This window comes from Hippoglossus stenolepis, chromosome 7, assembly GCF_022539355.2.
Source record: "Hippoglossus stenolepis isolate QCI-W04-F060 chromosome 7, HSTE1.2, whole genome shotgun sequence".
Classification (NCBI taxonomy): Eukaryota; Metazoa; Chordata; class Actinopteri; order Pleuronectiformes; family Pleuronectidae; genus Hippoglossus; species Hippoglossus stenolepis.
Genome location: NC_061489.1, coordinates 1,634,547 through 1,706,635, shown reverse-complemented (window position 1 = coordinate 1,706,635; position 72,089 = coordinate 1,634,547). Strand labels below are relative to the sequence as shown.

The following is a 72,089-nucleotide window of genomic DNA, read 5'->3' as shown; positions in this document are numbered from 1 at the left end:
CATGAAACTTTACAGTTGAGATCAAAATGAAGGTCGAATTCAAAGATTGGTGTGATTCTGACCCATAAGTACTGAGCACTAATGTAAAAATGATTTCTCAGTATTTGTGGGTCTGAACATCAGCATGTTGACAGGAGTCATGGCTGGTGTGAGAGGATCTCACATTAAATTATGTTTTTGGGCATGTACCCAGAGTTATAATAATAAACTCTAATTTGTGACCCATAAAGAGTTGTTGGTCGACGACTCTGTATTTTCCAAAAAGTCCTATAAATTGAATTCACTGTAAACGCCCTAACAAGCTGTGGGGTCCTTGATCTGTCTTCAACTAGAGCAGGCAGCTGGCACAGGCAGCATAAGCACACAGTAGAAAGGCCAGTGTGTTGTAGAAGCACATAATGGGTAAGGAGAGAGACAGAGTGATACAAAAAGTAAGAACCATGCACTAATATGTTCCATGTTGTCAACAAATCATGTTCACTTGCTTTTCAGTTTTCTCAGACCACCTTGCAAAATACATTTTCCATGGAGCGTTGTTTGATGTGCACACTCAAACATCTACAAACACTCAAAGGAAAAAAGTTATGCTACCTTTTGTTCAAAAGGCCTATGGCACATTTTTATGTACTGAAGATATAGAGGTACAATCAAATTCAAATGCATGCCCGTGTACCTGTAGTCTTCGGCAATTCATCCATTCATCCAGCCTTGAATCTGTATAGTGTCTAATTAAGATCATTTTTACGCTATTTCAATTTTCATTCATTTGTATATCAGCCCACGTGTTATGTCATTGGCCAATTGCTTTTCTTATAGTATTTACAGTTGTACATTAAAATATACTTCACTAAATCAATGCAATATTTTAATTGAAACAATGAAACAATGAAAAGTACATATACAGTCAAGTCAGTGTTATTTATATAGCACTAGAGGAGTTGAACCAACATGCAATGATAGAATCAAATCTGTTCGAGAGAAACATAGTAAAACACAGAAGATAAGATACAAATTTGAAATTTGAAATAAATAAAGTAATGATAGACATAGAATATAAGACAAAATAGAAGATAAAATAAGTAAAAAATATATATATTTTCAATTATACTTAAAATTGTAGTGAGACAGGGTCTGGGGGATCCTGAGGCGTTCCCAGGCCAGGTGGGATATATATTATCCCTCCAGCAAGTTCTGGGACCACCCTGGTGTTTCCTCCCAGTCGGGCGTGTTCGGAAAACCAACTATTGAAGGCAACTCTGAGGCATCCGGATCAGATGCCCGAATCACCTCAACTGTCTCCCTCCAACGTGAGGAGGCAGTGGCTCCACTCCAAGCTCCCTCTGGATGTCTGAACTCCTCACCCAATCTCGAAGACTAAGCCTAGACCCAATACAGAAAAAAAAGAATTTTAGCCTTTTGTATCTGCAGCTGTGATGTTGTGAAAAGTTTCTTTCAAGATGTATGGTTTGGGGTTATTCCATCAACATGTTAATACATGTAAATGCTTCTGGTTCGTGGCAAACTTATTCTTCTTCCTCCTCTAACCTGATTCCTTTGATTCTTGGGGACCCTGAACTAAATCCTTTTGCCTTGTAGTTGTAAAGGAAACATCTCTGCCTGGAATTAGGTTGTCAACTCTTACCTGTGGGTATAGGAAAAAGAAATATGATGGCTAACAGCAAACCACTCTGAAATGCAAGGTACATTACTTACTATTAGTGTTTCTTTAAAGTGCTTCCCCTCTCCCCCACACTACCTCACACATTTTCATTAAGTATGACTGATAAATAAATCAGTGCACACACTGACACAACCTCATGGTCATACACATACATAAAAACATGCAAGCCACACTGCTAACATCCTGATTCTGATGCCCTCTGCACTGATTTCACTCTCATGCATAATGCAGTAGCTAAATACTTAAGTGGAATTATTATGATGGTTGTCCTTTCTCTCCCTGTTGAGGTTGGCTGGTCTAGGTGGACGATGTGACTAAGCGCTCAGCCCTGTGGAACATGATTTGGATTAATTAGTAATGGTGAGTGTGAGGTGCTGGAGATGTAACATTAATGCAGACAGGCTCAAGGCTATGGTGTTCACAGCTGCTTCCTCTCATCTGGTGGAGTGGACTTGATGTCTGGGTTCAGAGTGTAATCCTCAGGTTAGCGGATCAACGCAATGCACCTCAGCCCCATGTCCCCTCAGAGACACCATAAACATTGGACACTAATGTTTTTTTATATAAATGGACATTAAATGGAGCCTTCATTAGGTGTAGACTGATGTATGGATCACACATAAGTGTTTAATCAATGATTCTTTATCTAATCTATGGATTCAGCCAAAGTGAAGGCTGTAGTATATAATTACTTCACATGTTTTCCAGCCTGACAAGAAATATAATTTTTTTTTTAGACTGAGTACTTACAGCTATTTGTTGCCATGTTAGTGGCATGTCTGCAGTGTTTGAAACCAGCAGATGACCAACCAACCCGACTCAAATGTGTTGACAACTATTTGCCCTGAAATTTGTGTTATCCTGAGGAGATGGATCCAAATGATTTCATCGATCCCTTGACTTTCTATCTACTGCTTCCAGAAAGTCACAGTTTCAGCTCTTTTCCACCTACCTCTCCTCTTCCCCATGTTTCTCCACTCACCCCAACCGGTCAAGGCAGATGGCCGCCAACATTATTTTTTCTCTCCACAGTCACTAACTTATTGTCTGTTGTAAAGCACATTGTTGTTTGTATTGAAAAGTGTTACACAAATAACGTTATTATTAAATCACTATTACTTATTATTGGTTAAGGGTGCTTGGAGTGCTTATCAGTTACATTTTCAATATATAAAATAAATAATAGAAATGTTGAAAACTTGATTAGATCAAATTAAAACCCTTTTAGATTAAAAGTGTATTGTCACAAAGCTGGAAATATCTTCTTTTTTAATTTTTTTATTTATGATATTCTCTATGACTTGCTTGCATGGCGTCATGTTAAAATACAAGCTTTTCTCTCATGTTTAGTGGAGGAATCCTTGATAATGTACACTTGACGTGACACACAGTTCCTGACAGTTGACACATCAGTATCAGTTTGGATTGTTATGATAGATAAAGCTTTTAGACTGTAATGCAAAGAGCGTATCCCACTTTCCAGCAATCACAGAGACCATCATCTATCTGCACAACCCAAGTACTACATAATAGTGTTTTGTAGTATTTTGAACATAATTCATTTGCTCTAGCCCTGAGTGGTAAGTATGTTCGGCTGCATTCATTTCCCATTGCGCAGCATGGTGCAATGAGCAATTGAGCATGGAGTCTGATCACACAATCTGTTGCACCTACAACCTGAGGATCCCCCACCCCCTTTTACGCGTGTGTGTGTGTGTGTGTGTGTGTGCATCAGTTGTAGGTCCAACAGATGGTCAGTTCAGCGTTGCATATGTTCTGCCCCCACCCACCCCCACCACCTCAAGTGGGGACAATTAAAACACATTAATCTGTTAACAGCTTTATTTACGCCACAGTTACACTGCTTACCTGGGGCCAACCTATGTCCTCTTTACCCCCGTTTTCAAAATAACAACAATAATAATGTTTTCCAGAGGGGATTGTTGCAAGGCATTGCATATTAAAGCCATATTATACCATGAGATTGAGGGAATTATAGCATTTTTTAGCTGCGACATTCTGGTCTGTGTGACTGTGAACTGCAGCTTTACATGTGGTTCCCAGAAAGAAACACTGACACAGACCTAACAAGGAACCATAAAAACAAGTTGATCATAACCAGCAATACAAAGGAAACGGTACTGTCAACAGTACGATGATGAAATCCGAATGACTTCAGTAGTAAACTGATTCCTGATCTGTTGTATTGTTTAGCACCTGAAGCAGAAGAACGTAAATAAGATGACATGAATTCAGTTACATTTAAACACAGCAAGGACTTGGCTTCCCATTCACAAACAATGGAGGAGGATTAGAAACTAAATGTCATAACAGAATTTATATGGACTGTTAGACGGACCTTGTGAGTGGTCAGGACCAACAGGGATGACGCAGAGACAAGAGATCCAGCCAACCCCAGATGTGGGCATTTATTTAAATGATTTACAAATGTAAATCACACATCACACAATACAATTAAATTCATCAATTGCTTGTCCTCATTATTAATCATGCAATTATTTCACTGCGCAAATGAATGCTTTATTGTGCAGTTATTGTATGCTGTGCACATATACTCGAAATAACGTAACAGAGACTGACTAGACATTTTCACTATTTCACTATTTCAACTTGAAATTACTGTTCAGTAGCGAATCCATATGCAGAAAAACACCTTGTACTGCTTTTTATTTAATTTTTTTAACCACATTTGACATCTAACATTTTACCTACTCCAGTCAGCAGCAGTGATAATGCCGAACAAGTCCATACACAAAGTTATCTCCACGGGTAGACAAAACCAACCTGTGTATCCTGAAATATCAACTGACAGCAAGGGTTCAACATAAAAGCACAATGTCAACCGAAAGAATAATGTGTTCATGCTGTTTGTCGGCAGCACAAGTTATTTCATTCATAACATTGGAATGTATGAAAAGAGCAGACCCTGGTGCCAGCTCAGATTAGAAATGGCTGTAAACAGGCAAAGCTCCTGAGAAACTGTTAATACAGGATATGATCAGTAATATTCTTCAGACACAGGCGATCACTAAGGGAGACTGCACACCTGTTGATTTTGTTTCTATGGAATTTGAAAGGATGACAACGTGACACATTTGTGATCCAAAGTCATCAGTGTGCTCCTCTATCTGTCACTGACTTGCAAACATGTCAAACACAAGGTGTAAGCAATGTTCATGTCACAGATGGGGTCACGTGCACTGTTCATTTCATCAATGAAAACTAAGACAAAACATGTGGGTCTATGACCTTTTTTCCCAGGACGGATAAGAAATGATGAGACGAAATATAATGAAACAATATGTGTCTACATCTACTGCACCGGCTTTTTTTCATGTGTCTGCATTTTGGTTCCTGGAATCCTCAACCCCCCCCCGGCAGTAACCTTACATGTTAGCATCTCCAAGCAGTGGCACATTGCTACATTCCTTTTGTTACACCACTCAGACTGCAGCACAGTGGTACACTCACCTCACAGAGCCAAGGCTCCATCTAACAACTTCTTCTACTTGGCTGAATGTCATCTACCACAGACAGTTTCAGCCTGCCCCCTGCTGGTGAGTGCAATTATGCATACTTCACCAGAGAACTGAATTTGTGAGTATTACTGAATGAAACTCTGAATAAATGTAACTGGGAACTGTAACTTGTTTGTTTCGGTGTAGTAAACATGCTATCTATGGTGATGTTCACATTTCAGGAATAGGTCTGTGACACCTAATTATGGCATCTTCTTTTCATTAAAACACACATTATAACATTGCGATTATTTTAAGCTTGAATAAAGTTGAATTGCAGTTACAATAGCTTTTTGCTGTGTGTAAATAAGTTCCAAATAATTTTCTTTACAAAATGTAAAAGGTATTATACTACTATATATTTTAATTTATAACATGATCACTAAGGCCTTCAAAATAATGGAATTAAAAAATGCTTTTGCCACAGTCCTAAACATTATCAGTTTTATCGCAGGGCTGTTGTACAAAGTTATTTTTGATTGTTTGCTTTTTTCTGGTTACTTTATTAGTGACTTATTTGGAAAGAGTTAGATTGTATTGGATTAGCTATTGTTTATGTTTCCAGTTTTAATTGTTCAAATCTGTCAGATTGAATTTAATTTTACACATTTTGCTTAAGTTTGACTGTCTGCTCTAAAACTAGACTTTTCATTCCTTAACACATTTCAGGAGTTAGACTGTGACCACTCCACGAACACTAACATGGACTTTTTAATCTCGGTGGTCTATTATGATAGACTGCATAAATCTAAAAATAGCTGACAAATTCAACACTAGTCACTGAAATCTTATCCATAGACCATCAGGTAAGTAGCAAATAAGCTACTTTAAGTTACTTTAACCAAGCTACATCATGAATTTGGCTTTAAAGGGACATAGCATGCCCATTTTACCACAAGTTGATATGGTTCCTTGGGGTCTTAATGAAATGTCTGTAACATACTTTGGTCAAAATACCACAAGGATCATATAAAACAGCACCTTTTTACCCTGTATAAAACAGCCCTCCACAGAGTGACCTGTTTTGAGTGCCTGTTCCTTTAAATGCTAATGAGCCAGCTCCCCCTCCCCCTCTCCCCACGATTTTAAACGATATAAATTACATATTTTATATGATATAAATTATCAAATATGCATCCCATACTTTGTATTCCCTTGTTGTCCTGGAGTTTTAATTTTCCCAATCACATAATTAAATGTCCCCCTCTGCCCATCCACTACAAGCACACAAGCAGACAGACAGAGAGAGAAAGAGAGGTGGGGGGCTATGAAGACCATCATTTACCTCCGAACCCCGACATTCAACCGGTACAACAACAAGCAGAGAAAGCAGAATCGCGGGCTGACCTTATATATACAGTCTATGGGGCTGACCAGCGGAGAAATGCTCGTCCCCGTGAACAGCCAGGCGGCTGCGTGCTGGAGAACGCGCTGCGCTGCTCGCAGCGGCGCTTCCGTCCGCCGCGTAACTACTGTACCCGGCGTAACTACTGTAACCCAGCGTAACTACTGTACCCGGCGTAACTACTGTAACCCGGCAACTACTGTAACCCGGCGTACAGTAGAGCTGAACACTGCGGAAGTCTTCCACACAGCTGGCAGTGTGGAAGACCGCTGAGACAGCGCAGCGCTGCTTTCTGCTGCAGCCGCCTGGCTGTTCACACGGGACCAGCATTTCTCCGCGCTGGTCAGCCCCATAGACTGTATATATAAGGTCAGCCCGCGATTCTGCTTTCTCCGCTTGTTGTTGTACCCGTTGAATGTCGGGGTTCGGGGTTACAGTAGCGCTGAACACTGCGGAAGTCTTCCACACTGCTGCTGTGTGGCGCTGACACAAATTCCAGCTCACGCACGGGAGAGCGAGCGGTCGCGCCGAGCAGCTGCTGCAGCCTCCCAGTCCCAAGGATCCAGACAAATGCCACATGTGAGTGAATCGCGGGCTGACCAGCGGAGAAATGCTCGCCCTTGCGTGAACAGCCCGGCTGCGTGCTTGGGAACGGCGCTGCGCTGCCTCGCAGCCTCGTTGTAAACCCGAAGTAACGAGTGTGGGGGACGGGGACCGGGGGCCAAGACCATGTAGGAGACTTCCAGTTCCTTGTTACGACACAATACCCAGGAAGCGCAATCGAAGTCGCTCAAGCATGACGTTTCTGACTTAGAGGAACTATAACAAAACGCGAGTGTTTTTTCCCCAGAGTTTTTGGGTTGGTAGACATGCCAGATACCCACATTAACCTGTAGAAGCACTAACAAAGTGGAATTTGCATGCTATGTCCCCTTTAATGTAGCATCCCATGTGAAGTGCCTAGAGAGGGCAGGAAGAAGGGTAGGACAGAGCCCTAATACGAGTAATGACAAAAGCAGTGATCTCAGACGAAATCACAAGTTAATAGTGTGGTTTCAGAGGAGAGCTGCATCTCAACTGTGGAAATAATGAATCTATAATGTAAAATACGTCCCTGCCTGTAAAAATCTGATAATTCGATGCTAAGTAGTGTATATTTAAAATGTATAAGACATTTAAAAATGTGCAGCTGTTACAGTCTGAAGCAACCACTCATGAGAGAAATGCAACAGCACAATGTGAGTGTCCAGACAGCACAATCATATACAATAAAGCAGGCAACCACAGAAAAAGTGGTTGACTGCTTTTAAGCAGTTTTTAATCAAATAAAGGGGTGAAGTCTTTGCATGTAGTCTGTACATTTTAATGGATTATGGTTTGTATTTCTCTGAAACTGGTGTTTCATAGCTAACATCAGATTCTGAAGCACCACAGCAGGAAACCAAGCAGAATCCATGATAGACCACAGGACTTCAGTTTCAGTCATGGCACCAATGGTCCTATACAGTCTCATAGCAGATTAATATGACATAACATCACACATGCACATAAGCTACAATCATTCACATGCATGTGCAAGTTGTGTGTTTACAAGCTGTTAGCCCCCTACTGACATCATACACTAACACGTCATGCTACAGAACACATCCACTGCATCAACATTAGAGGTGTGCATTCTCCCACTAGGTTGTGACATTTACTGTACATGGAAGGATTGTCACAGTCTGCAGTATTTATCCTCTAGGAAGCAAGATGGATAGATTTTGACATATTCCTGACCATGTAGAGCACAGAGGAACAAGTACAAGTGTGTGTGTGTGTGTGTGTGTGTGTGTGTGTGTGTGTGTGTGTGTGTGTGTGTGTGTGTGTGTGTGTGTGTGTGTGTGTGTTGATACAGTAATTATTGCTCTTTCAAAGTTGAAAACAAACTGATCAATCAATTAAAGGTTCGTTTGTTTTCTAAGGAAAAGAGTAGGACCACTGTTCCTTTTAAATGTGACTTAAAAGGTCACACTAGGTGACCAGACCTTTTTAGTTTCACATTTCCCTTTGACTTTGTTTAAATTTCCATTATATTTGGGGTAAAAATTTTTATGAGGATGTCAGTCAAAGGTTTTGGTGACCCCATTACCTTTCCTCTAATACCACCAGTAAGACAAGGTGGAACTGTTTAACCAAACTACCATTAACAGTGTGAGAAAAGCAAAATAATGTAAATCAGCCCATCCAACAGATTATAGACACAACGATCAAGGTCTTACTTTTCATTTTATTGTTCCCTTTCTGTGAACTCCTGAGGAAGAGAAGAACTGAATCAATGTTCCTTTTTTGAAGTTGTGCCAGATGAGTACACTGTGATACAGATAGTTGAAAGCAGTGGGTGACAGATGAAACAGAAACATCACTGCATATTCAGCGTGCTTCTGATCCCTATTTGTGTGGTTTTGATTAATTTGTGCATGTTCCCTCGCTCTCTCTCTCTCTCTCTCGTGTGCATGTCCCCTTTGAATTTTCCAATGTATGAATCATTTATCACAATATAACATTTGTAATAAGCTTGCCTAGTTTTTGTCACCAGAGAAGAAAATGTTGAGCTACTAAAGTTTTAACTTCAAAATTGCTTCAGTATACATTTTTTTCAGAGAGACAATTCTTGTTCTGTTTCAAGCTGAAGAATACTGCCGAATATGGATATGATACATTTCTTTGTGGACCTGTCATCTGCCTCAGGGCAAGTTTTACATTTTAGCCGCACAACTGAAGAAAAGAATGAAAGCAGCAAATGAATCACACTGAAAGACACTTGTTTTTTTTTGGTCTAATGTCTGTTATATGATTTCCATTGCATGGAGCGTGGTTAATCATTTTGGTTTGAATTACGCTGTGGCCTTTATTTGTTTGTTTATTCTTCTCCTTTTGTTATACGCTAAATGGCCTTATTGTATCGTAATTCGTTATTGAGTCCATTTCATTCAAGTGTATAAAACACATCCATCCACACTACACTATATAAATGTGTATTATATTGTGTTAATGTTGTAAAACACATAATACGGTCACGATTCAATATGATTATAGGAATCCAGGAATAAAGCTGCTAAAAGGATGTTAAGATGCTTTCAAATGTCCCATTCAGTGGCTGTGGACATTCTCTTGAGTTTCTCTGGATATGTGAGCTCACATGAGAATACAGGGAATAGCAAGTGATGACGTTTCACCCAATGGACACAAAACTGAAAAGAAGACAAAGGATACAAACATCCTAGGATTTAAAAGAGGAGCCACACGAAGACATCTTCTTTAAAGGAAACCAGATTCAAGAGCTTTTAGTGAAGAGGACTGCCACCCATGACCCTGCTCTGTAAACAAAAACACTCTTCTGCTGTGAATGGGTCTGTAGAGGTGGCTCAGCAGAGCACCTCTATCTGTACCAGGGGGGTGATTAGCACAAATGAGTCCAGTTGGCGAATCCCCCCCCTGGTTAAAGATGGCAGAGAGCTGCCACACAGGGAGAGTCTCACACAGAGAGACTGTGACACAGAGGAGTGAGCTGTGCTGCCACCGAAGAGAGAAGGTTATGAGCTGGGCAAAGGATGGTTCATGTATTGTTTCCTGTTTTTATTCAAAATGATGAAACCTGTGACCTCTCATCTGGTAGTGTTGGAAAGACCGATGGTGGCAAGGGACTGGCTGCAGAACTCCTGCTGCGTTCACATGTGAGAGGCAGGCTCCGGAGACAGTCTGGACCCAATCGACACTCTCTGGAGTTCATATCTGAAAACGGCTTGGTGAGTTTTCTGTCAAGTTTGAAAGGGGCATTTGTTTACGGCATTTTAAGTCGAACATGGTTTCTTCTGTGGAGGTTGCTTTCACCTGAATGCTCTATTGATCACTTTCTTCTATAATAGACGGGGGGCAACAACTTTTTCACAGGGAAGGACTCACATGCACTAACATTAACACACCCAGACCAGCGACCCAAACAAAGAACAGAGAAGCCTGGATCAATACAGAGGCAGTGTGAGTTTACCCTCTAATCAGGACGCCATTATCTGTGCATAGAAAGTGGTTTAAGAGAGGGTCGTCCACAAACCAAAAGGTCGGTGGGTTCAATCCCGGTCTCCCCCATCCCCTGTGCCAAAGTGTCCCTGGGGAAGACACTGAACCCGATTACAGCTGAGCCAGTGGCATATGAGTGATGTGTGACAGAGACAGTGCTGCACAAAGATGCACTGTATGAATGTGCAGCATTGACATACAGTGTGATAGGTTTTGATAAAATGTGTTATGTACCGTAGTTACCAACGACAGAAGTAAAAATAATTCCTGCAGAATAAATGTCTGCAGAACTCCCTCACTTTGTGAGGTTGTCAGGGCTCGTTCATTGTTGATAAATGGTGATAAGTTAAGATTGTTTGACAGCAACTTGTAATTTTAAGCCAAAGACTATAAGTTGTTGTTTTTACAGTGCTGCATTCAGTCATCCCTCCCTCCTTCTGTGTTATTCTCTAACAGGTTTGCTGTTGGTTTGTTGTGCCCCTCTGGTTGGAACAGAAGCCTCAGGGTGATGGATAGGCGGCTGCCTTGGTGGGTGGGTTGGTGTTTTAAGCACTTAGAGACAATGCCTGCTCTGTCCTAGTTTCTTTATCACTCTGAAAAACATGTTGATTCTCTAACATTTATTTTTTTTCCCAATATGTTTCTTTGTCTCTCCTTGGTCTTCCTCCCTTACCCTTCCTCAACCCCACACTATCCCCTTTCCACACCTTCCTTGATAAACAGTGTCTCTTTCAAATTGGTAAAACTGGGATGCCATACCAGTTTGAAAGATTCCAGTTAACATTTGCAGCGGTGAGTTCAGGATTTTTTTCGAAGAGATAAAGGCATGTTTTGCCTCCAGGAGGAAGAGACGGAGATAGAGAAAGGAGAGGAAACGGATGAAGAAAGCATGGGAGGGAGAAAAGTACAGGGGGAAGGAATGATATAGGAAATGTAATTTGAGTGGTTACGTTTGTGCAGACGCTTCCTCAGATCTTCTGCCTTTATTGTTTGGAAGGACAAAGACACACAGTTGGACTTTAAAGGAGAAGACGTGAAGTATCTCTTTCTATTATTATTGTTATTGAGTATGTGTGAGATCCACCAGTTCATGTGCAGAGGCTCTCGTCCTTTCCTTTTCAGGCTTTATTATCATCCGACCTGTGAGCTTGTGCAGCTCCAAAAGCTCGCCCAACACAGAGTTCAAATTGGTCCGGAAGAGATACTAGGCAACAACTGACCTCCACTCTGGCTTCATTCAACAAGGCACTGCTTGCCTGATAATGAGGTGAGTTTGTGGTGGTGGGTGGAATTTCGACACTTTTCCCTTTACAGGAAAACATCACACCGGGAGGTGATAAGTGAGTTCCATCTTGTGATCAGTCCACTTTTGTTCTTGACGTGCTTTGGAACAATACACTGTCTCATTACAGGACGAGAATTTTTTATTTTGTCAGGTGAGTGTACCCTACCACATTTTGCACATTTCTGGGAATCTCTTCTGATTACTGTTGAGATCTGTCCCATAGCAGTAACCATTCCCCGTTAAAGAGAACCTCTCTAGACAGGTTGATTGCTTTAATTTTATACCCTCCTTGAAGATTTTCTCCTCATTGAAGGACTGCATTGCAGTGCATGCAGTGTTCATTCCATCGTATCTTCTGGCAAGAAACATGATGTCATCTGAGTTAAATCAGTTGTTCAGCATCTGCTGAAAAAAAAAGCATCTCCAGAACCAGAGAGGACAGGGTCTTTAATGGAGTAAACAGATATTTATGTTTTTCTGAAACATCTTTTAAAGACAGGATAATTTTCACAACAACCATTAGCTCCTATTAAGATAAAACAAACAAAAAAAGACAAATCAGCAGGAATATTCAATGAATTGTTGATTTGGCACCGCAGCACTCTAAAGAGAGACCCTCAGCATTTGTTTGTCTTGAGATATGTGTAATCCTGCTCCGTGTAATCAATTCCTTCCTGTGCCTTGAAGCAGCAGCATTAGCCACTTGTTCACTGTAGCCTGTCAGAGGCACGATGTGCTTGAAGTTCAATCCTTTGGGAGACAGAGGTGGCTGTTGTTTGGTCTCAGTGTTGTTGATGGGCAAGAGGCGGAGGGGAAAGGGCACAGAGACCCCAGGAGAGAGCGCAAAAGAAAAGGCTGGGAGAGGAAAAACATCATGTGATGGAAACAGAGAGAGAGGGGGGTAATGGAGACCTTTGAACAACAGCACTCTGGGCCCTTGAAAGGTTTTTGGTGTCTCGAGAGTCCTCAGTGACACTCACATACACACACATCAGCAAACAGGTTGTGCGTGTACATGTGAGGGAATCTCACACACAATAAGCCAGAGGTCTGACTGCTAACAGACATATCAGGGTTGGATTCAGTTGATGACCCAGGAACTGAATCTTTAAATACAAAGGTTTAAAATAAAATAAAATGTTCTAATTTTCTAATTTTCTCTAGCACATTTTGTTCTATGGATCTCAACAGTCTTCACTTTCGATCCCCGCTCTGGACTCACTGGCTGCAGGTGCTCCACAGAAGCTGTGTGTCTGTTGTCTGTTGTTCTCACTGACAGTCAGTCCGCCACATGTAATTACACTAGATTCAGATTTTTCCAAATTGCACACGCTCATACATATCATTACCCTCACCTCTTTATCATACGGGCATGGTCCTTTTATAGTCACTCACACACTATCACTCTCACCTGTACCCGACCACATAAAGCGCTCTACAATACAGTTTTTTTCCATTCACCCATTCACACACACATCCCATTCATACACATTCATGGAGTGCATCTTTGTGCAGCACTCTCTCTATGAGAAGTGGCAATTTGGGGTTCAGTATCAAGGACACTTTGGCATGCAGAATGGGGAAGACTGGGATCAAACCACAAACCTTCTGGTTAGAGGATGACCCTGTTTAAGTCCACACAGAAACTGTAGTTGTGTCGTGGTTAGACTTGATGAGTTGATCAAATGAGTGATAATGGGCAAAAACTGGGCACCAAAATCATTCAGCCTTTAGAATTCAGACTCAGTCCATTTTGTAAATGCCAATAACAAAGCCAATAACATAGTTAAAACGTTTAGATTAGAAAACTGATAACACATATTAGGTTTGAATTAATTGACTTACATATCTTGGCTCCCTTGTGTGGTTGTGTGTTGTTTTGTCATGTTTCTGTTTGAACAAACCTTAATGTTTTGTGGAAAGGCAAAAGGCTCAGGCTGATTTGATGTCTGGGCTCTTGCCTGAAGAGGCGTTGGTGGTTCACAGCCACACTTGATGTAATTTTTGTGCTGCTGACCAACAGATATCCAAACAAAGATCTTCAAGCCATCTATTAAGTTTCCAGCTCTCAGCTCAGTATATTCTCTTTCTTCTTCTGAAAAGTTCCCATCTTTGTATGAAATATCAAACGTGTTAAGTCAAGATAATTTGTAACCATCTTTTAAAGCACTGGTCCCAAACCTTCTCGATCCCAAGATCACTTTTTAATTGTAAACGTAAGCCGAGATCTACCACCCTGATATCTTCCAAAAAGACCCACCTAGGAAGGTCATATTTTTTATTTTTGCAATTTCTCTTAAAGGCTCAATGTATAAGCATAAATATACAAAAAGAAAGGCAGTTATGTAACCTTATCTGTTCAATCCATAATTTTCTAATTAAAATTAATTCATATTTACAACATCTGTCCAATGCACAATATTTATCTTCTCAGGTAAACAATAAGTTCTGCAGAGGAGCTGCTACTGCAGCACAATGTTTTTACATATAGGCTTTGCCTTGAATATGGCCCAAAATAGGACTATTTCCTTGTATAAAAGTGTATGTAGTCCTGTGTACTGTATAAATACCAGTATTATAGAGTATGAAGCCTGAATCTTCCACTCTTGCAAATATTTCACAATAAAACCCCTTTTTTTGAAACAAAACAATGGATTCGGTCAACAAAAAGGCTGCAGTGTTTTTATTTTGAAACGTATACAGGAAGTGTTGTAACCATTTATGTTTGTGACATAAATTCATCAGATAAAAGTTAAAACTCAGGTGAAATTTTCTGTCAAACACAACATTTATCTGTTTATGTCACAAATGTATTTCCAACACTTCCCAAACCCGTTTCAAAGTAAAAGCACTCCAGCGTTTCACTTTCTGAATCCATTCATTTGTTCTAATTGGACTTTGATTGTTATTGACAGAGCGGACAATGCATGTCTTCATACCGTAGAGTCCTGACATTTAGTTTAGTACATAATCCAACTTGTATTGAAAGAAATACAGTTCAGTCAGACAACTCACGTTCAAACATTTATTGCAACAGTAGAACAGGTTTAGTATTTGGCGTCTAGGCTCCAACTTAATCACTCCCCCATATGATTACACAGGAATGATGGGAGTGATGAGCATTTATATTATATTCGGAGCCTACAGGTAGATGCTGGGGTGGTGGAGGGGCTGAAGCAACTGGTAGCAATACTGCAGCAGCAGTGCGAGCAAAGGGGATGATGGGAAATATGCCACCTGATAAGATGGGTGTGTGTTATAGATGGTTGGGGAGAGTGAGGTATGTCACATGATGTATGTCACATGATTGGAGCAGCGCAGCTCGAGTTGGCTGCATGAACTTGCTCGCAGGCGTTGCTCCATTAGATTTACTAGCAGCTCCACCACCAGTAGCGGACAATGTGGTATCATAATAGGACTGTTTGGCCTTCGGGGAGTTATGACCTCTAGTGACATTCTAGTTGATATCTTCCAGAAAGAAAACTTGGCTGCTATTCACAAAAATTGTACAAGGTAATAATAAGACATTTTTATTACTGTAATCCTGGCATTCCATGGTATTCATTCATGGAGTAGTGCAATATTAGTATTATCAAATATTTGAAGTATTATAATTTGTCAATGACTCAAACAAGCAAAACCTACTTTTAAAATGTTTTGCTTCACATGATGTGCCCAATGTCATCTTATAACAATCGGAATTCAATTATTAAGAGATTTATTTGAAGTTTGAATATTGTGGTTTGCATTTGGATTATAACACAGTTAAAATATCCACTGATATGTGCATGCAAAACAAACAGACAAATACCCTGAATGAAGGCTGCGCTTATGACTCCCAAGTATTCTTCCCCCATACATCTTGATCAGTACAAGACCAAAGAATAAAAGTATAAATGATCAAGCTCCACAGCAACCATCACAAATCCCAAACATATTCCCTGTCAATCACCAATTGTCTCGGGTTCTACAATTCCATCCCACTCCCATACATCAGGTACGTTTTATATCCCTTTTGTTATCGAAAATACGCCAAACATTTTTTCTATAAATACAGCTTGCTGGTCCAATAACCTAAACCCTGTCCACATGAGTCCCTCTGCTAAGTGTATCTGTGAGACTGGCTCTGTTAAATGTAAGGTTAAGTGCTTTATTTAGAGTCCTCTTATTACCTTATCCAATATAGACTGTTTAGTCTTTACTGAGATCTGGTTGTTTCCTGGTGACCACGCCCAGTCCCTGAGCTTTGTCCACACAACTATGAATATCTAAGCACTCCCAGGGACAATAGCTGAGGGTGCCCTAGCTGTTGTTATTAAAAAAATGCTTCTTATTACAATAATCCATTCTACATATATTATCATTGATGTATTGTTTTTTGATAGCCTAAAGACAGTTAAATCAGTGAGGAAATGAAGTGATGGTGGTGTAGTTTCTGAGCTGTGATGTGTCAATGCACCCCCTCTCTCTCTCTCTCTCTCTCTCTCTCTCTCTCTCTCTCTCTCTCTCTCTCTCTCTCTCTTCCCACAGGGCTGTCTAAGCTCTCTGGGTATTTCTCTCTGATTTCCATCTTTGCATCATCTGACATTGCAAGCCTCTCTCAGACACTGGGATCAGCTTAGTTCTCCACTTCACAGGCAACTCTGTCAGTGTGTATGTGAACCACTAATGTATACACATTTAGTATATGAACACAAAGATACACACACGTATTAAGTCACCCCCGGAGCTTCACAGCAAGTTACTGCTCTGTAAATGTGAGATGTATGACCACAACAGTCACTCACAGAGCAGAGGGAGACATTAAAGAGACAGAAAAGAAAGTAAGAAAGAAAGAAAGATTCACGCCCGAGTGTGTGATAGAAAAATATGGTCCATTAGAGGACTAATTCTTAACCTGGGGGTCCCAACCCCACAGGGGTCGCACAAGATATTGTTTTTGGGGGTTGTCAGATACTTGTGCAGAAAAAAATTATATCATATAGTTTTAGTTTGGGAATTGTTTTGAAATTAAAAAGTCTGCACTGGTTTGCATTAGCATGGATGTTATTGAGTTTGTTTGTGAGAGTCTGAGTTTGTGTCTGACTTGTATTATGCCCCATAATTATATATCCCCCACCTCACACTGTGTCTGGTTCTGTTGGAGGCTTCTCCTTGTTGGAAGGAGTTTGTTTTTCTATTCTGCAGGTGCCTGGAGATCATACATGTTGTGATTTGGTACACTACAAATGAAATTGAATTGAATTGATAATTGACATATTAATTCAGCTAAACTGAGGATTGCATATAGAGAGGTTTTAGTGGTGGGACTGATATAGTGTGATGGGAAGCAGGAAATCTCCCTCTGCTTTGTTGGTGATGAAATACAATGTGCAGAGTTGCTGCGGAGTTAGACTTTCACACATGAACTAACAAAAGCTACTTTATACACGGTAAGTCTTATTGTATTAAATCTGGGTTAAGGAACAAAGTAAAAAAATGAAGCTAACAAACTTACCCTCGGTTTGGTCCTTTGGGGATAAACAACGGAACTACTCTTCCAACAATGGTCCAAAACAGAGTCAACACGGACATGGCGATCACAAAAATTAGTTCCGCCATGGTGGTGTTTGGTTTGATCAACCAAACCAGTGGAGCACAACAGCGGACATTTAGGCTAAAAACACTGTGTAAATGATGCCTTTTCAAGTCGAATTTGAATGGGGGTATACAGACACTTGGATGACACCACAGGAGCAGTATGGAGGCATGTTGTGTTTTTTTCTGTTGTTTTTTTACGTGTGAAGAAGGAGTACCCAGTTACTTCAATTGTATTGGATTTGGCTGCAACGCTGTTTACCCCTGAGACTCCAAAAGTGTTTTGTGGACTCAAATACTTCACCCACCCCTCCATCTGCATAGTGGTGAGTGAATTTTTATTTTTGGATGAACTATCCCTTTAAGGTGCCGACTCTCCTCAGTTCCCCATTTTTCCCTGCTCACCCCAACCGGTCGACGCAGATGCCGCCCACATTGAGTCTGGTTCTGCCAGAGGTTTCTTCCAGTTAATGAGGGAGTTTTTTCTCTCCACTATGTAAAGTGCCTTGACAAAATTAAATATTATGATTTTGCACACACACACCCATGTCACACCCATGTAAATAGTTGTACAGTTGCACTTGTTGCAGTATACGTACATAGCGTCCATACAGCACACTCTCCATCTCTAAATAGAGCCATATTATGCTTGCTTCTTACCATTTAAACATCTTTCAGAAAAAGCTAATCTCATAATACACACACTAACTGCACTTTCTAAAAGTCGCTGTAGGCAATGTTTTGCATTTTGCAGGCACACTGTATTGGAGGATGGGGAAATAAAAGGTACATTAGTAAACACTGAGAAACAGCTTACAGATACAGCACTGGACTATTAAAGGTAAGAATAGTAAAACCAATTATGAAGCAATCTCAGTTAAAAAAATTTAAAAAAAACGCTTCACTGGACCACAAGGTTTATAATCTCATTCGTTTGTATATTATATTATATTATATTTTACCTCTGTCTTAAATCTCATTTTTGATTTACTTGCTGCCAAAGTATCCATATGCTGTTCACTGAACTACTACATCTACCAAGTTGTATGACTGAGTCTGGACCGGGTCACGATCCTCCCATTGGTTCTGCAGTGAGCAGCCTCTCCTTCTCTTATTGGACTGAAAACACACCAAACCTGCATCATCTTGAGCAGCCCTCCTGCAGGCTATCAGCCTCCATCATCTGCAGAGCTGAAACATACGTCTTCTGAACCATATATTCTTCAACCAGAAGTGAAGGGAAAAAATTGAAATACAGCCTGAAATGGACTAAAGCAATGGCACGCCTGAGAACACTCTGATCTTAATGCCGAATCCAAATCAGAGAGCGCAGAAGATTTTCCACATCACCTTTGAAATACTTTGAAGAAAAAACTGAGCTCAAACTTTGTGAAGCCACACAGAGATACACCGTCCCCTCCAGGCAAGCTTTTCATTGCTGTCAGGTACAAACCTCATATCTTTGGGACCTTGTTTTCGCTGGAGGCCAATGCATTTATGATATTATCCAATGAATTTTGAAATGGTCTCAGCCTTGGGCAGTGGAAAATGATCTGAGTTTGTGAAAGAATATCTAAACCTCTGAGTTAGTTTGACAGCATGAAATATACAAGGAGATACAGGGATTTTATGAGACGGACCTGACCTCTTTTAAAGTGATAAAATGAATGTTATTATCCTGGCCTTATTGTAATGCACAAACTCCTGCAAATCCAGGGTGTTGTATTATTTACACTGTGATACTGAGCAAATGTAGCCAGAGTAACTCAATTTTACCAACTCAAGACAAAGTTGGCAGTGGAAGGTGAAAAAGATCTGTGTCTGTGTCTGCTTTCCTCCACTAAGTTGATGTTCAGCCCAGTGATTTATGACCAGAGCATATATCCTGTTTAACCGCAGAACACCAGGTCAATAGAAAGACCTCCGAATGATCAAGTATGGGCTCTGAATGTGTGTGTGTGGCACGAATACACTCTATCCCAGTTCAATATGTTAAGTGTTAGCCAGATTTGTGTGTGTGTGTGTGTGTCCTCTGCCGCGATTCCCTTCCCCTCTGATGCTCCTATGATGGAGCTGATTATAAATCCCAGTGATCTATTTGGTCCACCACACCAAATAAGGTAGTCCTGTCCCATTGTGTGTGTGGTGTGTGTGTGTGTGTGTGTGTGTGTGTGTGTGTGTGTGTGCGTGCGTGCACAGAGTTTATCCCAGTGCACACAGCGGTGATTTGTTTACATGAACACACAGACACACACAACACTTGATCCCTCCTGGCAATTCAAAAATTGACACGGCTGCTGATAGGTGGTTTATCAGGAAAACTAATATAAACTAATGTAATTGCAGTTCGTGGAGCTGCTCTGACCGGCTCAGCCTCTCTTTTTCTAATAATCCCCCGATCACTCATGCCACTGTCAGACAGCAGACTTACGACACAGGTTAACTCTGCACACTTTCAAGCCATGTTGATGCAGCTATCATCCTGCTGCTCGCTGTCAGTCTGAGAGTAGTCTGCAGTGTAGTTTCAAATGTTTCACTGACAAACCTGAAGCTGAGCTACAAAGAGTTATTTACTAGATGTGAATAACGTTTCAGTTTGACCTCTCTGTCAGTCCCTCTGCAGGCTCCCTCCAATCTAATCACCCACGTGTGCATTACTTTATTCACCTGACTTAAGCCCAAACCTAGTTATGAAGAGCGTTGTATTCCTCATTTAACATGGGTCACTATTTAGAACTGATTGGGGTATCACTGTCCTTAACTCTGTTTATGTTGTATTAGCTTGTCTTAGTATAGTGTGTCGTAGCTCCACGTTTTTGGACGTGTCTTATACCATAGTTAAACAGCTAACAATCTTTGGGAAAAATGTATTTTATATGTACTCTGACTTTTTAGTTTGGTCCATGTCCCATCTATTAACATGGAGGGGGTGGGGTTTATGGCTTATACTGCAGCCAGCATCCAGGTGGCGATCAAGATGATTTGGATCCATTTTTGGGAGCAGACATGTCGTCCATCTTCTTAAACAGTCTATGGGCAGGGCAATTCTAGAGTGTCAAAAGGCCTCATGTCTTACATCCTTGGGCACTATATTGGCAATTAATGGTACATCGTGTGACACTGGACAGCAGACAACACTGAATCAACAAAAATACAACAATATTAACCATAATGATTTCATAAGATATAGATAGATCAAAATTATTATCTGTGTGAGCTCATTAATTCATGACAACGAATAATACATTTTCCTTTCACAAATAAACACAAACAGTTTAACCTTGATGCTTATTTCTCTACTTATTTGGTCAAAATTCTGCAATGTAATGTTATATAATCTGTGTGAGTGTGCACAAAAACTGCCACAGAAACCAAAGTACTGTTTCACATGTGCTTTGTTTGTTTCATTCAGACTCTTTTCACATTGTCTGTGATTGTGCATATTATCAGTCTCTCAGTGTGTCTGCTGAGGCAGAGCTCTGGGTGGCTCAGGGAGGATCTTCATCTCGCCTGAGGGTGGATGATGCCCTCAATCCAGCTCTTCCTCTGTGGATCAGTCCCAAAGCTTCCACTCAAAGGACCAAATATCCTCTTGGGTCCTGCTTAGCCCAGCCCAGCACTGCAAATGTCCCTCGACTCTGCAGCTTCAATTTCTTTGTCACATTTGTTGTGGTTCTGAAGGCCGTCTCACTGTTAGACACTCAATTTCACACAAATGTGTCCATTCAGTCATTCATACATTTATGCATCTATTATAATTGGCTATCAAAAACTTAAAAGCTCACTGATTATTGTACAAACAAATGTGTCAACAGCCCTGTTCCGACCTGCTACTAGCATCTATCTCGGGTGATCCGGAGGTGGTCTGAGACGCATGTGGTCACATTCTTTCAGCAGTGTGGACGTGTCCTGGGCCACATTTTAGGAGCGCCTGCTCAGCTGATGCTCTCTGACACACTCCCGTTTCATAATGAACTTCTCAGTGTTTCACATACATTTTTTTTCTGTAACCACCATTTATTGCTACCATGTTTTTCTTTTTATTAGATTTTGAATGCGGTTTTCCTTGAACCATTCCATTAACCATTGTTTACATGGGTTTCTTCCAGTTAATGAAGGAGTTTTTTTTCTCCACAGTCACCAAAGTGTTTGCTCATTGTGGGAACTGTTGGTTTCCTCTATGATTTTTAAGGTCCTAACCTTAATATGTAAATAGTAAATGGTTTTGTATTTATATAGAGCTTTTCTAGTATTGATGACCACTCCAAGCTCTTTACAGTACAGTTTTACATTCACACACACATTCATACAGTGCATCTATTAGCAGCACTTTCTTGTTCTATGAGGGGCAATTCAGGGTTCAGCATCTTGCCCAAGGACACTTCGGTATGCAGATGGGGAAGACTGGGGATCGAACTGTTGACCTTCAGGTTGGAGGATGACTGCTCTACCCCTCAGCCACAGCTGCTATGTGAAGTGCCTTGAGATAATATATGTCATGATTTGGCACTATACAAATAAAATGTTATTGAATTTCACTTTCAAATGTTTCCAGGCAGGCAAGCTGTTTCCCTGGTGGCAGCTGACACACACATGATGTATCAAAGGTATCACATTATTTTTAAAGGGGACATAGCATGCAAATTCCACTTTGTTAGTGCTTCTACAGGTTAATGTGGGTATCTGGCATGTCTACCAACCCAAAAACTCTGGGGAAAAAACACTCGCGCGTTTTGTTATGGTTCCTCTAAGTCAGAAACGTCATGCTTGAGCGACTCGATTGAGCTTCCTGGGTTTTGTGTCGTAACAAGGCACTGGAAGTCTCCTACATGGCCTTGGCCCACCCCCTCCCCTTTAAAAAATATCATTACACCCTCCATATAGCATGTTTCATTAATCCTGTTCTTCTGCCCCCATGTGCGCAAGTCTAACCTCTGTCTCTTCCCTTTGCCCTGTTGACCATCCTGCTTTTGACACCAACCAGCTTCTCATTCTCTGGACACTGCTCAGCTCAGGCCTCAATTCAACATGCTCTGCACAACCATTCCCAGTCCCCTTCCTCCCAGCTTTCACCTTTGCCCTGCTCATCTCTGGCTTAAATCCCATTCCTTTATCCCAGCAAAAAAATGTCTTCTTTTCCACTCTAGTCTCCTTGCTTTCCTTGATTTCATATTTGGGTTCGCTGCGTTAACCTTAAAATACTGAATACAAAATGTTGATTTGTCCAGAATCAGACTTTGTCTAAAAATCCCAGATGTTCACTCAGTTGTTGTAATTTTCACTGTTGTAACAGTTCTCTTGTTTCAACTTCATTTCTCTCATGGTACATTTGTATTTGTGACAGACTTCCAAACTTTGAAACCCATCTGTCAGCAGTGTGGTGACAGTTACCCTGAAGCTGCTGGGCTCTGGAGATTTCCTACCCAACATCCATCTTTTGACTTTTAATCTTCAATTGAACAAGAAAGTCAATGAGTGAGTGAGGAGATGAAAAAAAATTGTATGTGAGTGATGTGGTATAAGAATTCGAGAATAGGTTTTATCCAGCACTTGTTACTTAAATGCTTTTGTTTTGAATGTCCCTGATGTTAGTAGTGCCTCTTCTCTTTCGACTCGGCTCAGCAAAGACACTGATGTATTCTCTCTTCCTGGTTCAACCTCATTAACTCTCCCAGTGCCTTGTGGGACTTGGTGTCCAAACACTTGTTCTTGTCATGTGTAAGTTATACTGTATGTATGACTGATGTGCTGGAGTCAGATTGTGTGCTGTCTCTACTGTAAGGCATGACTGCATGGTGTTGTTAGGTCATTAGTTAGAATAACGGATGGGTGTAATGTACAGTGCGAGTATCATGGAGGCCATCATTATTCACAACAAGCAGATTAATGCCAGGGTGTGCTGCCAGGACTAATGAACAGTGGGTGGAGAGGCGTTCAAATCCGAAAACAATGAGAATCTGCCTGAGGAGCTAGATTGAATTAAGAAAGGGAGGGAGACAGAGAGATGCCAAAGAAACAGCCCCAAACAAACAAAAAACAGATTGATGGAACAAGTGTCTACTTAAAATTCCTAGACAGAAAGTCTCAAACTCGTACAGGCCCAGGCTCAGAGGAAGAACGCTCGTTGTAGCTCCTTTTTTATCTTTCAACTCTTCTCGTTCTCTGTGCCTGCTTTGATTTTTTAACCAATTAATATGAGACGAGAAGCGAGCTTTGCCAAGCAGCATTCAGGGGAGAGAAGCGACAGCAGTCATTGAGAAAATATTGAAATCCGTGGATCACATCAAAACTTGATCAAACTTGTCTGATGTCTTGCTGGCAGCGCATTAGTCACTAGGGGAATCCAATCAGCCAAACAAATGAGCCTGGTGTGTTTTTGTGTTTCTTCTTGTTTGAGTCACATAACCACAAAGACACACACTTGCTCTACAAGCAGCTCACAGAGAAAGTGATAGAGTCTGAGAAAACATCGGCACATTGCTGAACACAGCAGAGTCCACATGCAACATGCTAACAGCAAAGCAGGCCTCATTTCCTCCTTCCTGCTCAAATCTTTGTCCCTCATTTCCGCCGGCAGTTGTCAAGGTGACACAAATGAACTTTTGTGAAAAGAGAAATATCAGATGATTTGATGATTTCCACTTTCTAGGTTTTATGTTTTTCAAACTTAGTTTCACATTGTATTTGATCTATTCCTCCATCTGAGATCCACAACAAAGGACACAGCACTGCTGCATCTTACCAAAGCTTGGACCTGGAAACAGATCACACGCACCACTTAACCACTGAATAGGATGGCTGCCCAGGTGTTTCAAAACATCAGGAAAAAGACTCTTGGCCTCCAGACGCCTGCTGCATAATGAAAAGAAAAAACATTATAACATGCTGCTTAGAAACCGAACACAAAATCAAAAACAGGCTAAAAGACATCACAATCTGTATGCATGTGTAAACAATTGTACACAAAATTATATAATTTATTCAAATTATATATTTTCAGATTTTTGATCTGCTCTTCAAATGTTACTATTACACTGGTCAGAGGCAACGACGCAAAAGGAGACAAAGAAGCAGATTCACACTCAGTAATGCAGGGAGTTTGGTACACAAGAATCAGTACAATAGAGGCAATAAAGGTCAAACAAGTGGGAGCTAAACTTACTGAATGCTGAAACGCTGTACTGTCAGTTACCAAGACGAACTGGCAAACACAGGAGCGAAAAAGAGACGAAATACTAAAGGGATGGGAGACAATGAGACACAGGGGTGACACATTAGGGAAGGTGTAAGTAATCAGGGGCACAGGATACACAAGAGAATCAGGAGTGACACATAAGGAACGACAAAAAAACACTCAACTGAACATAGGGATGTTACAAAAAACATGCAAAGAGGCAGAGTTTGAGTTGACTACAGCTGAATACCTTAGTTTTAATTATAGGGAATATCCCACACCTCGGGAAAAACATGTATTCACTTTGTTTCCAATTAATTAAGAGCTGCTGTTAGGACAAAGGATCTGTATAGATCATGTAAAAAACATTGGACAGAGCCGGTCCAGATGTCTGGCCCTGCTTTCGAGAGAGAAATTGTACAAGATGGAAAACATATTTCACACTCCTAATAAGTTGTAGTCTTGACTCCTACTGATGATAAAAATCATATTTCTCTGTGACAAAGAAGGAAATAAATAAAACCATAAGGAAGAGTACTGTGCTGCATGACTGGCCACCAAGCACTTTATTAGGAATCTGTTTATTCATACAATTATCCATCATGTGGTAGCACTGAACCAAGCAAGCTCCTCTCCTATGGAATCATCTCCCACTTTCAGTTCGGGAGGCAGACACCATCTGTACGTTTAAGAGTAGGCTTAAAACCTTCCTTTTTGATAAAGCTTATAGTTAGAGCTGGTCCAGGCTTGTCTTGGACCTGCTCTTAGTTATGCTGCTATAGGTCTAGAAGGTCGGGGACACATGACACACGGAGCTTCTCTTCCCAGCTTCTCCTTCCTCTTCTCAACCGTTATCACATCAAAGTAATTCATATCCCATCAATACATGTTACTGACTTGACTTCTTCCCCGGAGTCCCTTTGCCTTATCGTCCGCAGATCCAGGGCCACATCGTGGATTATGATGGTGGGTCGCGTATCAGAGATTGTGATCATAATGGTGGATTCTGTATCGTGCTGGCTGACCGTGATAATAATGGTGGATCCTGTATCGTGTTGGCATCTGATAATGGTGGTGGACCACGATCGAGGTGGCAGCTGATGGTGGATCCTAATGGCGGCAGTGGACAATGACTGTGGACTATAGTGGCATCCGATCTTGATGGTGGATCCTGATCGTGGTGGCTGCTGACCATAGACTATGATTACAACAAAACTGCTTGATATATAATATTTCTCCTCAGATACTCTATAGACTATTACTGACAATAATCCATCAATTCATTGACCTTCAGTTATGCTACAAAGTGTTTATTCTAATCAATACTGTAAATATCTTATCTTTCTGATGTTCTCCTTTACACGTGGCATCCATTGCACTTGTGTCCGTCCTGGGAGAGGGATCCCTCACAGCTCTCTCTGAGGTTTCTACCTTCTTTTACCCTGTTAAAAGTTTGTTTTAGTAGTTTTTCCTTACTCTTGTTGATGGTTAAGGGCAGAGGATGTCACACCTTGTTAAAGCCCTATGAGACAAATTGTGATTTGTGAATATGGGCTATTAAAATAAAATTTGATTGATTGATTGACTGAAATATGAAATCATACAGCTATAAGTCAGGAACTTAATTTTGTGTCATTCACATCAAACTTCACCAAGGGGGAAACGTGTGATCTAAGGGAGGTGGCATGTTGATGCCAGATGGGCTATTTGATTACTATATACTCATATACCTTTTTCAAAGCAGGTCATGCTTCACTGTGCCCCACAAACACAGCTTCAGTGCTCCCTGTCAGAGATTCTTCAAACCTCTGAACTCTACTGGTGGGATAAACAACATCCTTCACAAGCAACAGTACATCACAAAGACCAACATTCACAAATGTTTGAGGGTTCAATGGTGAAGGACCACTTCCAATCTCTAAATATATGGCAGAGAGTGACATACATGTGACAGTTATTGCCATGGCTGCTGTTGGATGCGTCTAGCATCCAGGCACACAATAAAACAAGATTTAACTCAGGGGTCTTTATGAGTATGATTGCAACACAATACAGCATTGCCAAATGGGCGGCTGTGGCTGAGGGTTGTCTTCCAACCAGAAGGTCGGCAGTTCGATCCCAGTCTTTTCCATCTGCATGCCGAAGTGTCCTTGGGCAAGATGCTGAATGGCCCTTTATAGAAAAAAGTGCTGCCCATAGATGCACTGTATGAATGTGTGTGTGAATGTGTGAATGGTGAACTGTACTGTAAAGCACTTTGAGTGGTCATCAAGACAAGAAAATGGCTATAGAAATACGAACCTTTTTAATTATTTGTTTTACCAAAGCATGGCGACACAAAATATACATACATAATAATCATAGATCAAAAAAATTCTAAAATATTCCAAGACCTACACCACCTACAGAGCACAACCACAACATCTCCAAAATAGTTAGTTACCTTTTTGATTCTGCATGTTGTCTTGTTTCCTGTTTTATTTGGAACTCACTTCAAGGGTGCTTTTGATAGCCCATTTTGCTTAGGAAACTTCCCAACTGAGAGAAATGACCTGGAATTATTTCAGCAGCTGTTCAGGAGCTTCAATGCTTTCAAACTTATTTTCATTAACTCAAGAATACTTCACACCTCCATTTGGCAGAACAGGTGCATAGGAGAGAGACGAGTAGATCAAAAACCAGGAAAAATGTAACTCCTTCACAATGTCCAACTTGCAATCAGGGATTTATTTTGTTACTGTGTTTATGTTCTTTTTTTCCTATTATTTATTGTTTTTTCTATAAACAAATTTTATGGTATATTTAATTCTTTAAAGCCTGATCATATTCATCACGATTATTCTTTATGTCTTCTGGTAATTTTGTACTTAATAAATGCATCTTTGCAGTTTCACCTGCAAATGAAACCTGCAAAAAAAGGAATGGGATTGTGTGGCTGACCTTTGGCCACTCCCTATTTAAGATGGCTTCAAACATCACAAAATGTTTCCCTTATGAAGGTCTATTAACAAAACGTTGCAGCAAAATAAATCACTGACTGCAAGTTGGACAGTGCTAGTAACATTTTCAGCGACACAACCTCATAGGTGCACCTATGAAGCTCAAAATAATAATAATTATAATAATCTTTATTTATAGAGCACTTTTCAAAACATATGTTACAAAGTGCTTTACAAAGGCAGCATAAAAACAGACAGGTCATAAAACATCAGGTTTAGAAGAAACAGGTCAAATATATTGTATAATTTGTATAAACGTATAAACGTGTATAAGTACAAGTGCCGTGTAAGAGGCTCAGTAAAAGTTATAAAGATGTCAGTTATAAAGAAAGTTAAGACTCAGGTAAAATCACGAAAGGCTCTCAGATAAAAGTGTGTTATAACCCTTGTGTTGTCCCTGCTTCCCCCGGCTGTTGGCCCCCTCACATAGCCCACCCCATATTAGGACGCACACGTAGGGCAATAGACAAGTGAGCAACCCTTGCAGATGTATTTGTTACACCCGCGGCACACGGTGTGTTTTACAGTCCTTTTTCCTGGGGCATATCTGACACCTCTTCCTCTTACTCACCCGGCGAGGGGCTGCTGCTAGGGCTATGGAGGAGGCCGAGCGCTGGGTCGAGCGTCGTAGTCAAGAGCTCTCAGTGCGGCGGCGGCGGCTTTTACTGCCTTCAAACCGCGGCGGGCCCTGCCGTGCGGGGATGCGCTCCTTCATGCGATGAGCGGAGTCACGAGAGCCTTTCCCAGCTGCTCTAGGAACACCCTCCGCTTGTTCCGCTTGCCCGGCATCCAGTCTGGGTTGATCTCTCTCCATATCACGAAGGCGTTGTAGGAAGAGACGTCGAGAATGTTGTGAAAGACGACCAGGGGCCAGCGCGCGGTCATCCTCCTGCAGCTGTATGTTCCGATCACCTTGTCTAGGTTGTCCACGCCACCTTTGTTGCGGTTGTAGTCCAGGACGATGACCAGTTGCTTGTGTTTTGTCCACTTGCATGTGTTTTCTTAGGTTGCAGTGTGTTGAGCTCTCAGGGCCACCGTACCTTAGTCTCCCTTGTTTCTCTCTGTGGAACCAGCAATTGCTACAGACTGAATGTGCAAAACTTGCTTCCCGCTGTTACTGCTGGTCTGTCCCTGTTTCTGTGTCTGTATTGTTACTAACCGCTGCTGTTTGCAGAGCAAGAAAGGGAGGTTATTGTTCCATCAACCCGTGTCCTGGTGTGTCACTGCCACTTCACTTACAATACCTGGCTGATTAGGAAGGGTGCCGAGTAGAGGAGAGGTCTTAGGTCCCCTGCAGAGCCTCTCTGTATCAGACCCTCATTAAGGACTTCCATCCACATGCAGACCAGCCTGGGTCGTCCAGGAGATACTGCTATATCTTGTCTCGTGCTTTGTACATCCCCTGTTTTATTTTTTTGTGCTTAGGACTAATAATGTCAATCTCTCTTGCTGTGGTCAGTTTCCATTAAAGGCTTTGTCTCATCAGCCAGTCTCGCTACTAGAACTGAGTCCCATATACAAACACAATCATAGCACTGCTTCAGTTGTGTGTGCTTGTGTTCAGTGCAGCCTCAGACCCCCTTTCCTACACATGTACATACAGAAGCATAAAGCTTGCAGAGTTCTTCAGAACAAGCTTTCATTCATCCACCTCTACTTCGGAGATAACAACATACACAGAGCCAGGCTTTTCACATCATATTTTGGCCATGAGTAACCCTGTGGGTAGACCCTACCTTCTTGTGGGGTTCTGCTACTTCCTGTTAAAGGGGGCAACCCTTTGCTTGAGGAATCAGCCCCATCCTCCCACTGACTTAAGTTGAGTCACAGCCTCAGTGTAGCAAAGTCAAACACACATGCACACATTCATGAAAACAAGAATTCCTTATAGGTTTGACCTCTTCGATGCCTCTTAACTAACTGTCTGTTAGTGGTGACCTTTGACCTCACCCTCAGGCTCCCTTTGCCAATGAATACCTCACTCTTTGCACCAGGTTAGCTATTTCATTCTTTCTGCTTATGCAGACTGGACTGAGTAATTGCAAAGACTGAATAAAGAGCCTGCTAATTCTTCACTTGTTCTGTGTTAGCATTATGAGATCCAGTAATGATGCAGCCATCCAAGTTATCCAGTTAATTAAACAATTATTGGACAAAGACCTCAGTTCATTACATACAGTAAAAACACAATAATGAAGTTATTGTCCAGTAATCAGTTACTATAATAGTGTATAGCTACTCCAAAACTGCAAATAATTTGTCACTAAAGAGTTTCTTAAATATCTCCAAATCTAATACAAATGTAAATATAAAATATAAAACTACAGCAATGCAAAGGTTTATTTTAAAACAATGAAAAATATAAATGAGGCTCCTGAACTTGAAGAACACAAGGGCAATGGGCCTTATTCACTTAAAATGTTCTTAAAGGGATAGTTGAGCGAAAATATTAAATTCACTCATTATTCACTCACCACTATGCCGATGGAGGGTCGGGTGAAGTGTTTAAGTGTACAAAACACCTCTGGAGTCTCAGGGGTAAACAGCGTGGCAGCCAAATCCAATACAATTGAAGTAAATGGGACCGCTTCTTCAGACGTAAAAAAACAGAATAAAAAAATTAAAGTCATTAATCAACATAAATTGTCCGACACATAACCTTTCAGGTAACGTGGCTCAGCTCAGCTCTGTCTCCTCTTCAGCCTCTTCTCCATGTGTCTCTGCTGCCCTCATATCCAGGGAAGTACAGCTGGAGGTGCTTCTTGAGCCCAAATCACCATGATAACTTATAAACGGCTAACCTGCTCCAGAGCGTGTTAAGTGAGAAGCCTCTCACTGCAGAGTGCAATTCGGGGCAGAGCTCAATGTGGTCGGGGCCAAACGTTTGTTATGTGGTGGTCAACCAGTGCACGCAGAAGGGGCAGTGATGCATTTACGTGGTACTGCATTTTTAATTGTGGGTCTCTGGCCCTCCAATAACACACTCAGGTGTCTCTATACATCAAATAAAATAAACATAAAAGGCATGATAATTAGAAAGGCATGTCATAATCGATGGGAATTTCATTTCATTGTAGTGTTTGTGTGGGCTACGCCTACTCTCGCTTTGTAATAGGTAATGGGGGTTGATTAACATTACAGCGAGAGAACAGATAAATGCCACCATTCTACCAAATTACATTGATTAAATGAAAGTTATTTCTTAAGGTCAGTACCAATGACCACTGATTCTTGAGAATTCTGATGAAACGGGCTGTAATTTTGAAATCAAATTTTTTTAAATATTAAGAAATCCAAACATATATGGCAATGTCTTAATCAGGTAACATATAGAGAGACTTGTTTTATATGTGGGTCAAATGACATGTCCTGGTCAAACATAACTCCAAGGTTCCTCACAGTGGAGCTGGGGGCCAAACTAACACCATCCAAGGTGACTATCTGGTCAGACAGTGTTTCTCTGAGATGTTTAGGGCCAATTACAATGACCTCAGTTTTGTCTGATTATAGAAGTTAAAGGTTCTGGGTCATCCAGGCCTTGATGTTCTTGAGACATTCCTGAAGTTGAACTAAGTGATCAGGCTTCATAGAAATGTAGAGCTGGGTGCCATCTGCGTAACAATGGAAGGGTATGTGGTGCTTTCTGATGATGTTGCCTAAAGGGAGCATATATAAGGTGAAGAGTATCGGTCCAAGGACAGAACCCTGTGGTACTCCATTACTAACTTGTGTGTGCATGGAGGAGTCATTGTTAACAGTAACAAATTGAAATCGATCTGATTAATATGATTTAAACCAGTCTTTCTTCCCTACATGTTGTTCCAGTCTCTGTAACAAATATCTGTTGATCTATAGTGTCAACTGCGCCACTAAAACCCAAAAGGACCAGTATAGAGAAAGGTCCATTATCTGATGCCATGAAAACGTAACTTAGTAACTTTTAACTGTGCTGTTTCTGTGCTGTGATGGATTCTAAATCCTGACTGAAAGTTTTGCAACAAACCATTACTATCTAAGTTATCACATAGCTGGTTAGCAACAGCTTTTTTAAGGATTTTTGAAATGAAGGGCAGGTTTAATATGGGCCCATAATTAGCTAAAACCTCTGGATCAAGAGTGGGCTTTTTAAGCAGAGGTTTAATTATCGCTACCGTAAAAGCTTATGGTACGTAGCTGTCTAACAAAGACATATTAATCTGATTTAATATGGAACAGTCCATTAGGAGAGAAACTTCCTTTAAAAAAGAGTTTAATAGACAAGTTGATGGTTTAGATGATGAAACTAAATTCAGAAAGATCAATCGAAGAAAAGTGGTTCAAATATAAATCTGGTGCAACAGGTGATTCTATGTTTTCTTGACTCAACAATTTATCTGTGCTATTGATGGGGAGGAGGTGGTGGATTTTTTTCCCTGATGGTTATAATTTATTTGTGAAGATGTTCATGAAATTATTGCTCCTCAGAGTTAGAGGAATAGATGTATCAGTAGAGCTATAATAGAAGGTTCTATTATCATTTCTTTGTTGTTATTTATCATTTATCTTTCCAGGGTAGGTGAAAATCATCTTGGCTGGTGGAACGCCACTTTCTCCCCAGCTTCCGTGATGTCTGCTTATAACACGTGTTTGAGAATTATACCATGGGGCTAATCTCCTCTGATTTACTTTCTTCTTTTTCAGCGGGGCGACAGCGTCAAGGGTTGTTTTTAATGAGGCTGCTGTACATTTAACATAGTTATCAACTAGTATGGGAGTGAAGTTTTGATAACTTTCCTGTATTGTGCTGACACATGGCTGTGAGGTTAATATCAGAGGAGTCAGTTCTTTAAATTTGTTCACAGTTTTATCAGATAAACACCGTCTATAATAGAATTTCTGTCCAGAGTCAGTGTAGTCAATAATTGTAAATTAAAATGTAATTAAAAAATGGTCAGACAGAAGAGGGTTTTGGGGAAATATTATTATTAATTAATTAATTAATTATTATTTCCAATGTCTATGCCATATGTCAGAACAAGATCAAGAGTGTGATTTAAACAGTGAGTGGGTTTATTCACATGTTGAGTAAAACCAATCGAGTCTATTAATGAGTTCAATGCTGAACTAAGACTAAGGTTGGCAACATCTACATGAATGTTGAAATCACAGACTATAATGACTTAATCTGTCCTAAGAACTAGCTCAGATAGAAATTCAGAGAAGTCAGATACAAATTCAGAGTAAGGTGCAGGCGGACGATATATGATAACTAGATGAAATGGTTTATTTGATTTCAGGCTTAGATGCGCAAGGCTGATGATGAGATTTTCAAATAAGTTATAACTTCCTTTAGGTCAAAGGTTGATAGATAAATCAGATTTAGAGATTGCTGCAACCCCTCCACCTCTGCCTGTGCTTCAAGGACTATAAGTATTAATATGGGTGGTGGGGGGGGCGTTGATTCATTTAAACGTACATATTCACCATTTTGCAGTCAGGTTTCGGTTAGACATAGCAAATCGATCTGATGATCAGTAATCAGATCATTAATAAGTAGAGATTTTGGATTGAGAGACCGGATGTGTACATGTGTACACATTGAATCAATATGGATTTTTGTGACCTCCGACTGCTGAGTCTGTGGCCATTACTGCCGACGTGAATAATAATCTTATTGTACTTACGCTTACCCTTAGCCAGCAGTTTTAAATATGACTCTATGTCGCCCGCTCTGGCCCCAGAAAAACATTTAACTGTGGTCGCTGGTGTCGCTAACTTCACGTTTCTCAGAATAGAGTCGCCAATAACCAGAGTTTGTTCCTTAGCGGGTGTGTTGCTGAGTGGGGAAAATTTATTAGAGACGTGAACAGGTTGGTGGCTTCACTTTAGGACTATGCTTCTTCTTTTGCACAGTTCGCCCTGACACATCCAGTTATATGCTGTAATGACTGACTAGTTTTAAGGGGTTGGATTCAGACTGTGTGTTGTTGCATAGTTATGATTGGATTGTGGGTGTTAGCGGTGGGTGTGGATATTACGGTGAAGGAAGTTCTGACAGATGGTGATGATGATGTGGGTGTGAGTGTGGCTGTTAACATGGACGAGCTGTAGGCAGGCAATGACAGTAATGTGATGATAGTTGCTGATCGCCACTTTTGGAAAGGGTGCTTCAGTATGTATTAGAAAGGGTGGTGAGGGTGATCCATGATAAACAGTTCGTTCAGTGTCCTCCTCTGCACCACTGGCTCCAGTGCTGCTTCCCCAGCAGACCACAGCATAGAACAGTGCAGTGGCCACAACAGACTGATAGAACATCTCCAACACGTTGAAGCGTCCTCAGGAAATAGAATCAGCTCACTTCCTTCTTGAAACCAGCCAGGCTCTTGATCTTTTAGTTCAGTCTGTTTTTTCGATGTAAACACCACACTTCATTACTTGGTCTTTCCTTCCTAAATGTGAAGAGGCAGCAGATAAAGACAAAATTACACTGTGATTATCTGTGTAAGATCTGCAGTTTTCTGGGGGAGGACCAGAGAACCCCCATCACTTATCGATATTTCATATTAAGGACAGAGGATGTCACACCTTGTTAAAGCCCTATGAGGCAAATTGTGATTTGTGAATATGGGCTATACAAATATAATTTGATTGATGAATTTGATTTACAATTGTGTTTCCCCATTCCAAAACATAAAGGCAGAGAAGAAGTTATAGTTTGTTTTACCAAATCAACACTCGTAATGAGCCCAGCTTGGGAAACAACGTTTGTTTTTATTTTAGTTTTATATTGCATGGGTAAAAAGTTTTTGATCTACTCGTCTCTCTCCAACACACCTGTTCTGCCAAATGGAGGAGGGAATCATTCTTTAGTTTTGGAGTTTTACAATGCAACCAGAAGTAACAAAAGGCACCACACACTCCAAAACTTGTATCAATATAACAGAGTTAGTACTGATTTTGTTGGTACTCTATCTTTATCATTAAAAAGACAACTGACAGCAATCAGGACTTGGATGAAATGTTGCTGTTGGAGAGTGATACGAGGAGAATAAGGAGAACCTGAAGAAAAAGGCATTAATGACACATAAATATCTCATTCAGCCTTTCTGCCACCGTCTTTCTGTTTTCATCCTTGACTTGAAAAGAACCCATCTTTCAAACATTATGTAACCTTGTTTGCTAGAAGCATGAGACCCATTTCTGTCATTTCATCCTGCACCACTGAAACTGTTTCCCATTGTCTAGTGGAGAAAAGCTTCTTGCCTCATTGACAGACTGAAACACAGCTCTAAACCACTGCAGGTCATTATTTGATGTGTTTTTTTCATTATAATGCTAATTAGAGTGTACATGTAGGTGAGCATTCAATGAAAGGATGTCAGTTTATTGTGATACACATTTTTCCATCTTCCTCCTTTGTTGTGACAAACAAATCAAAAATCATGCCTCAATTAAATTCTAGTGGTACAATACCTTCATGCTGTCTTCATGTTTTACTTTAGGTGTTTCTCATTGCTTCGTACCGTTCAGTGCAATTAAAGCAGGCAAATATATAGGAAATGTCCAGCATGTTACGAAGCACTGCAGCACCTCCATGTGGCTGTCCAGGGTTATTTCAGGAAGATAGGAGGTGTGTGTCTGTGTGTGTGTCTGTGTGTGTGCGTGTGTGTCTGCATTTGTGTGTGTGTGTGTTTTGTGTTTGTGTGTCTTTGTGTTTGTGTGAGTGTGTGAGTGGGCCTTTCATAATACAATGAAAGGCCAGGCAGTCCTGAAAATGGAGGCAAAAAGACAAGAAAACAGAAAAGCAGAGGAGGAGAATCACCCTAGAACATAAGAATGAATCCAGCATGTGTTAAACCTCCTGCATGTGTCAGAACAAACGCAGTACGACCCCTCTCTACCTTTTACAGGTGTCCATTTAAACTCTCTTCAGCAGGTCACAGTCTTTACTTAACTCTAGAGCAGAGAATTTTAGATAGTTATCCTGTACTGTGGTACCGCTGAATTGAGACACAGCTGTGTTTGCTGAGGATGGTGTATAGAATTAACTGTATGCAAATTAATTAAAGTATAATATGTCTTCCTGTACATAATTTTCATGTTTTGCCCATTAAGCATTGTACCCCATGAAAATAAGGTTTCTCATCTCTGTGAGCACAATCTATCTAAACAGAATATTTTTGCTTTAATCAGGGAAATCGTCTCCAGTTCTGTGCTCAGTTCTTCACCTTCTCTATGACAGGTCATAGAGAAGGTGAAGACGCAGCCAAGTGGTGCTGGATAGAATGAGTTACACACCCAGTACAGTTAGAAAAGCTTGTCCACAGCACCTGCAGGACGTCATCCAGAGAAATGTTACTTTTTTGTTAGCAACAATGACGTCCTGCCTGCTTGTGCTCCTCAGATCACTGATGCATATCAGCTGGAGTTACTGAGGTGTGGATGTTGCTGCAGGATCAGTGATGTAATAGTTGTTCCATGCTGAGAGACAGGAAAATAAATGTGGAAGTTAAGTGATCAAATATATTCTTTTAATAAATCCAGCCTGACTGTGTCTGAATACAAACCAGAGCAAAAACAACCAGGTGAGTTCTGCAGATCTCAGACTGTTTCAGACTGCTATAGGGAGAGCAGGTATGTTAACAACATAGAGGTAGTGAAATATATAATATACAAGATTGTAGACTGGAAAAAACTTGTATCATCTCAATTTTAATATAGTTACTTCAGAATTGTTGTCTCTGGAAGATTGTTAAATGTGGACTAATGTCACCTCTTTTAAAACAATTTGTCATCTGACAAAGCTGAAGAAAACTTTGCAGCCAAAATGGCTGATAAAGACTTACATTACTCACAAGTTTCAATTCTGTTACCATATGTTGTCATATATAAAATAAATTAGCTGAGTTTTTTGATCCATTGAAGTGGATGACCACTGTAACCATGGTCACTACAAGCTGTTTCCTCTGTGGAATTCAAGCCATCTCCATAGGTCTCATTCTACACCATCATCAAAGAGCACAGTACATTTCAACACATTTAGCAGGAAGTGTCATCTGATTTGAGCATGGGAATGATATTGTCCTCCCATCTTTGTTAATGGGGTCTCACATAGAGGGGAACAAAAACACAGTAATCCATCTACCAAATATAAAAGTCTAATATCAAAAAATGTATTCAGGAAAATGAAGTAATGCTGAAGTAGTTTAGAATTTAGTTTGCAGTAGGGCGATTGTGTGAAATTAAACACAAACTGGTGACTCTAGTGTATTGCATGATCTACAAATACAAATGACATGCTTGTATAACGTTGACATATGTTCATCTAGATTGAGATAAAGAAATGGACCCTTTAAATGGTCTGACAGCAGACCAGGGAATGAAGCCTCCATCTGTGTCTCCTTTGTCTCTGCGACGTCACCACACAATCTCACAACAATACGTTCAGATGTTGAATAAAAGATGCTTCAAAATGGCCAACTGCAGATGCTTACTGGCACCACATCAGTGAAAACTTGTTAGCTTATAATTTTTTCGTGTAAGGTTTCATTTTGTCTCTTATAATAAACAGTTGGTTAAAATCATTGCGGCTGTCCCCAAACTCTTCTTCAGTTTGGTTGAAGAAATTGTTTTACATTTTAATTCAGTATTGTTACCAAAATGACGTATTGGAGAACTCCAGTGAACCCAAAGAATTAGATTTTAAAGACATGTATTTCAAATCAATCAAAGATTTTCTTTTGAAAATATTCTTACATTAAGATTAGTTTTGAAATTAATATCAGTTCCTTTTGTAACAAAGACAGTGTAAGCATGGGGCATATTTCCTTTTCTTGCTGTCACTCCTAAATCACAGATGAGTGGTTAAACAAGAAAGTAATCAATCTGCTGATTAACACATTTCTAATGAAAATGGAAGAATATTGTAAGCACAATGTCACATTTATTTTTAAAAAAAAATGTTTTTAAAATCATAAATTGGGTATACAAAGTAAGATGTAAAAGAATGAACAAATTAGACAAGACTGAATTTTCTCCCCATTCCAGGTCTCACATAGCACAGCTACTTCTGTTCTGCACTACAGAGCAGCAGATCACTGAGCACATTCACTCTGTTGTTGAGTTCAGCTTGAGAGCAGAAGCTCAAGTGTCGTATACTGCAGTGATATTCCCTTAGAGGAAGCTTTCAATGCTTGACTGCTCATATTCAACCTGTTCATTTCTTCTGATACCAAACTGAAAATAACATCACATCCTGACAATGTTCAGCATGCTGTTGTGCTGCTGCTTCTTGGCTAATTCTCAGTAGATTTTAGATTCATTTTGTCAATTAATAAAAACAACTGAATTATTCATTCATTTAAAATGTAAAACATTCATGAAGATGTCCTGTGGCACATGAGAGATTGTTTCAACCAAAACAAAAAGGTTTGAGACTCATGAAATGAAAATTACATGTTTGTAGGTTCAATCCTGTGTCCTAGTGTTAACTGTTCATTTATCAATTGTAATAAAACCAACATCACATTATTTTACATCTCACTCTTTTCTCTCCCTGTGAAATACTTTTAACTGTTGGATGACTCATCCTGCACTCAAGGGCGTTACTTACTTTGCGTCCAACAACAATGCTCTCATTTTTAATTCAGCGCACAGGGACCTTAAATCCACAGACTGACACACATTCAAACACAAATCAATATCCAGGACAGTTCCCTCCATAGCCATAAACATGTGATGCAGGTCTTTATGTATGACAGCATCCTTGTGTCTTTGTTTGGAGGACTTGAACACTGAGCAGATTGAGTAGGTTCAAGCTGGAGCAGGAAGTCTGTAAACTCTAATAAATGTTTACATCAGATAGTTTGGGTAATAACTTTACCATTCACCTTTCTTTACATCTTCTGTCTGATTTCTAATCCACCTGAGTTCTTTTTTTGTATCTACCAGTAACTGAGAAAAAAAATGAAATAGGCTCAAAGTAGAAAGCGGAATGATAGTTTTGAAGCTCGACTAAATTTGTATGAAATGTGATAAACACACTATCAGCTGTTTGTGTTGTGTCTCAGTTGGACACCTCAGTCATAGCACATGCTTGGCCAACTTTCACTGTGAATGCAGGTTGGTGTGTTTTCTCAGATGGCTCCTCAAAATGCAAGCAAGCTCTCTCTCTCTCTCTCTCTCTCTCTCTCTCTCTCTCTCTCTCTCTCGCTCTCTGTCTGTCTTTGTCTGTCTCTCAACCATGGCCTTTATTATTGTGCCAACTCCACCCTCTCCGTATCAGTGTATGTGCGTATGTGTGCGTGTGTGTAGCTTTTAAACAGCTGCAACAACATTCCTTCCAAAAGACACAATGTGGTAAGACTGTTTCATCTTGCATGCACACACCCACACGCATATGTGAATGGACACGTGAGTAAGACCTTATATTAAAACGTGTTGGCACAAGGAACATACTTCTTCAGAGTGTTAATTAGCTTCCTCAGGATATAACTTCTTGTTTCTTCAGGTTTTTATCTAAAGCAGCCAACATGTGAACCTCTATAGCCCTGGTTTTAATGAGAAGCTCAGATGTGGGAATGAAGTGTGATGAAGTGTTACATGTTCTTAATCGCTTATCCACCAAGGGATGTCTTTTTTTAACTGCAATTATTTAATTAAGGGTCAGCAAGTAAGTTTGTAAGTAAGTCATTGTTGTCTTACCCGGTAGATGATGGGCCAGAACCTAATTAAAGGATATTTTAAGACATTCATTTAAAAATATCCCGGCTGGTGTCTATAGGTTTTGCACAGCACTAAGGAAAAGGCTTACATTAGTAGTGACACATAATCTGGCTCGTGTCTATTCATCAATTTTCAACACTGACCTTTGCCTCCTGTCACGCCTGAAGTTGTGAGATCCAAATCGGCTGCTTGTCCACAGAATGCAGGTTACACATAGAATGGATAAAAAACAATACCTCAGAATAGAAAGGTCATTCATATGCCTATCCATTCACTCTTTTATGAGTCATGAACAATCTCCACTGGTGTAGGGGAAAAAAACCTAAGAAATTGTGTGATGTGTTGTCCAACCTCATTGGAAATCAGAAGCATATACCTGGTATTAACGGTTACATTCAAATGTGTGGTGAAAAGCTGGCTGTCATGGAGATGGTCAGAAAGGGAATATTGTTTGAAAATGAGGAGAATGACAAACGTGTCCAGACATTCTCTCCAAGTATTGTACCTGGTTGCATGAATACATACAGTATGACACAAATGAAAAAACAAGAGCTGGAGAGAAGTTAGAGCCCAGAGCTGCGTCAACAATCACAACAATGAACTAAAGATTAATGTTGGATTGTTGGTTTTGGAAAAATACAAAAACTCTCAGATATGGACCATCATTAGTATACTGGTCAACTAGAAATATGTTGTTACACATAAAACTAATGGATAGACACACGATTCTGTGATAGGTAAAAGTCCAGTTGAAAAAAAAACTTCTTTCAAGTAATACAAACATTTAAGTTAATATTTTATTTTCCCATATGCAGTTCTGCATTACCTTGACTTCTACTGATCTCTTAGGCGTCTCTGAGGATGTAACTTCAAAGACAGTATTGCACAGTGAAAAGGGCTGGAACTGGAAACACCTGTGGTTACTGGTATGTGGAGATTCTCAGTCATCGAGGTCATGGTATATCCAAGTGCTGAAAACAGGTCAACTGGACATGGTTGTGTTGTTTTCATGATGTTATCATGATCGATAAAGGGAAATGCATTACAATGTTAGTGCTAAGCTCACTGACAAATACATTGGATTTCTTGTGACCATAATAATAAAGGTCAACTTGTGTTTTACCTGTTTAATACTCTGTGAAGGAGCAGTTGGAAGAAATGCTTGATTTGCATATGGAGCATCATCAGAATGATAAACATTCTACAGTCTCTACTCTTTAACTATAATTTATGACAAAGAAGTTGTTTAGGTCATCAGACCACTTATGTGTATTTGTATTTCTAAGATAAGAACTAGACGTTAATGTGGAGGATTATTCGGTGATGGCGGAGGTCTGTGCTCGATTGAGTGCCATTCAAATTCAAAACAAATTCTGGAAATGACCGATATTTAATGAAATGAAAATATTGTGGAATGCTCCTTAAAAGCTCATTTGAACTGTTTGATGCTCAAGTAATTCCTGAGCAGTTGCAGCCTATAAGCCATCAGCAGAGTGGTGAAGATCCATATGCCTGCACTACAGGCAAAGCTAGCTTATGTGCAGCTGTGGCTGAGGGGTAGAGCGGTCGTCCTCTAACCAGAAGGTTGGCAGTTTGATCCCAGGCTTTCCCATCTGCATGCCGAAGTGTCCTTGGGCAAGATGCTGAACCCCCAAATGGCCCCTCATAGAAGAAAGTGCTGTCCATAGGTGCATTGTATGGATGTGTGTGTTAAAGCACCTTGAGTGGTCATCAAGACAAGAAAAGCACTATCTAAATATAGACCATTTCCCATTTAATGGTCATTGAGTGTAAGCTGGCTTTTTTATGGTTCCACACTAAAGTGTTTTGTCTCCATCCTCTCCTCAGCAGTAAAAGCCCTCACTTCACAGGACACAGAGCTGTGCCACTGGGCAGCAGTTACACAGACAGATGACCTGCCCAGGGGGGAAGGAGGGCAGATTGGATTCAAGGACTATATATATTGTGAAAATCCACACAAAATGATGACTAACTGCAGATTCTCCAAGATAGATGGTGCTTTTATGAAACTTATGTATTTATTTCACTGGATTCACTTTGCAGATTAAGAAGCACAGAAACTGAAGAGGATATGAATGTGCAAACTGGTTTGGTTCTGAATCCAATTCACACGGCTGGACTTGGTTGCTTCTTAGTGACTCACACTGTCAGACTGTTCAGACCCTTTCAACAGTAAAAGGATGTTTGAATTACTCTCTGGAGTCTCTTGGAGAGTTGGGACAGACATGCCCCTTTATTTTGAGGAGTTTCTTCGATTTAACTCAGTTCTGAGCTATTAAGGGTGTTTTGTAAATGCGACCTTATGTCCATTCCACTGTGGGTTAGTTGATTATGACAGTTGGCAGATAAACATCATGTTGAGAGTGATAATGTGTGAAGATTCAAAATTAAAATCTTAAGAAATTGTCACTGCCAGTCATTCACATAAAAAGTAATGCTGCAATTTACAACTATTTTGATAATCAAATAATCTGTCGATTATCATTTAAATCAGATAAATAGTCAATGTTTATCCGAAAAAATACTTACTTGTCTTCTTGTACAATGCTCCTTATACGGACAAATCCAATTTAATACTGACTATAATTCCGGTTTCAATATTTACAATTTAATTCTACTAGTCATGATTCCCCCTAAGAAACTACATTAAATTCTACTAGATCTAAAAACTTCGGAGCTGCACCAAATTGCACCAATTCCACTCAGAGATTCCAGTCCCCTAAATAGGTCTCATATCTTACACCAAGATCAGTGAATCATTTCTTTGAAAATCTGTGAACATGTACAAAAACACCTTATCTCCCATGTGTTAAGTGATAAGTTTGTATTTATTTGATTTCAATAATTGCAATAAGTTATATTTGGTGCTTTAGCAGCAGCTAAAAGACCCTGGCACAGAACATAGCAGGCATCAATGACAACACATGGTCACAACACATTTATTAGGTCAGCTTCAGTATGAAAAGTAAGTGCTGGGGTTGCAAAGTGGCTTAAATAGAACAGAGGAGGGGGTCAACTGAGTCATGGTCACCAAAAAGCAGGTGACCATATGTTAATGTTTAAATTAAAGAGTTAAATGAAGAACTTAGGTCCATAGCTAAGCCTGTTATTGCAGAGAAATGCTTCTGGCTCAGTTATTGAAAACATGATCTTTATTTCACAGTGTTAGGTATTTGACCCACCTAGAGTGAACTATACTACATAAAACACATCTGTGGGTGTGGGTGCTTCAAGGAAACTTCAAGTGATAAAATGGAACATACATTTCTACAAAGAATCCGTAGAGTTTATAAAACCCCATTAGTTCAGACAGTGTTTGTATCATGTGCAGTGATTTGCTGTGTCGATACACAGTTAGTGTTTTTTATTAAGAAGAATATGATGATGAGATGTTCATTCCCCTGGTGAGAATAATCACAATGTTAAAGATGTATGATCGACATTAACAGTAGTATATATTTTAACTTTTTTTTTCCTAAGTCTTTATTCTTCCAAAAAATGGATTACATTTAAAATCACATCCAGCAGTGACATAATTCACTTTCAATCCTACAGAAGTCTGTTGAGATGACACCAGTTTTGCTTTTACAAACTTCAGTATATAGGCTAATTATCATTTGGAAGTAGGGTATAGTGTTTTGAGTGGTGTTATTGCTCAGCAGGGGCAACCTCCAGGATGATCTGCAAGCTTCTGTTGAAGGAATCTGAGGAAAGAGAAAAGAACATTATAACGTCATTTCTAGACTTGTGTATGTATATATATATATATATATATATATATACACAGCCTACATATAATACAAAAGTAATTTGCCACCACCTTTTGATCATCCATTTGACAATTTGGAACATATGGAAGGTGACAATAATAGGGTTTCTACAAATGTGCTTTTATATGAATAAAAAAATGTTGTGTAATTTGGAAGTTAAATTTAGCTTTTGGCTAATGTGGGTAGACCCCCCAACCTTTTACAATGGGAACGTCAGGCATGTCAAGGGGATTTGCAAAGTTCTGCAAATGACAAATATTCCACACAGATAGTATTTGTGCAAACTCCTGTGAGGCTTTCCAAGTTGTGACTAATTCCAACAATAAGTGTCACTCATATGCACTGTATGCAGTACACAATAAAAATGTATTTGATTCTGTGTCACATGTCGCTGATGGTTCCAGATAAACTTGTATGACAAAAAATGTCTCCATTAATATTTAATCGGTCTTTTTGATTGAGTTACTTCATTGTTAGAACAGTTGAGTAAAGTATTTTTTCTGTCAGTGGACAACCCAATCTTGATCATCTTTCATATGTGCGGATGAATATGAAGAGCCACTATATTAGTAGCGGTCAGCTATCCTTTAGATTACCTAAAGCCCTCTGAAGCCACTTTGGTCTCTGATTGAAGTAGATGAAGATGTAGTATGCTGGGATGCCAGTGAGGGAAATGGCAAATCCAATCCCTGTGTTTACTGGGTCCGAGTACAGAGACAGAAAGACCATGAAGAAACATGCAAGGCAGAATACCACTGGAATGAAGATCGGGACCTATGGACAAGTCAGGAGAGATTTCTGTTACGACTCATACACTGTATATAAGGTAATTTCAGAAAGTATTCAAACCCCATTTTCACTTGTGAAATGGAAGACATTTGGAACCAGCAGGACTAGAGTTTCAAGAGCTGGCGATCAACCAATCAAACTGAGAACCCATCAAGGAGGGCGTTTTGTCAGGGAGGTGACCCAGGACCCACAGTCACGTTAACATAGCTTCAGACATCCTGAAGGAATGAGAGAACTTGTGGAAGGGCCAGCATCTCAGTAGCACTCCGTCACTCATGTCTTTCTGGTAAAGGGCCTTAACAGATGCCACTTTGAGTATAAGGGCTGGCTCACACCTAAGGACAACCGGGCCAATTTTATACCCAATTTGCCTCTTCTGACTATAGCAGGGGCCTTCCCGATTATCTGTCCAAATGGGGTTTATAAAATAATGTTAATGCTGCCAATTGTGTTGGAATATCAAACATGTTTGGTATTTACGCTTTGATTTATTTGGCTCCGGCAGCATACTGAGTTAACCCGCTATAGCCAGTGAGAGGGAACTTACTGGGAAGCGCTACCAACCGGATGTTGCGTACTTGTATAGCTGCAACTAAAAGCAACAATACATTTCCAACTCACCTCCAGCTCGCTCTGCGAAAGCTTATTCTGCCTTCTCAGCCATGACTTCATTCATATACTGCTCATCACCAGGTTAATACCATCCCTACAGTGAAGCATTGTGGCCACATCATGCTATCGAGGCTTCTAAGCAGTAGGGACAGGGAGAATGGTCAGGACTGAGGTAAGGATGATGCAACCAAATACTAATACTAAGAGGTCCTTGAAGAAATCCTGCTGCAGAGGAGATTAAACCTGAAACTGGAGGGACAATGTTTCAAAGCATACAGCCAAGACAACACTGGGGCAGCTTCAGGGCAAATCTCAGTCCTTTCATCTGTCCAAAGCTGGTAGAGACTTACCCAAGAAGACACAGAGCTGAAACTGCTCCCAAACTGACTTCTACAACATACTAAATTACGGGTTTGAAAACTTTTGTAAATCTACAACAGCAAAAAGTTCAGAAGTGACGAGGTGTGAATACTTTCTTACATTGGTACACAGATACATTTGCCTGTTTAAAGAGTATTTGAGTTTGTGGTGAAGGATGCAATTCACATTTATTTATAATCACATTTTCTGAGCAAAATCACAGGTTTAACAGGTATAAGACCAAGGTGAAAACAGTGACAATGAGTGAGCCCTGTTATAATTTATATTGTTGCATAGGATTAAGTACAGATGTGAGGAAACTGACCTTAAAGGGGCGGGGGAGGTCAGGTTTCGTATACCTGAGGTAGATTAAACCCAGCACCACCACACCAATGAATAGCCACCGCAGGAAGCTCATGAAGTTCAGCAGGCTGTAGATGTCCCCCACAAACAGCTGGAGCATGGTCATAGGGTACTGCACACATGATAGTATTAGGGATATTTCATTTTGTCAGTGTTGTCTAATGAGCAGTTATTAATTCTGTACATTGTTGTCGTGGTTGCAGTAAACTAACCATTATAAGAACAGCAGTCAGGGGAGTGTGTCTGCGGACGTGGATCATTGACAAAACCTCGGGGAGTTGTCCTTCACGTGATGCCACATAGAACATTCTGGTGAGCACAAATACAGAAATTTGAACCAGCAATTACAGGAGTTAATATTGAACTGACTGTAACTAAAAGTACTGAGTACATCACATACAGTTGTAAAGTCTTCTCCTTTATCGGTCATTTTGCAGTTCTAATTAAATTGGATTTTGCTAAACGCTACAATTCTACTTATCTACTCTTCATTGATATAATCTCCTGTGTTCACATTGAAATCTGTACCACTCAGTATGCTACTCAATCCACGCTCACACCACTGACTGAGTACTAGGAAGATGAGCACATGAAGGATCAGGACTATGACCTTAGAGTGCAAGTCTGTAATGAGCTACAGGCTACTTTGGTTAACAACGTGGTCAATCATGTTCTGCTAGTGAGCCAAAACTTGAGCTACTTTAACGTGGCTTCAATCATCCAGACACACAGAAATGAGAATAGGTAAGAAATCCAGGGTGCCGGTATGGAGAACGACAAGTTAAATCTGTCTGTGAATATTTATCGGATCTACCAAACCATGAAGCCTAATATGGCTGCAGAGGAGCCTCAGAAACCGGTGACTGATGCTAACCTGATGTCAGCTAACGATAACATGATAATGGAAGTTGCCAGTATATCGAGAATAGAGCAGTGGTTCTCAACTGGTCTGGCTTCGGGACCCACCATCACCCCTTAATGACAAGCCGCGACCCAAATCGAGGAAAATGTTCAACTTCTCAAATGTATTTAATGAAAAGATGGTGCAGTTTGAACCTGAGATAGTACAGAATATCACAGTAGGCCAACACAAAAAAACTAGTTTAATGATAAACCAAAACGACCAGCAGGTGGCGATGCTAGAGAGGGAAAAATTCCCTTTTACACTCAATTAGCTACATTTTAATTAAAAACCAAAAAGTGCATCTTAAGGACACAAGGTAAAACAACATACATAACAATTCAGTAACTTCAGCCTTTTTTAACAGACTCAATAGTGCTTTCATGCACAAACGTGAAATAAAAAAGTCCAACTACTGAGAAGTAGTTTAAAAAAAGACTCAAATTATGTAGCTTTAGCTGAAAATACTCACTCACTGAATCTATGACAACCAACAAAACTGATCCTATTCACACACTAAGGAGTGTGAATAGACGGCACTCCTCTGCATAAAAAAATTCTTAACATTTTTTTCTTAAAAAAGGCAACTGAAAACGGGTCCGCGACCCACCAGTTGAGAATCACTGGAATAGAGGTAACTAAAGTCTCTACTCACTAATACATCATATGGCCACAATATAGACAAGACTGTTACAGCAGTGGAACCTCTTTGAAAGCTACCTGCAGGTTGATATACTGTAGGTACAGCTAACAAGTCACTACAGGCTGAGTTGAAAGATTTGGAGGGCTGCTTGCACAAGCTAAATATAAGAGTGTCAACAAAGAGTTGGTTATTGGTTAAGTGGGTTGGTTATTTCCTGTAAATGTACACATTTGTGAGCCGAAAACCAGCAAAGAGAAATCTTCTATACCTTGACAAGGCAAAGAGGCAGCCATTCATGGAGCCATAGCAGGACAGAGCCACAAACACCGGAACAGCTATTGAGAATTTCCCCAGCAACTTCTCTGCAAACGCCTGTGACAGGTACAAACACAGGGAGAGAAAACAAGGTGAGCATTGGATGCTTCATGGATGCATTAAGTGACCAGAATTTGCTAAATGAGTATCTATGTTTAAACATTCCAAAACACAAACTGGTTATCCAGTTAGTTTCATGATACAGCACTATTGCACCAGTGACCTGTCTGCGGTGCCTTTGCCCAATGTCAGTTGGGATTGGCTCCAGCTTCCCCCACGACTCTCAAAAGTATAAGCGGTATACTGTAGATAATGAATGGATGGATAGATATATAGCATTATTCACTAGAACTTTCTTTATCAGTATCAAGATAGCTTATCAGCTGAAAAGGATATATCTCAGAAGGGTTTCAATAAGGGACTAGTAAAACACTTATTTGTAGAAAGTGCCACCAAAATCACAAACCAGAGTCAGTTAGTTAGAGACTTGAAAGTGTTAGGTGTAATTGTGAACTTGTGACAGGCTAGCTGTTTCCCGGCCTCCAGTCTTTATGTTCAGTCCTGTTAATATCAATTATTTATAGATTTAGCCTTAGTGCTGAGACAAATTGTCCATGTTAGTTTTTGTCGTCCCTGGTCTCATTAGCCTTGAATGTTTTATGAATAGCCCCAAATCTATTAATCTGCTGATCTCATCCTGTTGACCAATATGATACAAGTCTGGTCCTCTGTGTATCATTCAATCAGCTGATTTAGCTCTCACCTCTTGAGACTTGTGCATTTTGTGTGACAATGTGTTACTTGTCACCATGCAGGTAACTGGCAAGCCAAGTCATTGAGGCAAGACCCAAAGGATATGGATGTAAAATAGGAGAGAGAATTTGAAAGATCCCAAAGAGGAAGGGCTGAGGTTAGATAATGTTATGGAAGATAGATGTTATTGAAATTCAGAATCCACTTATTACACTGCAGTAAGTCATACATAGCAGTGGAAACCTGATTGCATTGAATTTTGGCTTGTATCTGGCATCCAGTTGTGTTGCTGCGTTGTGTGTCAGCCCATATAGATTATTGAGCCTTGATCCCTATGGGATGGAGTAATGCTTTAATAGTGTAGTTGAATAATCGGACATTTGTTGGTGGGTTCAAATAAAATAAATTTATAAATTAGATATGACTTTTGGTTGGGAAAATTGTGATTTCATCCTGTTTATGAGCAGGTCAGGAGAGATGAGAAGAGAACAGGAGGAGAGAGGAGACGAGATGAGGAGAGAGACAGAGACACTAAAGAAAGAGGGAGATAGCTAGTGCAGAGGTGAAGAAGAGGGACAGTGTTGTCACAGTTTAAAATGAACACAGTCTCTCCCCTCTTATAGTTATCATACTCTGATAAACCTGGTGAAAATCTATAAATGTCTACGCTGGGATGATTATCTGATCTGACACCTCTCTTCATCATTTTTGGTCCACCTCATCCTTTTTAGTTTTAGTCAGTTTTAGTTAACGAAGTAAAGAATTTAGTCTAGTTGATCAAAAATACTAGCTGACAGCAGTGATTTCAAAAACAAGACGAGCACGTCAGTCAAACTTCAGCAAACTGCTTTGAAATGAGATTTCATCCAATTAGGAAAGCAAAAAATGCAAATAAGCCACAAGGGTGTTTGGTCTGATGTTATTAATTTAAGTAACACATTCAGATATGAAAGAGAATAAAACAACAAAGTCTCCAGTGCAATATAACTTTTACAACATGAGCCAGCTAGTTATTGAACTTTCTGTATAATAACACGGACCCTGAGTAAGAGGAAACTCACACACATTCAGAATGCTGCCCTGCAAAAGTCTGCAGGTGTAATAGCCTGTTTATGTCACTGCCGGTTTTTTACACTTGTAAAGTAGTTATTTCTAGTTGGATTATTTTTGCTTGAAAAACAACTTGACGCATTAATAACTAACCTCAATTTCTTGTAATCTTAAATGTGTCTCTCCAGGTTGTTGGTTATTTCTACAGGATATTCTGTGGCCCCATTGCTTCCCCTTTGCAAATGTTAAATTTGTCCTACGTTGTCATGAAAATGGGCGCAAATACCACCTTGATTTCTTTCTCCAAAGCCCTGTTGTTATAATTGTCATCTACTGGTAACTTACTCCGAGTCCATACTATGCTAATTGTGCAGCACAGGAAACCAAGCTGCTGCATTGAAAAATAAAGTCTCTTTTATTTCAACAATAAAAATGAAGAGTTTATTCTTTGACTTTTAAAACTGCATTATTTCTGTCTTTTTTAAATCAACAATAGGTTAGATAGGATAAGAGTTTTTTTTTGAGTGGAGTTTTTCCTTGAAGGTTAAGGACAGAGGATGTCGCACCTTGTTAGCACTTTGAGGAAAATTCTGATTTGTGAAAATGGGCTATACAAATAAAACTTGACTGGTGATTGATAAGATAATCCTTATAATATCTTGTAGATACTGCATGTTGTTAAAGTCATAGTGACAAGATAAGATAATCATTATCTTAACCTAATTCTATCCCTTAAACCAAGTCTTGACCCCTCAAACTAGCATTTTAACATGTGGAGAAGAGGTGAGAGAAAAGAGTGAGCTGACATGAGTGAGCTTACCCCCTCACACCAACACACACACACACACACACACAAGACCATAAAATCTATTTTATCTTTTCATTTCAGCAATTGGTATTTCCCAAAATGTTAGAAAAGGAAGGTGAGGCTCTGCTGGTGAAACTCTAGACTCTCCAGAGCTATGAGTTTACATACTTGTGGTTTGTGTTATTTTTTTCACAGTTGTTACTTAGATAGAATTAGAGCAGTCTACAGGGCTGCTGGTAAAAACTGTCATAAATGGGTCATGCAGAGGTGGGAGCAAAAGCTGCTCATTATTCATGAAGCCCTTCAGTGCTGATTAGTCTCGGCCCATGCTTATTTGAACAAGCACAGACTGAGTGGGAAGAATTCTGACTTTGTAATATGTGTCTGTAAATGTATACAAATGGACACGGAAATTATGTTGTCACTTAAGATCCTTTCTAGGCCACGATGCAATGAATCCTGTTTCAAAATGTTAAATATTCACAATACTGCAATGAGTTTATAAGAGAACATTTTCTAAAAACATTTTTCACAAACCCAATTGGACTGTATGCAATGGATTGAAGGATTAATCACCAAAACACATAAAGATTAAAATGTGTGCAGTTATGACCAGGGAGCTATACACAGAAAGAGGTCTCTATGAAACTGAAGAAGAGAGTTGTTTTTGTTGTCTTGGTGAGGTTAGAGTTTGTTTTACAAATAAATAAGCTGTCACAATGACATTTTTGAAGGCAGTCGAACATGTGGAAATGATCTGGAACACCACATACCAACAGAGATCAATCACTGAGTGGTGCACTGGCTTCCATTGTAGCCACAGAGGCATAAAAGCACGTTTTAGAGGTTCAAAAGACACCAGTGTGTGTCTAAAACATCAATGTACCTCATCTGTAAGAAAGCCACACACAGTATAAGTGACACAAGAGACAACTAAACTAAACTAACTAACTGTTGAGGTTCCATTAGAGATTCATCAGTTAAGTTACAGTATTACCATCACTAATATAGGTTTGATTTATTATGTTGGTTCATTTTAAAGACATATGTGATCAGCCATAAGAGACACATACATAAATGTTGTTTGGCATTCATAGACCAACTGCACAAAGCAACGTCACTTATCTTATGTCTCATGTACAACTCCAGGTCTTTCGTTACAAATTTCAATATAACTCCAATATATAGGGCGGCCTCCTCAAGACAAGTGCTAAACATGAGTTAAAGTATGTAATTAAGTTTGAGAAGTTTTGCCTATGAGATGAACAGAGTAGAATTCCTTTAAAGCCGCACAGACTAAGAACAATCTAAGAACACTTGAATGCTCTTAACACCTTTCTTAAGGCGCTCCTATCACTCATCTTGCACAGGGCAATAAAACTAAGTGCATTAGCAAAGATCAGAATTCTCTCAGTGAATGAGTCTTCCCCTGCTATAGGTTTACAATAGCACTGATAGCAGCCTTTAGTGTAATAAGCAATGGTGGCTGTTATTAGGGGATGTCTGTGATGTGATTAGCAGTAACACGGCTGGAACAATCACATTAACAGCTGCTGGAAGCCGAGCTGTCAGAGACACTCTGCTGATAATGACATTTTAAGTGCAGGAAGGAAACCATGGTGCTGGGTACAGGACCAAACATCACTAACAGCAGAGAGGTGAGACCTCAGCCACAGATAACGCAGTATGTAACCTTTCATATCACCAATAAAAAGACCAGGATTATCATGGGAATATCATCAGTGTTATCCAGGTATTGTTAAAATGTGCGGACAAAGATAAAAAACACTGGAACTTTTCACTTTGTGTAATTATGATAATAATAATGATGATAATAATAGTCATATCTCATGAATCTTTCATCTAATTGACTTCACACTTGCCATGTGTATTCTTAGTGGTCATGGGAAGGGCAGTGCCAAGTTTAGTGCAATTTGGACATGGTTTAAGTTTAATATTAACCCTTTCATGCATGAATTATAACAGCCTCTGTCTTTGCTTTTATTCCTTTTTAGGCATATAAGATAAAAAATGTAATTGTTAACTCAATGATATAAAATGATGTGAAAACTAATCTAAAAAAAGAATAATACAGCTGGAATCACTGCAAACATATCAAAAACACAATTTTACAATACTCTGTTAATATAGTATATAAGAAATCTATTGGTTCTTTTCTCTCGACATTCACAAGTCTCCCTCAATAAAAACTGAATAAACAAGCAACCAGCGCTCTGTAGCAGTCAGTGCGTGTGGGGTTATGTATTATTTCTTCTCTTTATTTGTTTTCATTTAGGCACTTAAATCTTCCACAAACTCCATCATTGTGTTGTTATGAATAGGGTCCTAACAAGACCCCAGCAGGGCATTATTGTTCACTTATACACAACACTACACAACATCATCAGTCTCTGCTGCTCTGCTGGAGATTCAGCTTCATAAAATGCTCCACAGGAACAAACAAATACTTGGAAGCATTTAAAAAAGAACGATGTTGTGTTTAGAGTTCCTCAGGATGATGCACATTTCGTGTTTTGGCAGCACATGATGTCAGCACTTAGCAAGCCCACCGTTGTCAGATGCTCAGCTTGCAAACATTTCCTGTAGCAGGTAAGAGTCCTTCTACTCTTGATGTTGGCATTTCCAGTCAACATTTTTACATCTGAGATATTTTAAAAGCTTTAGTTTGTGTTTGTTGAAGCAGTTCAAGATCACTGCCTTGTTGTTGGAGTAGAAGTTTGCTTTCAGGGTTTGCTTTGTTGTGTGTGGTCGTCTTGACATTTTCAACTAGAATTTGATGATGCGAATTATGTTTCAACAGTTGGATGGTTTGTCTACATGACTGTTTTTTCCCCAAAACACTTTGAGTTAACCAGATGTCACTTTGCAGATGTGGACTTTTGTGACAGGGTTGCAGGTTTAATTCCCATGGCCCTGATGTACATGGCTGTGTGTACATCCGTGCTGCACAGTAGAAATGTGCTCCACCAAATCCACACGTCAGTTAAACATTCTTGCAGTAACATGTTGAGGCTTAGTTTTGCCTCAGCACAGCAGAAATGCAGTTTTCCTGAAAGCTTCCTTGGTTTTCATCAAAATCCCTTTAACTGACATCTCTTTCAGATTTCAAGCAGGAAGTTTTATCCATTCCACTGCTTTGATCATTCATTCTTTTAGCATCCTCTGTCAGTTGCTCAGAGGAGCCCATGATGTTTAGTGTAACCAGAAAGTTTGAGGAGTTAGAGATTTTCTAATGAGCTGACATTTCCAAATGGCAGGTGTTGACCTGCCTTACAAGTTCCATTGAGTGAATTAAAAAGGTCTTAGACTTTATGAGTAATAGTGGCCAAGGTGTTGCAATTATTTTTACTTCAAAAACATGAGCAATCGGCCTCAAACTGCTACACACAACTGGATAACTGTGACTTTTTAAACAATTTTTATACTTAAAAATGTATTTTCAGGTTGATGGTAATTTAGAGTGTTATTTTGTATTATCATCTCTGGTCTGAGGGGAGACTGTCCTTTTTGTCTTTTTATTCAAATATATAAGGAAGAGTACCTGACCACGACCCTGAGAGTTGAAATGTTAAAATATTATACTCTGAATTTTGAACCAAGCCTGCGAATAAAAATTTATATTATTTATTTATATCTTGTTTTTTGTGTGCTTGTGTTTAAAAAATATTGTATTACTTACCACAGCAACAGCGTCAGACGCCAGTATCTCCTCTGCTGACATCACTGTGTAGTATGCCACGTTAGTGAGCACATAGCAGGAGGTCACAATGAACATGGAGATACAGATAGCTAACGGAAGAGTCCTGAGGATGGGAGGGATAATAACAGTAGCACAAGGTCATTCACCTTTATTTCACTTCGTGTGACCTTCTAGACTTCTTGTCTAACAACCATCGATGCCCTGAGTAAACACATTTTCTGAGGATGAGTTGTGAAAGCTGCTCTTCAAATAGTAATACACACACAAGTAAAGGTTGAATATTGTTACATATTAAAGTCAGTATAAGATCTACTTCAACTGCACAACAGTTAGTTCATACTCTGCTGTTGTCCCTTTCTCTTTTAGCAGTGAATGCTGTTTTCATTAACTCATTTCCCCTCACTTCTGTTGTAACTGGAATGTTACGTTACTGATAACTGAACTCTACTGTGTATGAAAACATGAACCACGTGCAGCAGCCTTTTGTTACATTAGTGGTTATGGCAGTAAATCAAACAACAGAAAAGAGTATTCATAGTTTCCCATTCTTTAATCACTTCTTGGCACATTTTCTTTCCATTCAAGAATGAAAAATAAAACTCTGCTATTGTTTTAGTTGCAATGAGTCATATCTTAAAGGTTTGTATATCTAAAGGTGTTTTATAACATGTCACCCAGTGCAACAGTGTGGCTCAATTGTGTATTTTTAATTACATTCTTGGACAACAAGGGCGCTCTGAGGAAAAAGACATATCAGGCTCTGGATACACGCACAATACTTGGGACACATTCATTGTTACAAACATCTCTGCTTCTATTAGAGCAGTCACCCTAAACCCCAGAAATTATTTCTGCCCTATGACAACTTAAATGAATTAAAGCAAATGTTAACAGACACGGAGTTATACAACGTAATAAAATTAAGATAACTACTGTAAATTTACCAAAATAGGATATAACATTTGTAATGTTGACTATTAAATATTAAGTTACTTTAATCTAAACCTGTCATAGTCAATGTTCTAGCTGATCATTACCTTGATTTACAGCATGTTGTGCTTTTGAATAAATCAACACTCATATTTCCTCTCTGTTCTCTCTCTCTTTTACCTCTATTTTGGTCACTAACAACTCCTGAGGTAAATCAATATCTTGCTATTTGGCTGTTAAATGCTCCAATTTGTTAACCAGCTGGTCTCTAACTGTTTCTACTCACTGTTTAGTGCTGAGCAGGTAGTTTATATTGAGTTTTCGGAGCAATTTCACTGAAAATAGCTGCTCTCATCAGCTGCATCGACTGATGCAGCTGATGAGAGCAGTGAGTGAACCAAAACAGTTAAGGTTTGACTAAATGAGTTGAAAGATGCTGAAACAGTCTACAGAGCTTCTTTTATCACTTAGGCCAACACCTTTCACACACATGATCAGATCAGCCTGCGGTGGGCCTGCCTAGGAACACAACTGAAGATTAGTCCCTAACATCTACTGGTGGATGGCCACTAAACAAGTGTGGAACAACTTTACCATCTTGTCCTATGTTCTAAAGAAGGTGAGCCAATATACAACATTTGTGATAAACACTTTTCATGTGCCTCGATTAACTTTTGTGCAACTATTGAAAAAAAACATTTTTCTTTGGGGTTTCAAATTCAGCAAGTCAACATGATCAATACACGATTAGTACAACAGATTTAACTCACTTCTCAGGTTGCTCGACTTCTTCTGTCACAAAGTTCAGATAGAACCTGGAAAAGGAAGCAATTGTCTCCAGTGATTAAAAGGATGATGAAGAGATATAAATGTCTGACTGAAACTTTACACAGGTACAAACAGTATGTATGTATTCATGTGTATGTGTGAGGACCATACCTACCACCCAGCGTATGCATACATCCCAGAGTAGAAGGCCAGTGGCATACCAGACAGCTCCATATTGTTAAACTGAAAGGCATTCTCAAAGTTCTTGGTCTCCCCTGCACACACACACACACACACACACACACACACACGAGAGAGAGAGAGAGAGAGAGAGAGAGAGAGAGAGAGAGAGAGAGAGAGAGAGAGAGAATTATTCTTATTTTGAAGCACCATAATTGTGGAATAATGTGATGATGATGTGATGAGCTTTTAAAAAGAGGGTTAAATTGTTAAGAATACAATGCAGGTATTTCAGGGAGATTAAAAAGACTCATTATTAATAAGTGCCCTGCTTTATGTAGATCACATTTAAGAAAAATGTCTGCCTACAAACAGAAAAACATGCTCGCATACAATGGAACAATAATGCTAAACTGCAGTTTTGAGTTTTGATTTAATTGGATTACACATTGAATTAAATATATTTGCATATAATGTTAAAGGGGACATAGCATGCCCATTTTACCACAAGTTGATATGGTTCCTTGGGGTCTTAATGAAATGTCTGTAACATACTTTGGTCAAAATACCACAAGGATCATATAAAACAGCACCCTTTTTACCCTGTATAAAACAGCCCTCCACAGAGTGACCTGTTTTGAGTGCCTGTTCCTTTAAATGCTAATGAGCCAGCTCCCCCCTCCCCCCTCTCCCCCCATGATTTTAAACGATATAAATTACATATTTTATATGATATAAATTATCAAATATGCATCCCATACTTTGTATTCCCCTTGTTGTCCTGGAGTTTTAATTTTCCCAATCACATAATTAAATGTCCCCCTCTGCCCATTCACTACAAGCACACAAGCAGACAGACAGAGAGAGAAAGAGAGGGGTGGGGGTTATGAAGACCATCATTTACCCCGAACCCCGACATTCAACGGGTACAACAACAAGCGGAGAAAGCAGAATCGCAGGCTGACCTTATATATACAGTCTATGGGGCTGACCAGCGGAGAAATGCTCGTCCCGTGTGAACAGCCAGGCGGCTGCGCGCGAGAACGGCGCTGCGCTGCCTCGCAGCCTCGCTGCGTCCAGTGTAAACCCGGCGTAACGAGTGTGGGGGATGAGGTGGGGGGCCAAGGCCATGTAGGGAGACTTCCAGTGCCTTGTTACGACACAATACCCAGGAAGCTCAATCGAGTCACTCAAGCATGACGTTTCTGACTTAGAGGAACCATAACAAAACGCTCGAGTGTTTTTTCCCAGAGTTTTTGGGTTGGTAGACATGCCAGATACCCACATTAACCTGTAGAAGCACTAACAAAGTGGAATTTGCATGCTATGTCCCCTTTAAAACAAAGTGATTTGAAGTGTATGGTTTATTCAGAGCTCACCAGGTATGACGTACCGTGTATTTATCTTTGGTGAATGAGAAAATGACTCATTGCCTCAAATAAATTAATGATATCTAATATTATTATTTCATTAACTATATACAATTTTTTCACATGATTTACTAGAAGAACTACAGTATATCTGTCATAGATTCTCTAAAAAACATTTTTTATTTGTATATTATATTTACATTTTCTTTTATACATGTATATGTCCGCATGTATGAGCAATATAAAAATATATCTATTTACTATATATACTGCAAAACCTTTAAGGGGGCGGGCACATTGGTCAAGAGGCAGGGTACACACTGGCCAGGTTACGTGGAGAGACACACAACCCTTCACACTTCTACTCTGTAAAGAATATGTGAAGAATATGTGAACCGGTTAACAACTGTTCCAGAGCTTCAGCCATTCAGAGATTGACTGTGTATCAATGATACTCCAGTAATTTGATAATTTAAAAATTTGTTTTGTGACATGTGTCATTTAGTTAACTTTAAATATATTTCAGCTAAAGACAAAATGTGTGTTTAGTTATCACTATCTGATATACAGCACAGGAATATTGGTTGGTTTCTCAAAAAATAAAAAAAATAATTTGCAATTAACAAACTGTGATCTGTGATTATAAGATGGAAAATTGAGCAGCATTATTATAATGTATGGAACGTGATAACAACTCCAGTTAGACATTTATCATTTTGCAGCTGAAGACGTCATCCTCCAGTATTGTCTGATCCTCAGATCCCTGTGAACTCTGGTTGTTGCTGTGAGGACATTGTGAAATGCTCAAGCTGTGAACAGCTGTGTGTTGTGGCCTGAAAGGCTTCAAGGTCATATTTATAGTGCATGTTGATGTGAGACAAAGGAAGCTGTGTTAATTGTTGCAGCTGCTCTGTGTGAACTCTGGAAAACCATCCTGAAAAACAAAGAAACACTACATTGCCCTGGACTTGAGAGGCTGATGGAGCCCCAGTGTAATACTGACAGTGGCTATTTGATGTCTTACCTTTAAAAAGCTGATACAACCCTGGCACTATAATGATGGCGATGGCCAGCAGCTTGCTGAAGGTGAGGAAGATCTGGATCCTGGCAGACCAGGTCACACTCATACTGTTTAGGTACATGACAGACGCTACAGAGAGAGAGATTCATGTCATGACGTTGGTAATTCCGTCTCATTACTTTCAGTTTAAGGTTCACTTCTGTGCGGTTTTAAACTGGAATCTTATTTCTATCCATGGTACACTCTGTGTTCCATAGAATAATATTAGAACATTAAAATATCAAATGTACACATCTACCACATCTTCATCTACTATAAATATGAAAAATATCTAAAAGAAAAAAACTTTTGGTCGACTTTAAAATGTTACCATGAACTGACTTTCCTCAGTCTAATCGACAGTTATTTCCAAAGCTAATTTGACAAGCTTTTGAGTTTTCCTCTGTCCTAAACTTCACATGTTTAATACGTGTCCTTGTCTGAAGACATCTAAATGCACATATTCAGGTAAAGTCATAGCAACATTGGTTTTACATAAAAATGTTATGGTCTGGTCTAAACAGCAACAAAATGTGTGTTTCGCACATTTTCTCCAGCACCACATAGAAGACACAGGAAATGATGTAAAATGTGCAAAACATGCCACCGTGTACCTCAAGCAGGAAATGGCATCTTACATGTTAGTGCAGTGTGCAATGATCACAGACGTGCACACAAATGGCATCCCCAAGGTGCAAGAGACTGTGGCAGCATATACTGGTAGCAGCTTTATTATATGTTTTGTTGAATAAGTATAATCAATTATGTCATATATTTTGTCACATAATTTGCAGAGTTGCTATATACTTTGTCCGTGTGGTGGTCAGTGTTGTTATGTTTTAATTGACAGTTTTGTCAAGATAAAGACAGTCCTAGGTCTTCCATGTGGACAGCTGACACCAACCCCTTCTTTTCCCCAGCCTCTAACTGCATAGTTTAATTCTTGTTATCATGTGTGCTTACATCTCCTGTCAGTCATAGAGCAGGTTATAACAGGTCAAACACAAAACATGATGTGTTCATTTAACAGCAGTCAATGTACATACTTATGCCGATTGCAGTGGCCAGTTTGACAGCCACAGGGGGGATAGCACAGGGCATGAACAGAGGCTCCAGGATGTACTGACCAAAGGCAAGAGAGATGACTGCCATCCCTGCAGGCCTGCAAAACACACACACACACACACACACACACACACACACACAGGTTTGGTATAAACTAATACCACATTTTCCAAGAATTAACAGTTCCATTTTTTGTTTTGTGTATTATACTGAAACTAATTACAACTCTGTCTCATCATGATGAATACATATAAAATAATAAGTCATTGTGTTAGTTGGTGAAATAACTGTAAAAAGCCATGACAGACTTCCTGCTCAACATCAAGCAGCAGACAGACACCATCAGAGACAGGAAACATTGGCCTATCTAAAGATGAATTATGTGTGTCTGACAGCAGACACAACTTTCACAGGAGAAAGTTGTTCTTCTACTACAACTCCTGCTTCAACTACTATTAAATATTGAAAATGAAACCTTGCAAAAAGCTACAATATCGGTCACTGAATTTCCTTCACTGATGTGAAAGCTTGCGTTAACTTGATACAGGTTCAAAAAATATAAATAATGTGCATGAAAAAAACCTGTTTACTGTGCAAAGGCCTTAAAGGTTCAGTGTGTAAGATTCAGGTGAAAGGGATCTATTGGCAGAAATTTTATATAAAATAATCCTAGAGATGCTTTCACCTGTGTGTAATCATCTAACATGTACAATTTGTTGTTGTTTTTTACCCTAGAAGGGGCCCTTTATATTTAAACACTCTATATCTACATCGGGAGCGTGTCCTCTCTACGGGGGCCGCCATGTTTTTTACAGTATCCCAGACTGGACAAACTAAAAAAACTTTTGAGTTTTAATGACAACTGAATCTATCACAGGTTCTCTTTTATGTTTGGAAGGGGAGGGTGAGGTGAGGGGTATTCAGCTGCAATTTGCAACATCACCACTAGATTTCACTAAAGTCTACACACTGAACCTTTAAGTAGGATATACTTGTCACCACACAAAAAACATGTCTGCCAAGATATTTAGCTTGGCTAACACGACAAATAAGCAAAACCCAGTTTACCATGGGACATCACACAAAAGGGCAGACACGAAATAGACATCAAACTTAATATTAAATACAAAAGCCATTTATGAGACCCGGAATATTACAGAATGTAGTGACAGCAACAAGTTTTGGTTAGTTCAATGAAATGGTGTAAAAAATGTAGATTCAATATAATATTGATAGTGAACATAGTGAAGTAAGTGGAGCAGTCATCAGGAAGCCCTACAGAGGGTTTATCATAACAATAACAGTCAAACCCTCAGTGGATTATATGTATAGTAGATTATATCTATAGTAGTTTGAAGATTTTGATGTCCTCTGGTTTGTTTGCATAGCTCACCAGTAGCTATAGGGTCCGTCAATGAGTCCTGACTCTGTTTAGATTAATAAGAGCAAACACAAAAGAAGATATAATCCGCAGGATGAAGCATACCCTTTTGAACTCACACTTCACCACACAGTCATAGAAATGACAGACAATAGACTCTTTTCACAGCAGCCATTTTGACATGAAATATTAGGTAACACAGGTTTTACTTATCACATTCAAGTTTTTAAACCCAAAATACAACAGAAGTTGTATTAATGTGAATGGTAGCTTTTTTTCTAAAATGAACAGATACAGTGTGTGTGTGTGTGTGTGTGTGTGTGTGTGTGTGTGTGTGTGTGTGTGTGTGTGTGTGTGTGTGTGTGTGTGTGTGTGTGTGTGTGTGTGATATGTTAAGGGAAGATTACATCCAACCTTTTCCCATAATGGCCTCCTCATGTGGTGGACTTGTGCTTGGCTTCAATAAGAATCAAATAAGGTTGACTGGTCCCACTGGCTCATCTTATAGCTTGTCAGTATTCCCCTCTTCATTTCCCACAACAGCCACTGAGCTGCTGCAGCCAGGGAAATCTCTCTTTCGCTCTTGTTTTCATTCTCTACCTCTGTCTATGTTCATTTCCCATGGTTTCCATTCAGTCCTGCTAGCCCGAGGCCAGCATAAATTGGGCGGCTCAGGATAGCCACTGGACTGTTTATACTGCTTCGCCTCGGCTGTGTACACACACAACTGCACATGGAGCTTTTTTCTCCCCACACTGGTTTAAACTAACCTCGGAATACCACAAAGTCACAGACAGACAGTGCCTTTCTTTGCCAGGTGTGGTGATCTCTGTCACCCAGCAAAGTCTTACAAATGTCCTGAAATGCAGATAATGTTAAGGAAACAAACCACACTGAGACAATGGGCTGCATTGTGTGTAAATTGTTTAATATACCAAACTCTAGCTTTCTTCTCAATGGAGTTTGGCTACTACAATGTTAGTTCATATGGATTTCACAATCTATTCTAGATGACAGGTCAAAAGATAAAATTATCCGTATATATATATATATTTATATTTATACATATATATTCATTCTCAAAGAGCCCATAGTACTATATCACCCCTCCTAGAATTCAGACTTACTTGTCGTCCCTAAAGTCTCTGAAAGCAGAGTAGGAGCCAGAGCTTCCATCAAGCTCCTCTCCTGTGGGATCATCTCTTTAAGAGTAGGCTTTAAACCTTCCTTTTTGATAAAGCTTATAGTTAGAGCTGGTTCAGGTCAGTTTTTCTGCTATAGGCCTAGATTGTCATCAATCAATCAATCAATCAATCAAATTTTATTTGTATAGCCCATATTCACAAATCACAATTTGTCTCATAGGGCTTCAACAAGGTGTGACATCCTCTGCCCTTAACCCTCAACAAGAGTAAGGAAAACTACTAAAAACCCTTTTAACAGGGTAAAAAGAAGGTAGAAACCTCAGAGAGAGCCACATGTGAGGGATCCCTCTCCCAGGACGGACACAAGTGCAATAGATGTCAAGTGTAAAGGAGAACATCAAGATAAAGGTTTTAGCAGCATTGATAAGGGTAAACATTTTGAAGTATAACTGAAGGTCAATGAATTGGTGGATTAATGTCATTAATGGTCGAGTATCTGAGGAGAAATACTATATATCAAGCAGTCCTGCTGCAATCATAGTCTATGGTCAGCAGCCACCACGATCATGATCCACCATCAAGATCGGATGCCACTATAGTCCACAGTCATTGTCCACTGCCGCCATTAGGATCCACCATCAGCTGCCACCTCGATCGTGGTCCACCACCATTATCTGATGCCAACACGATAAAGGATCTGCCATTATTATCACGATCAGCCAGCATGATACAGAATCCGCCCCATACTGGATCCACCATTACGATCTCTGATATGCGATCCACAGATCATAATCCACGATGTGGCCACAGCTGGGGCCCTGGATCTGCGGACGATAAGGCAAAGGGACTCCGGGGTAGAAGTCAAGTCAGTAACATGTATTGATGGGATATGAATTACTTTGATGTGATAACGATTGAGAAGAGGAAGGAGAAGCTGGGAAGAGAAGCTCCGAGTGTCATGTGTCCCCCGACCTTCTAGACCTATAGCAGCCTAACTAAGAGCAGGTCTAAGACAAGCCTGGACCAGCTCTAACTATAAGCTTTATCGTAAAGGAAGGTTTTAAGCCTACTCTTAAATGTACAGATGGTGTCTGCCTCCCGAACTGAAAGTGGGAGATGATTCCACAGGAGAGGAGCTTGATAGCTGAAAGCTCTGGCTCCTACTCTACTTTTAGAGACTTTAGGGACGACAAGTAAGCCTGAATTCTGGGAGCGCAGTGCTCTAGTGGGTTGATAAGGTACTATCAGCTCTTTGAGGTATAATGGTGCCATATTATTAAGGGCCTTGAAGGTGAGGAGGAGAATTTTAAATTATATTCTAGATTTAACTGGAAGCCAGTGTAGTGAAGCTAATACAGGAGAAATGTGGTCTCTTTTCTTGGTTCTTGTCAGGACACGTGCTGCAGCATTTTGGACAAGCTGCAGAGTCTTTAACGATTTACTGCTGGAGCCTGATAATAAGGAAATACAATAACCAAGTCTGGATGTAACAAAGGCGTGGACTAGTTTTTCTGCATTCTTTTGAGAAAGGACATGTCTGATTTTGGAGATATTACGCAAGTGGAAAAAGGCGGTCCTAGAAATTTGTTTTAAGTGAGAATTAAAGGATAAATCAGGATCGAAGATCACTCCCAAGTTCCTGACTGTTTCATTGGAAGCAAGGGCAATGTCGTCTAGCACAGCTATATCATTAGATAATGTATCTCTAAGGTGTTTAGGGCCAAGTAGTAGAACCTCTGTCTTATCTGAGTTTAAAATTGCGGGTCATCCAGGTTTTTATGTCCTTAAGACATGCATCAGACACATGACACATGGAGCTTCTCCTTCCTCTTCTCCCTCTTCATCACATTAATGTCTCATCAATACATGTTACTGACTTGACTTCTTCCACAGAGTCCTTTTGCTTTATCGTTGCAGATCCAAGATCACAGCTGCAGCCACACTGTGGATCATGATCATGGACCGTGGTGGCAGCTGATCATGGATTATTATGACAATTAGATTGCTTAGATATACAATATGCCTATACTCACATATGATACCATTATTGGCAATACCGCTATCATTGCAGATGTTATTACTGCTCCCTTCATCTCTGTCAGACTTTTAACTTTTGTACAAATACTTTAAACATTGATACACCTCTCCTATTACGTTAGACATTATGTGGTCTTAATTGCCCCTAGGACGCCAGCTGTGGCTCAGGGCTTAGTGCGGTTGTCCTCTAACCAGTGGGTCAGTGGTTAGATCCCAGTCTTCCCTATTCCTCATGCCGAAGTGTCCTTGGGCAAGATGCTGAATCCCAAATTGCCCCTTCTCATAGAGAAAGTGCTGCAATTAGATGCACTGTGTGAGTGGGTGAAGGTAAAACTGTTGTGTAAAGTGCTTTGAGTTGTCATCAAGACTAGAAACGTGTAATATAAATACAGACCCTTTTTTTCTGTCGGCCCTGGGAGAGGGTTAAATTAAACACCACTGACTTGCAAATTAACCACTAAATACACTTTAACTGGCAGAGGTTTGGAACCATTAGCAGGCGACAATTCAAGACAGCATCGTTTTGGATAAACTATATGATTTTAGAACATGCTGAACAAAAGGCTCGATCTAAGAGAAGGTATGCAGGCTGGTGCATTTGTTTGAAAGGTTTATATGCACATATATTTTTCTCTTTTCTTTTTATATATTTTTCAATATCTTATACTGCTTTCCATTTGAAGTAATCATATCAAGATCCTGTTCTTTGTGAAAGAGTAAACACTTGAGAACCTTTCAAGCTACAGGTGGAAATGGTTTGGAAATTAAATAACAGATTTGCTTTTAAGGTATTTGCTTATCACATAGAGTAAATATTCATTCAGAAAAGAAAGTGGCTCAGAAAATGGCATTGTCACATCCTGACAAAAGGTGGTGCTGAAAGATTTCCGAGACCCAGTGAAGTGAACTTGAGACAGGGACGTTTTGAACAGTAGGTCAGTGTCATGTCTAAGTGCAAACCTTGTTGTATTTCTTTTTTGGGGGTTTAGTTTAGTTTACTTCAACAGAACGGTGTTATATGAAAGTGATAGTGTGTCATTGATATAGTCACTCACCTCATTTGGGAATCCAGGTCTCTGTTCCCTCTCTTTCAAGGTTTGAGGGTCTGAACAAAGGTTGGGTCGCCACCAACTCTTAAGGGAAATATCTGACTCTGTACCTGCTCCTCTTCTATGTTCACCAACTATTTGTCTTGCTTTGTATTTTAGCCACTATGTGAGAAGCCACACACTAGGAGCTGGGCTGCTCCTCAGTCAGTCTCGTCTATTGTCTTTGCATACCGCCTGTGGTTCACAGCAAATTTGAAAGTGAATATTCTCTTTCACCTCAGTTTCAATGTCTATCTGTTGAATATGTCACAAACAGAACTACTTGAATCCTTTACTGTACCTGTTTCAAGTTAAGAGCACTCTAGCGTATTTGACAACTGAATCCACTCATTTGTTATGACAATGTTTTTATGTGTATTGCAGGACTGTTGTGTCTTGGTATTTAATGAGTACATAGGCTAGGTGGCTGTGGCTAACCAGAAGGTCGGCAGTTCCCAGTCTTCCCCATCTGCATGCCGCAGTGTCCTTGGGCAAGATAGCAAACCCCATATTGCCACCACATTGCCCCCGTATCTTGCCTAAGGACACCTCGGCATGCAGAATGAGGAAGACTGAAGCTAATGTGCTGCACACGCCCCATTGCGCCCCAGGCCTCAGTGTCTGCCAGCTGTTAGGTGCTGATCAGGTCGTGTAAAGTAGGTTTATCAGAGTGTTGTCACTGAAAACAGCAGCTGCCCAAAGATTTTAGGTGAACCTCAGCCCGAGTGAATAATTCTAAAGCAACACCTCTATCGTTACACATAGTGATTTCATCCATTGTTAATATAAAAGTATTGATTAGTGCAGCTTTACGTTAAAGGTTAGGTTCAATAAACATGCATCAAGGAGGCAGGCATTACCTTATTGCAATAAGATCAGCCCACAGCCTTACGAAAGCCATCTGAGGTCCAAAGATTTCCATTATGTATGTGTAATGTCCACCAGACTTCTTAATACAAGTCCCCAGCTCAGCATAGGACAGGGCTCCTGTAGTGACAGAGGTGACAGATTAGCTTTGGCTCTGAAACAATAAGGTAGGCAGAGAATAGACCCAGGGCTATTAACTTGTCTTAGCCTCATCTGAAGAAATGTACTGTCCCTCTCTGGGCCCCATGATCACCTACATATATCACTGAGGGGAGCGTTCCAACGTCTCAACCCATAACTTAAGACAGACAGATTTAGGTGGATGTGTTTTAATTACAAGGTTAGGGAATAGAAATTAGGGGATTCAGGAAAGGGGGGTTTAGGAAGAGAATTCAAGGATAATGTGCTTGGGCATTTTATTACAGTATAAAAACTCAAGGCTTTAAGAATGCCTCAACAATATATGTTGCGATACACAAATATGCACAATAGTGCTTTAGCACTGTGTCCTGCAAATCTGGTATTTCAAACCTTCTAGATATTACATTTATATATTACTATTTCAACATTGTGCTGTGTTGTTGAAAGCAACTGCTGCCTAAATATTGTCTGTTCAGTATTTTGAGTTGATGAGATGTGACATTTATAAACTGCACCAGAGTTGCTGTGGAGGGATTCAGGTCTCTGTTGTTTGTTTAGCAAATCTTGACCTCCTGTCTGTGGTTAAGCCACAAAAGCCAGGGGCAAATGTTGGTGAAAGGTGGTTTTGGTTAACATTGTGTTCTGTATGAAACCATACCACAATCCTTCTAAAACCTTGAGCAAGTGCTAACAGCACCGAAACATAATTAAAGCAGTAAAATGTGTTGTGCAAGATCAGATTATTCAAAATGTGATGTGGCCATCATTACACTTGTTATATCACATCAATAACAATACTAATGATGAAAAATGGAGTGCATTTATGTCACACTTTTCTAGCCCAGGAACACTGTGGTTGCTAGACGACCACTCTCCCTCTGGAGCCATGCTGCTCCAAGAATAATAATGATAATTCATGCTATCATGATTTATATTTTTGTTTAAGATCATGAGCATGAGCACCAAAGGCATGGCACAGCTGCAGTATTACTGTTACCTACAATTAAGCTGTTTGAGGGCCCTGGGGTAGAGTGTTGGCTTTGGCCCCTGCTGCGCTCAAGTACATCCCACATAACATTTAACAAATGGCGACTTCATTATAGATACAACAACTACTACACCTATGTTGTAATACTCTCTGCCCATGCTTTTTAAGGGTTTTTGATAAAACAGAACTATTTAAAGAAAACGCACAATAAAAGCATGATGTAAACTGATATTAGTCTTTGAACCAGGTTTTCACTATTGCATGCCTAGCTTATATCACACTATATCTGTGCATGATCCAATAAACTTTGCAAATAAGCAAATGGCTAAAAATCTCAGGGCCTGAGTTGGTCTAGACTTGCTGGTTAACTTTCACAGAGGCTTTTATTTACTGATAATGTAAATTGCACATTAAAACTGAGCTTCACTTTTTGCAGTCAAGTATGATATGAAATACAACTTTTTAAATAAGCTTTTTATTCAAATAGATTATGTGCGTTAGTGGCACAATTTGTTGTTCAGAGAAGATGGATATTTACATACATCACTAATCTAATCACAACTCAATCATAGCACTGTTTGTAAATAAGCTGCACAACTGCAATAATCCATGTGTACTTATGTGTACTTACTTGTATATTTGTATCATTACTTGTTCTTTTGCATAAACATTACACATACACATACAAACAAGCTTAAAGTAAGTTTTGGTCATCAAAGAGTATTTTAGAAGTATGTTGTCACAGTTTTTCTGTGTAGTTTGCTGTGACATTATTTTATATATTCATAAATTGGAGAAGGGATTTCTTGTGTTCTTACATTGTCATACTTATTAGTTCTTTGCATTATTTTCAGTAAATGCATATCCTCCAATGAAATTAAAATCAAAGTCCCATTCGTTAGAGTTTCAAAGTAGTGGAAAACTCCTCTATCCCTGACACAGTTATGAAGAACTCACCAAAGAGTGACAGCACACCACAGCCAATCCACACGATTAGGGACATTCCTATACTGCCAGAGTATTTCAGGATGCCCTTTGGAGAGATGAAGATCCCGGCCCCGATGATGGTTCCAATAATGATGGAAATCCCTCGAAGCAGGGTAACCTTCTTCCCCAATCCCACCTTCCTGTCATCTTCATCCTGCAGTTTCCCATTGGAATCTGGAGTCCCATTTTCAGAAAACTTGTGTCCATTTGTTGTAACTCCTCCAGTAGATGTAGACTTTTTGGTCATATTTTAACACAGTCTAACAAACACACAATCTCTCTTCAAAGTAATGAACTGAAGTGGTTGAACCTCCACCCACTTTGTGGTTTGTGCAGGCAAAGTTACAAAACTAGTAGTAAAACTAAATTCCATTCAGCAAATACCTCCTCAGTCAGTCACACACACGCATACGCTCTCTCTCTCTCTCTCTCTCTCTCTCTCTCTCTCTCTTGCTCTCTCTCTCGCTCTCTCTCGCTCTCTCGCTCTCTCTCTCTCTCTCTCTCTCTCTCTCTCTCTCTCGCTCTCTCTCGCTCTCTCTCTCTCTCACACATGCACACTCTCTCTCTTTTATTGTCATTCCTGCCCTGCTCACTCATCTCTCACTAGTGCCTGCCCCTTAACTCTTCTTTCTATCACTTTACCAAAGTTTTTTTAGGGCAGAAGCACTGAAGCTTCCTGGGCTGGAACTAAGGTGCAATAAACTTTTATTACGATTCTAACCCAAAATAACTTGTAACTCTTGGGGATAGTAACACCCTACTATTTTTCTTCAGGTATATTATTAGGGTCCCAAACCCGGGGGCTTAAAGTTAATGAAAGATTTAACAGATTTTTAATCTTATAATCTTCAGAACACACACACTCAACGATTTGGCCAGAACATAAGATCACACACTTGCCATTTGTATGACAATTTCACAGTGTCGATTCCAGGCCCTGTCCCAATTCCTCTCCCTCAGCCTTACCCCTACATATGAATTGCCCCCCTGCTGGGCAGTGTCTCCCTCCAATGGAGCCACAAAAGATAGAAAATCTCCCCCTAGGCATTGGGACACATTGCTCCTGAATATACTACGGTTTAAGGTGTGTTTGACGGGCTAGATAGCCACTACCCCTACATCACATACAGAAATGGGACAACACGAGTCATGAAGTCGAAGATAACTATCGACACTAAGTAACACAAGAACAAGGACTAGGTGCTTTAAACTAGCTCATGCCTTTTACCAGTGTAAACACCCCGATCAAAATGGAGGAGGATCAATGTCGCAGCTTGCTGCACTTGCGTATGTTCAGTTTTGCAGCAAACTAAAAAAGGCGGAAAAAACAATGAATGAAGTCATGGCTGAGAAGGTTGAATAAGCTTTTGCCGAAAGAGCTGGAGGTTACCCGCTGTAACAGAAATTAGCAAGTTGTGTTATAATCATGCTTTGATTAAATTTAGATTTAATCCAGCGCCACATAGTGGATGAAAGAATTAGTTTGTACATGTTAAATGACAGTCTCAGTTGAAATACAACTTCCTGCCAATATTCAAATGTAAACGCATTACGCAGCTACTGCAACAGGAAATGACAAGTTTTATATTTATTATATTACGTATATCCTGTTTCAACAAAGTCACCAAGTACATTTCACCTGGATGTACAAAAACTGATGTGGATCATATTTAGGTAGACAAAAAGTCATCTTTTAATTTAGCCATTACAGGCATTGTACTTTATGTAACACCTAGGGAATGAATCAGATTGACTTCAAATTGAGTACTTAGTTTGCAAACCTTTTGAGGTATTCATTAAATACACGTTTCAATTTACCAAAAAGAAACATGAGCTTTCATTGTGTGGGTCGAGTACAAAATCTTCAAGGTAAATATGCAAAGCTTCTGTCACAGCTTCTGTCACAGTGCAAAATACATATGCATTACTTCTACAGCCAAAATTAGACAGTAAAGTAAAATCTATGCCAAAGAGATGTCATCAAGATGGATCAATGTGGACAATTTTGAAGGCCTCTGAAATATCTACATGACGTGCATTCGATTAATTTGATTTCAATATTCACTGTCGCATAATGAAGAGAAAAGGGGACAGGAGGGAGGAGAATGTTAACGCTAGCCATGGGGCTGCAGCAAGGTGCTGATGATGAATCTTTTGTCTCTGAATATTTTCTTAAATCCCTCAGATAAGACTATTTGGTGTCAACAACGCCTACAGGACTGATACTAAAAACACTGGAAAAGAAGTAGAGTGTTAAGGCTTTATTTATTTATTTTTTCCACAGTAACTGGGACACAATCTCAGAATCTGGACTGGTAGTTTTTTGCCACATAAGTGAAATCCGGGATATTAAGAAAAATATATATACCTAGGAGCCCTGAGAGAGACCTGTGAGCAAATTATCCATTGGAATGTAAAGATGGAGTCTTGAGATGAGCAACACTAGCTCTCCCGGTAAGTTAGGTGAGCAGGAATTAGCCGGCGGGGGCACAGGAATCTTGGGTGGGCTTCCTTGAATTTGCTACAAATGTGAAGAAAAATGCATCTTGGGTAAGTACTTTTATTGCAGATGTTCATAATGTTGAACAACAGCTTTCAGCCATGGCTGTAAGTCATGGAGGGGGTTGTTTTGGAAATGCTGTAGTATTGGTGATAAGTAAGACAGCTGAAGGCAGAGGGAGTCACAATGGCCTCAGTTACCACAGGTTGAACAGGAGAATGCTTGCAAATTCACCTGGCAGAGATCACTTATCTGGAGAACCAAGATCCAAACCATTTTGATTTGTATCTTAACCTGGGTGAAATGTTTGTTGCTGAAGGAATGTAAGGCTTACCAAGCAGAGGTGCAGGGATATCAGAGGTAAGAGAATTAGGGTAAGCGCCTGGGGCTCACCACTTCAGGCAAAATCCTTTAGAGGTGGGGTTTGGTGAGCAGAGAGGATGCAGCAGAATAGGAGGAGATAAGCAGACACCATGCAAAAGGCAACACAGCTTCATGTTGTGTCCAATGCTGAATGACTGGAGACATTTAAAGTTTCACAGCTCACAAGCGCTTGGCTAAAGGCAAGCAGGTCAGAAAGGAGCTGATGAAGCTGAGCAATAACAGGAGGCTATGCTTGCGACTTAGGAGGCATGCACAACAAGACAGTTTTACTTTTGTGGAGCTTCATTTATATTAATATATTAATAATATAAATAATTAATAAAAAAATATAATCTCTCATGAATAAATGTTAAATGATCTTTATTTATATAGAGCTTTTCTAGTCCTGAAAACCACTTGAAGTGCTTTACAGTACAGTTTTACATTAACCCATTCACACACACATTCACACAGTGCATCAGCCTTTCGCTTCAACACTCACGTCAAGCAGCAGCACAGAGGACCACCACGAACCCCCAACGATTCATTCTATCAAGTTCGTTTTTGCAGTTTGTCTTTTTTCAAATGGCTTCTTATCGTCATCTACCAGATATAAATTAATATATTAGATTTTGGTTTGTTGAGCGACGGTTTGTTTTGCAGACAAACTCAGAGGAGGCGAGGAGAGAGGAGAGAGAGAGAGAGAGAAGAGAGAAAAGGCGACCTCCAGCGTCCAGCAGTAACAAGTCGGTAGAAGCTCAACATCTATACAACAGCAAATAGTTTGATAAAATTTGGCAAGGACAAGAGGACAGAAGCGGACTCCTGCTCGTGGCGCTGGTTTTATGTTCAGCACTTTCTCTATTTGAAGGGGCAATATGGGGTTCATTATCTTTGGCATGAGGACAAGGGACGACTGGGATCGAACTACCGAATGCTTAGAGGATGACTGCTCTAACCACTGAGCAACAGCCGTCACATAAGCAACTGTACTATTGCCAAATTGAGACAGTGCCTGGCATTGACTGTGATTAAAGGTCAGTGCAATACCACACATACTGGTCTAATATCCATATCAAAAGTCTCTCAGTTAAATCTAAAAGACAGCACTCTTAACAACTGGCCTTCTGTTATTATGCTCTAATCAGTGGGGATTCAAAATCTATTAAACTGCCACATCAGTAGATTGACGGGACAAGAAAGGAAACAAGAAAACAAATGTGAGAATGTTCAAGTCTGCAGCTTGTTTGCTGCCAGCATCAGGCTCCCTTTTGTATTATTAGCTATTAATCCAACACTCTCTGTTAAGAGTGTGCTTATTCCTGGGGTGAGGCCTGCTGGCACCATTTTCACTTTCCACCATACTTTCACCCATTCATGGAGAGGGGCTATGAAATATAAATCAGTGCGGTGGGTTTCACACAGAGGCCTGGCTTAATTTGCTACACGGCCAAGCAGGAGGGAAGACCATGGCTTTGATCTGGAATGAGGCAACACAGTGTTCAGCCAACACAGTCATACAATTCAGTCCACTTGGCACGTTGAAACACAATTAGCATTATTTTCCTTCGGAATGAAAGAGGTGAGAGATGTTTTCACATGTTTTCTCATAAGATGGTTCTCTCACTGTAAACTAGAGCCAGGGAAACAATATTTGTTCGCCTCTCTGTTGGATCTCACACACTGAAAGTCTGTTCTTAATTAAAGCAGCTTCTTGTCTCCCCTTGTTCGATGTTCTTTTTCCAAATGGG

General features: G+C 39.9%; 1 protein-coding gene across 1 annotated transcript; it reads right to left on the bottom strand.

The window, feature by feature from the left end:
• Window positions 1–42,306: 42,306 nt before the first annotated feature.
• On the bottom strand, window positions 42,307–67,944 carry slc7a11 (solute carrier family 7 member 11). Its single transcript, XM_035162356.2, has 12 exons — window positions 67,446–67,944; window positions 65,353–65,479; window positions 58,823–58,938; window positions 57,741–57,866; window positions 55,342–55,441; window positions 55,169–55,213; window positions 53,448–53,571; window positions 47,090–47,193; window positions 45,490–45,586; window positions 45,240–45,389; window positions 43,750–43,927; window positions 42,307–43,087 (listed from the first exon to the last, which is right to left on the bottom strand). The coding sequence occupies exons 1-12, from the start codon at window positions 67,720–67,722 to the stop codon at window positions 43,032–43,034; spliced, it is 1,500 nt and encodes a 499-aa protein (XP_035018247.1). The 5' UTR covers window positions 67,723–67,944; the 3' UTR covers window positions 42,307–43,031.
• Between the last annotated feature and the right edge of the window lie 4,145 nt (window positions 67,945–72,089).

Bases quoted from the DNA above. Each gene is read 5' to 3' on its own strand.
- slc7a11 (XM_035162356.2), bottom strand. From the start codon at position 67,722: ATGACCAAAAAGTCTACATCTACTGGAGGAGTTACAACAAATGGACAC. The intron at 57,867-58,822 runs GTATGTACATTG...CTCTCTCTGTAG, and splicing joins GGCCACTGCAATCGGCATAA to CGTCTGTCATGTACCTAAAC. The intron at 43,088-43,749 runs GTAATCTAAAGG...CTCTTTCCTCAG, and splicing joins GTGGCTTCAGAGGGCTTTAG to ATTCCTTCAACAGAAGCTTG.